This window comes from Bidens hawaiensis, unplaced genomic scaffold (genome assembly GCF_021521415.1).
Source record: "Bidens hawaiensis isolate Kalapana, Puna unplaced genomic scaffold, B.hawaiensis_p1.1 tig00018958_1, whole genome shotgun sequence".
Classification (NCBI taxonomy): Eukaryota; Viridiplantae; Streptophyta; class Magnoliopsida; order Asterales; family Asteraceae; genus Bidens; species Bidens hawaiensis.
In genome coordinates, this window is record NW_027492879.1 from 685 (window position 1) to 72,773 (window position 72,089).

The following is a 72,089-nucleotide window of genomic DNA, read 5'->3' on the forward strand; positions in this document are numbered from 1 at the left end:
TATTAAATGAACGAACATAAAGGTAATTCTGTGGAATGTTCAATTCGTTAAGCTTCATCAACCATCAGTTATTGCTATTTTAATATAAATAATAAAATGATATCAAAAGGTAGACATACCAGTGGAGATGATTCACGGTTTGTTGTTCTCCTCACACTTGGCCTAGCTCTTGCACCTACTTGAAGACCAAAAACTCAAATTTATAACATGGTTCCATCAAACTCAAACATGTATAGATAATCAACAGAGTTAAGTTATGTTTTAGTCCCTTTGGTTTGGTCCAAATTGCCACTTTGTCCAAATTCTTTATTGTGGTTTGTAGTGTATTGTCACTTCAGTCCAACCCATTAACACCGTTATAAAAATATGTTAACTCAAAGGGTGTATAAATTCTGTGAAGAAAAAACTAGCACATGTAATATTTAAATTCTCTAATTTATAAATTTTGCATGACGTGTATTTTTAAAAAAAAATATTTTTTAGTCTTTTATAAATCAATGTGTAAAAGAATTAAAAAATAAAACATTACAAATGTTGAATAAAAAAAATTAACGAGCCACTTCGAGCTTTTTATGAACCGAGCTTGAGCTCAACTTCAGCTCGTTAAAATAAACGAGCCGAGCCGGTTTGTAAACTTGGCTCTTGGACTCATAGATCGTTCGTTTTCTGAAAAATTTGAGCTCGATCTCGTTAACAGATTTTACTAACGGGGCAAGCGAGTTGTACTGAAATACCAAAAAATTGCAAACCACAAAACACAAAAGAGATTGGATTAAAGTGACAACTTGGACCAAACCACAAAGACTAGAACAGAACTTAACTCTAATGAACATGAATTCTAGCTAATTGCTAAATTACTGATAAATTTTGCCACATAATTAGGGGTGAAAACGAGCCGAGCTGCTCAAGCTTGGATCAATAAAAAGCTCGAAACAAGCCGAGCTTTTTCGGCCAAGCATGGGCCTCAAATAAAGCTCGTTTAGTTATCAAGCTCGAGCCCTGTATGGGAAGCTCATTTAGGCTCATCAAGCCTTAACGAGCCTTGCGTATTTTTATATTTTACCTTTATTGGACTATTATATTGTTATCACATTGCACAACCAAGCTCTAGCCAATCTTTGGCTCGTTTAAGGTGATTCTTAAAATATATAAAACAAATTAAAAACATATATAGTTGAATTATTAACAAACAATAAATGAGCCGAGCCTGAGCTTGTAAAAACAATTAACAAACCGAGCTCGAGCTTTAGAAAACATATACCTTGAGGTTCAGTAACCGTCTGCAGCTTCCATCCATGGCCGTAACTCACAAGAACAGAACTAGGTCCAAAACTAACCGGCTCTTCACCTTCTTTAACCGCTTCAATATACAACGCAATCGGCGATCCGCCATCAACCTTTCTGTTGATCAAATTAACCGCGAATCCGGCCTCTGTTCCCGCCGAAAACCGTCGGATTTTGGATGATGTTGTGCAGTTCACCTCCAGGTACTGTAACAGCATCACATCATGATGATTACTGGTTATTAATGCTACAAATACAATTCAAATCGAATCGTTTGAGGAAATAGATGCTTACAGACGGTAGAACTGACTGTGAATCTTTGAGTTCTAGGGTTTCGGTATTGTCCGCCATTGGAGAGTTGAAATGGTGATTGGATTTGGGGGATTGGCAGATGTTCGTTGACTTAAAGAGTTGACTTTTTTTTAACATGTTGAGTAGTAGTTTGGAGAAGAGACTGTTTTGGTACCTTTGTTGTTCGTAAATGAGATAAAATAAGTTAAAAAGTTATAAAATGAGATAAAATAAATAAGGAATTCCAAACACCCTCTTAGACTTTAGTTATGTTATTTTTACTTATTTCTCGTTCTTTGTATGCTATGGTTGTTTAAAATGCATGTGGTTCAAACATGCTTGTATGATTATTATAAGATTGGTTGTTATGAAAAAGTTTTAAACATTAAGTTAAAACTTCACCCCTTTAACACCGTATTGTGGTTTAAAGCCCCACCATTAAGCGTTTGGGCCCCCATTATTTTCTCATTTGCCACCCGTTAATGTGTTGAAGCTCTCTCCCTTACTGCGCGTCCTTTAACGCCCCAACGCAGTGTGTAGGGCGTTAAAGTCGGGCGATGTCACTATATCGGCACCCCCCCCCAAAGCCCACAACAACCAGTCTAAAAGCCTATCCGAGTTGAATAGTGTAAAGTTTAAGGCAGGTTCAAGTGGAGTTGAATCTGGTCGCTTGACTTGCTAAAGTTTTGTAGGTCGTTCAAGAAACTTAGCTTTTATTGACAAAGAAACTCCTTTGGCATTTTTTATTTTAATATATGTTCTCATATGTGCAACAAATTGTTACATTTTTGTTGTTATATGTAGTTCAAGATTTCAAAAATTTACAAACTGGATAGTCAAATAATGAGATCATCTAAGTTTCATCCGACCTGAGCTTGAGCTCAAAAGTCATCTCATTATGAGTTTTGGAGTTATGCTGAATCAGCTCGTTTTGTTTAGGTCCCGGGCTCACTATATGTACAGAGTATATCTATAAATAATATTGATAATTGTCACAATTATCACGTTCTTTATGAAAGTGACCATTTTGGGAAGACAATGTTTATTGCATCAAATAGTTTTCATATTCCATATATGGTTTTTTTCCTTCTACAACCGTCGAGGGAATGGCAGCGGGATATCCCACCGATATAGCATGGGTAGAGTGGCATTCCCACGTCCCCTTTTGTCTATGTTCATCACCTGCATGCCCTTGTTTTTGCAGATGGGGATGAGGTTTCCACTGATACCGTCCGCCACCTCAACCATACTCCATCCCACCTTAGAATCAGTTTTTAGGTTGGTCTAGTTCAAAAGTGAGGCTAAACCCTTTGCTATTAACTTACGACGACATTATTATGGGTTTTATAGTTATTTTTAACTAAAACTAAGAACTGGCTCATGGTCAGACTTAGGATTACAACGATTGTAAACCAAAACTGTTTCATTTCAGTATTTCTTATATGCTGTCACATCATGTTCAAAGTAGATGCTCACCCGAATACTAAAACTACTTTATACATGAGTGAAACACTTGTAGCCAAATGTTTTAAGTGTTGAAAATAAAGTAAGCACGTTAATAAATTTCGAATATTAGTAACCACATCATGACATCAACATAATTCGGAAATAACTTTTTGAGTGTTATGAAATGCGACGTAGACAAACCTACCATCAGTCTAATAACTTAACTGAAGATTTAGCTTATCATTAAAGCAATATAGTTTTTCTAATAACAGCCAACACACAAATCACTTAAAAAAAATAGAAATGTTCAACATGGTGTTTGCGGGCCGGGTCAACCCAGCCATGCCTACCTTGACTGCTTTAATAAAATGATTTGTTTCACTTGAATATATTTTGACACCTACCGAGATTGCTCATCTTCTTCTTAACATAAAGAGATTAAAACGTAATGTTAAAGAAACAACATAACAATCGTAAATAACCATGATCCCTCATAAAGATTATACTCTACTTGATAGTTATATTCTAATTTCAAAGCAAGATAACAATAAAGATCAAAGACCGATAACTGTGTGCAAAATGCTTACATATCCCGTTTATTAAGCCGGCCTCACAACAGCTTTAACGAGATTCCCAATCCTTAATCTTCTTTCCCTTAGGTTTAGCAATAGGTGCATTCATGCCCGCCATTTTAGTGTTGTATTTTGCCCGAAGCGTATCATTTTGTGTCCACCTGCAAACAGATTAAAAGCACATGTTAATAGAAGGTGTTTTTTTTTTGTAAAAATGGCATCTAAGGTTCATGTGTCATATGAGCTATAAATTTTGAACTCCGGCAGTGTTTAAGCTATTTAACATCCTAAAACTCATTTTATATTTATTGGGTGAGAAAACCCACCACCAAACAGCAACCGAACCTAGTCAACCGGTTTGAGATCCAAATCGTTCGGTTTTCTCTGGTTTGTGGTTTAACTGTCCGGTCCGGTTTAAAACTTGGAACTCGCCATTTAACCTTTCATTACTTATATATGTTGTTCTTTTTATGTTTGGAATAGGTAGTTATGTGCATGTTTGTAATCATGGACCACCAAAACCGCCAAAGTGGTTAAAATCGTTTGTGCAGTCACCTAACAAGCATATACTCACTAAAAACTACAAATTTCAAAAAACCAACACCATTAAAAAAAACAACTTGCGGATCAAAGTAAAAATTAAAAGGTATCTAAATTCAACAGGTTTGCTTCCTTATGCATGACTGGATTATAATTTATAAATGCATAAAGATATATAAAGCGTATAAGAATAATGTACGTACGGGTTATTCCAGTCAGTCGTATCTTCATTAACAAGATGAGTCCACTTAGTCCTTCCACTGCGACCAAAATGCTTAACCTGCATAACCTTTGGCAAAATTGACTTGTCCATTTTATCCTCCCCAGTTGGTGAAGAGTAATCACGCTTAAAAATACCATCCGCTCCAACAGTTCCAGCCCTATCATCAGGATCATCTTGAAAGAAGGCACCTTTATGATAATACTTCTGCATAAACCTCCATTTTTGCTTCGGTGCAGAAGCAGGTTTAGGGTTCTTTCTCTCCCATTCTCTTCTTTCTTCTTCAGTCATATTCCTAACCCTTTCAATCTCTTCTCTTTCCTTCACCATCGCATCACGGTCGTCTCGGTCTCGTTTGATTCTCGCAATCTCACGAGCCTTCCAAGCTTCATACTCTTCTGCTTCATTCAACTCATCATCGGTTTCCACATCAGCAATATCTGCCTCAGCTTCTAGATTCTTCTGGATCTCAATATCTTTCCTTATCTCCTCAACAACTATCTGTTTAGTCTCCACTTTCCTCTCTTCCAAGCGTTTTTTCATCATCTCCTCAATCGCACGTTCTTCCGCTTCAATCTTTTCACGCTCCGCAATCGTGTCTCGTTCCGCTTTCGGTACAAACACAGGCTTCACCATAGCCATTCCCATATGCTCTTCCTCCGAATCAGTTTCGTATTCAGACGATTCTTCTTCCTCCTCCTCTTCTTCCTCTTCTTCTTCTTTAATCACACCCATTGCAGCTTCCTCTTGCTCCCGTTGCAGCAACTTTTCCTTAATCCTCCGTCTCCTTTCGTCAACCGCATCCTCATCATCCTCCTCAAACTCTAACCTCTCTTGCCTCCTCTGCTCTTCTTCCTCAGTAGATATAATCTCGGCTTGTCTAATCCTTCTATGATCCGCCCTAATTTCCTCCTTATTATCCAACCGATTCTCCGCCAGACGACGTAACCTCGGATCATCTCTTTTCATAATGTCCAAATCCTCTCTCGTAGGAAAGGCTTTCTCCAAGGCGGCGGATCTCGCCATACGCATATCGCCTTCTTCATCGCCATCATCCGCCCACTCAGGAGCTTTACCGGGCCAATATCGTTTCACTTTCGTCTGCCCGATTTTACCTCGAAGCTTATCCCTAACTGCTATTACAGTATCGCTAACCCCCGCCGTAACCGACATCGTGAGATCGTAAATTGACAAACAAAAACCCTAGGACGAGTAAATATCTGCAGCAAACAATTGAAATTGAAACAAAGATTAAACCAACTGATTTCAAATCATGTAATATTAATATCCACAAAATCCTCTCAATCTAGGGCTAGCAAATGAAATTAACGAGGGCTGTAAACAATCTGAACATTCGGTGAACTGTTCGGAGGGAAGTTCGTTCGTTTAATAAATGAACAAACATGAACAAAGAATTTCGTTCGATTAACTAAATAAACAAACACGAACAGAGGCCGTGTTCGTAAACGTTCGATAATGTGTTCGTTTACGTCCGTTAATGTTGGTTTTTAATACCTTTTAATGGCTTATCTAATCTTATCATACAGATTTAAGCAAAATTATTAAGTATAAAACAAAAATATACACGAGTATTATGTGATTAACTTATATGCAAAATTAACATATGAATATAAATGTTAAAAAACCACAAACTTGGTAGCGGGCTGGACCGAACCGCTGACACTGAACCATTGTCGGTTAGTCAAATAAAACTCTGTTAGTGTTCATTTGTGTCCGTTTGTTCGGTTAGCTGCTCGTGAACCAAGCTTAACGGATGGTTCGGTTCGGTTCGTTTCGTTTACAGCCCTAAATTTTAATTATTAACTTATCAAAGCAACAAACAATTGAAATTGAATCGTATATATTAAACTTTACAACAATTGATTTTAATTTCCAAATCGCGTAAATATTAATATTATTATCCGCAAAACCTAGTTTAATTAAATTAGGGCTAACTAATGAAATTAACAGGAAGAACTTACAGATGCAGGTGCCGTGAATCGATGGTCTCCGTTGAGATCGAATTTAGTGTCAGGAGCAACCAATTCAATTTGGAGCCCTAGATGATCCTATTGCATTCATATACACACGCATTATTATTTTTATTATTATTAGTTATAGTTATATATATTTTATGGGCCCTCTAGATATAGCGAGTTAACTTTTAAACCCCTCGTATATCATATAATTCACTTATACGTGAGTAAATTATACCGATCATATGGAGCTCATGGGATGTGTTGCGGGCGTTAACTTACATGTGTCAATTGACATGTCGGTTGCGCCAGCCGTTAAGGGTGTGCACACTGCCACACCTTGATGCAGAGAGGGGCATAGTTCAGTTAGGCCATGTGTAGTGGAGGGGCTACAATCATAGCAGTAATGAGTGGAAATTTGTTTTTTGTGTCTAATGATGTAGAGGCTATAAATTGGGCTCATAGTGTCTTTTTTTATTATTTTCTTTTTATAATTAAACTAATTAAATAAAAACCAATTTATTTAAATAATTAAATAAAAATGCATTAAAATTAAAAAGAAATACAAAAAAAATACATAACTAAAAGATTTTTCACCAGTAATCTTCGGGTTTATTAGTTATCGCGAGCCAAGCTTCAAAGACTTTCTTCCAAAACACCCTGGTGGCTTGAAAGTTAGCTACAAATTAAAATTATTTGTCACAATTAGTGTACATTTTAATAAACACTAAATACATTTTTAATAAACACTTAATGTTAAAAAACTTACCGACGTCGGGATCCTCCGAAATGACGATCCAAGCCCTTGCGAGGGCCACCTCCTCCTCCTCGCTCCAATGCTTGTATGGATCACGTTGCGCCATCGGCTCCCCTGGTTGTTGTTTTTTGTGTTTACGGGGTGGCTTTTGGCTTGAACCGGAGGCCCGTGACGTTTGCGTCTCCGGCACCGTCACCGGCTCCGACTCCGGTGGTGTAGACCCGAACGCCGGCATTGTGTTTTGGGGGCTGAGATAGTTGGCGTACATGTTTAGGTTCGGGTCGAAAAATTGATAAGGATAGCTCGGTTGGTTCAGGTTCATCGGGTTCCATTGTAAGTTCGGTTAGTTCGGTTGGCTCGATTGCGAACCATACGTTTGACCGAAACCAGGGAATTGGTAGTTCGGTTGGTTCGGTTGGCTCGATTACGAACCATACGCTTGACCGAAACCAGAGAATTGGTAGTTCGGTTGGTTCGGGTTGTTTCTAAGATTAATTTTGTAAATTTTTTGTAAGAATTTGGGTATGATTTGTGTATAAAATGGAGAAGAAGAGTGTATGTTTATATATATATATATATAGTTTAAATTAAATAAAAAAAAATTTAATATGACCGTTGTAACGGTAATATTTATATAATATTATTATTAATTCAACTCTCGCCGGCGACAAGTTAACCCCGCCCCCGCCCCAAATCGCCCAAAAATCACCTGGGGGCGGTGTTTGCACCCTTCCTCGCCCCAAATCGCCCCCAACCTTCGCCCGCTACGTTTGGCCTTCGGGCGTTGAGAGACAAGATATGATCGTGTGGGATATGGTGTTTCCAACATGTTGAACGTAGTTCACGATTGTTAACAAGACGACCCCACTTGAACGGGATTGTGAGGGCGCTAACGAACATCTAGTATGTAATTGAATTTGTGAAGAATATGTTTGTGATGCAAAAGAGTTTAGGGTGATGTTTCCACATGAGTTAACAACTATTTGTACGAATAGTTGGTGATCTGAAACAAATGTATGAATTGTTCCAACTTAAAAAAAGACACTAGAGGAAATCCTGCTTTCATGACGCCACAAAAGTGTGAACCTGCTAATCGTCAACTTGTGTATTACACTGTCCCCGACTCGTTGGATGAATACTTCGAAATGTTGTAAGAAAATATCACGAGATAGTCTTTAATATTTTTTAGCTAATGTATTATTATTGTTATTATTGTTGTTGTTTAAAGGTGTCATTTGCCTCTACGTGAGGATAAATAAGGAGACTAACATTCAACAATTAAATAAGGTGCATGAAGAGGTATGTCACTTTCCCATTATGTTTGGTAGCATTGATAGCACACGTTGGTCATGGTTAAACTATCCAATTGCTTGGTGGTGCCAACTTTATCCGGATGACTATCAAGGACCATCAACTATGCTCGCATAGAAGTTGTGGCATCGTATGATCGTTGAATTTTGCATGCGTTCTTTGGTATGGCGGGATCCAACAATGACATCAACGTTGTTGAGCAATCACCCATTTTCAATGATATTTTAGACGTAGTTGTACCCGGACAAGCCATTTTTTTAATGATGAATAGTCTAGCTATATCTTGCAAATGTTATTAATCGAAGTAGGTGACAATTGTTAAAGCATTTGCATGCCCACATGAGGATAAAAGAGAGATTGTTCAATATGACGCCCGATCAACGAGAAAAGATATTTAACAAGCATTTGGAGTTTTGAAGAAAATTATGTTGTCATATACAATTCGGCATGAATGTGGGTGAAAGAAAATATAAGGTTTGTAAGTAGGGTTGCTCGATATTGTATAACATGATATTGGAAAATCAATGTAAAGAAATTTTTCAGAGCTATGAAGACCTTTCATTATGATAAACAACGAACAAACTTGAAAATTGTTGGACATTATGATATAGAGAAACGCAAATAGGGCTGTCACTTTTACCCGAAACCCGAAACCTAACCCGAAAAAACCCGTACCCGAACCCGAACTAACCCGGCTCGAAGAACCCGAACCCGAACCCGAAAAAAGACTAACCCGAACCCGAACCAAAGTAATTCGGGTTGGTTCTTGGGTTTGATTTATAAAATTTGGGTCAACCCGAAAAACCCAAATAAACTTTTAGTTTTAAAATTAAATATATATTTATGTAAATAGGTTAACTCTTGGCCACTAAAGTTATTAGAATCTGGCTCTAATCGACTGTTGTCATTCTAACTATTATGGATCGATTGCTTATTATTAATTTATGTTTTTCGTTTATTACTAATAGCAACGTAATTGAACAACCAAATCACGCGCGATTGAATACGATTATGGTTCGAGTTAGTTTTACTCTTCTTTTGAATTGTTTTATCAAGTTAGGTTAGTTTATTATTTGTGTTTATAAGCAAAGAAGAAAGTGTTTAAATTTTTTAGCATTGTACTTTCTAATTTTTTTTTTGTTTTGTGTGTTTTTTTTTTCTAGGGTACTCGAAACCCGATTAACCCAACCCGAAAAAACCCGAACCCGAAAAACCTGTGAGAGATTTAGGTTGGGTTTTGGGTCAAGATTTAAAACTTTGAAACCCGAGGAACCCGACCCGAAAAACCCAAAACCCAAAAAACAAACCCGAAGAACACCCTTAAACGCAAACAACCTCCATGCGGATATGATGGAGCATTGTTTGAGGCTTTGTCGACATGGCTTTGATTTAGATCTGTTATGTTTATTTAATTGATGTAATCCCCTTGCCTCCAATTCTCCGACGTTGTCTTTTTTCTAATTCCACCTCTCGATCGTATAACTAAGCTTGGCTTTGAACAATATCTGCCACCTTGCATAACTTTTGGGATTTTAGCTTGAAGATGTTTGAAATTAATATCTTAAGTACGTTTGTTTCCTCCCATCTAAATAACAGATATTCTATGTTCTCTACTACTCCTTTCATGAGGCCGGCCACATCTATTTTTTATTCCTTAATATTAGTTGCTTCTTTGAAGATATTTTTCCAGACGCCCAAGAGTGGTTGCTTCAATGGTATGCCTTCTAGGGTTCCTTGTTGAAATGCAAGTTGTCAGTTATAATAGTCGTAGACCTTTCGGTTTGAATTTGTACCTTCACCACTTCGAGAGTAAGGCCAAATTTGTTGTTAATGTTACTTATCCTAGGGTTGCCTTGATCCTTAGTTTCCATAATTCTTTCTCAGGATGCAACAAATCTTGGATTATTTATATATATTGCCCCAAAGGAAACTTCTTTAGTGCCTTCAAGTGTAACACCGCGTCTTTTACCCTATAAATTTAAGCCTAAATATACTAACTTAGAAAGTATGAGGACCAAAAATGAACATTCTTAAAACTTCACCCATCGCGATACGCGACGAGGCAAAGATAAGCCCATCGCGTAGCGCGATGGCCTTGCACACAAACCCATAAACAGGTAGCATAGCGATACGCTACGGCTCAATCATAACGGTCATCGCGTATCGCGATGACCCTGATGAGTCACTGGACACGTGTCCAACCACGTGTCAACACGTGGCACAATATGACAGGCCACGTGTCACGAGCCGGTAAGGCGGCGTCAAATTGCGGCGCCGCGATACGCGACGGGCTACAAGGGACCCATCGCGTATCGCGATGGGGTCCAAAAACGGCTATAAAAGAGGAGGACGGGTATGAGCTCCATTCATCCCAAACTCACCTCCATTTACACACACTTAACCTCGAAAGGCGTGCCCCATTTCCGTACCAAGCCGACGTGTCATTTTCTCGTAATTCGTGCAAGGAACAAAGTTATAATCAAGCTAGCAATCGTATAATCGAGTAGATCAAGATCCTGCCTTTTTCTTATTATCAATCTAAGTATCCAATCTAAGGTAGGAGTTATGTTTAAGTTATTTAAATTATAGCTTAGACGATCAATCAAGGCTATGGCCTTTAACCTTGAAAGGTTTTATAAACATTTTATAAACATGCATAAACGAGTTATCATAAACGTTACTTCATAACTAAGTAATGTTAATCAAAGATATATTTTGACGGGCATGTAGTAACTGTAAGGGTGATATCATTAGTAGTAAGTTTCTTGCCTAAGGAAAAGTAATTCGTATAAATCTCAATCAACCGAGGGACCCGTTTACTTACCTGGAGAAACTTACCAACGTGTTATAACATATTAAGCCAAAGCATGCTACATCAAACGTCACATAAACTAAGTGTTTTCTATCACAATCAAAGATAAACGATTTCAAGGTTAAGCTTAGCAATCATAGCTTAATCAAAACATCATTCAAGTATTTATACAAACCTATTATGTATAGGTTAATATCATTCACAATCAATCAATCAGTCAAGGTTTTCCAACACCGACGGTACATGTGAATACGTTAACCTTTTCAATCAGTCAAAACATATTTATACTCGATAAGATGAACGAGTGTTTGTCTTAACGAGTCAGTCAATGTTTACATGAGATTATGTGATCTCTAAAATGTTATAATACAAAGTAGAGAATAAAATCAACTCAGACCGAATACGCATGTGTCTGGATCCAAACATAACTGTTAAAGCCCAATCAATCAATCAAATGCAAGGAAGTTGCGGGCTGCAACGGTCATGACCAGTTCTCTGTTCAGGGCCGTTTGGCTCAGAGAATACCGTTATGTGTGTAGGGCAGTGATACATATACCGGAAGTAGTAATGTTTCCGCTGAGCTTGTCAAGAAAACTATATTTGTATTGTAATATCATTTAAATGTTTTATCGAGTCATACGTGTTCACCAGCATATAGCTGACGTATTTTTCCAACCCATTGCAGGTAATTAAGCATAAGTAGCATTAACAAGGATTGGAGTCTTAACGAAGATAGAAGCGCATACAAGATGGCTCCGTTTTTTATAACTAAAACTCCTTGTAATATGAAATATATATTTTGTAAATTAATACTTGGGTATTTAATTCCCGAGTAAATTTTCAATGTAAATTAATATTATATTCAAATCTAAAATCTTCCGCTAAAATTAACCCATAAACTATGATACATTTACAAAACATGTACCAACTTGTGGTCACACGCCTAGGCCTTAAATCGGGGTTGTGACATCAAGTGTCCAGATTTGTTTAAACTATAAACAAATTTTATAACAACAAAAACGAAGAAACCACCGGCCGGAAGTTGGAAGGGACCAACAACAACATAACAGAAAAGCAAGCACCTGAAAGTATCAACTTATTACAGCAGATAAAGGATATTTTATCCAATCGAACCAAGAAATCTCCTTATTAGAAGACCTAGACTTAATCCAACCAAAAAGGTTTAGCATAATCTCCTCTATAATTGCATCCGTGGACAAACATTAGTGGCTATAGTTTCATTGATGATAGAGGATCTACGGTGAATCTAAGATTCCTTGACCCACAGTGAATCTAAGATTCCTTGGTTATAGTTTCGTTGATGACAAAGGATCTGGCTACAATTGGGCCATTTCTTCATAAAGTTAGAAAAGGTTACTTGGTAGATTACCAATTCCAAGACGTCGCGCCTAAGAGTATCTAACAAAATAGACCTTGAAGAAAAAAATTACGTGACACTATGTAAATGCAGATGTGTAGTTGGGTGTTTCACATTTCACATCAAGAACATATATTATGGGTAGATTGAGTGAACTTTTCTTTAAAAATCTTTAACAACAGAATGGTGATGTGGCATTGTCTAATTGCCTCGAAAAAACAAATGTTATCACCAAAGATAAGCCAACACCCGTGCAGCTGCTCACGATTGAACGTGCAACGCCCTTTCACCAAAAAAGTGTTGTAATGTCGGCGTTAAATTTGTCCCATGTGAAGGCTTTTCACGTCTAATTCGTGGCTCTGTAGCGCATAGCCTACCCTAAATGAACTTCCTAAATTTTATATATCAATTTCTCAAAATAATTTACACTCAATGATATAAATTGAAGTATGTGTATTTATGCACAACTGTCAATAACAACCAAACACATACAACCCACCAGTCCCACGAGTATAAATATGTACTTACAAGGTACTACGCTACAACATCACATACCCAATAAATAATAAATATCCCAAAGGTTTAACATGTAGTTGATATTGGAAAAAAGGAAACGAAAATAAATAATAATGACTCAAGAGTTTAACGCACCAAAAAGGTTAACAAATGTATCGAGCTCTAAGCTGCTATAAGCATAAGTTCACAGCATGTAAGTTAAAGTTGAGAGCTGTAATTAACGTGTAGTTGAAGTAACTAGTTGTATATATGTATAAAAGTTAGCTGTGGCAATCGAAAACTAAATTAACATTTAGTTTAAGTAACTAGCTGTATAATTGTATCACTTTTTTTTTGTAAGTTAAAAAAAAATATATATATTACTATATATAACAAATAAGAAGTTTGGTGCTGCAAGTGCCCTATTGGGCCACTTGGCGGCCCCGAAATAGTCCGTAAATTTTGTTTTTGGTTTTTTAGTTCAGTCATTGTAACGACGTAAAGGAAACCGACAGAACGTCAATTTTTTTGTCTTTTTTTGTTTTAGTTATAGGATAGACAACCTTCGGGTTATACCAACGCTCGAATTTTACCGACTGACGTCACTTCATTGGCCCACCTTAGTTTTTATAATTTTTTGTTTTATATCTCGTTTTAATTCTGGTACAATAACGCACGTCACCGAAACCAACCGCATTCGCGTCGACTTACCGGCTCAACGCTTAGGACCGGCAACACTTGGGTTTTACCACCGTCCAAATTTTACCAACCTGCTCAGAGCAACGCGCTGGTCAAAAACTATTTTTTCTCTAATTGTGAGTGAGTTGACAAAACACCATGTTTAATATTAGTACAACCGAAACACAACTTGTTTATCATTAAGTGCATTATCTCAAATATTACATGCTTTATCAATAAGAGGGTAAACATACTCATCGAGATTGCCTCCTTGAAGAAACACTAACCGGTCCCACGGATAGATTACGGGTAACCTGGGGGTTAGATAGATGTTTCCCACGAGGTGTTAGACCCGGCAAATATGGTTCTTCTGATAACCTGCAAAACAGACACCGTGAGCTTGTCACTGAGAAGGGGGGGTTCTTCCTTGTGACCACCCTCCGGCGTGAGAATCAGACTAGATTGCTCTTTAAATATAAATGTATATTAAGAGATTGCTAGAGCAGATATCAGGTATAATATGATGATAATATGATAAGATGAGATGATCATACCATTTGGGGTATTTATAGCCGAAGGTAGGTTTCCAAGGAGGTGTGGCCGGCTGAATAGTATTCCTATTATACCAACTGTGGCCTACGCACGTGCCCTGCTGGTAGTTGGTGGGTAGGCAGCGGCTGACAGTGACCAGGCCTGCTGTGTACTATTCCTTTTCCACCAACTGCCGGCTATGCACGTGGTATGGCAGGAGTTGGTGAGTAGGCAGCGGCTAATAGTGACATACAGTACAAGAGCATGCTGCTCGCCATACTATTGTCAATAAGCTGTCGTATCTTTAGTCAGATCTCTTGCCCATACCTCGTCAGGTACAGTACAGAAGATCTTCCCGTATCGTACGGACTGGCTTTTGGGCGGGAGTATTCCCCCTCCCGCCTTTGTGCGGGACTGTTCCCGGCTTTGCTCATTCCTTCAGGTGACACTGAGTGATTGAGAGCTAAGTGCCTTGTGCGTGTAGCCTTGCTGCGCGGGTGGCCTTCCCTGATGGCTTGTATCCGCAGCTGCGGGAACAGGCAGAGTCCTTCACCATTGGGAGGCATTTCCTGCGGGAACAGCTTGCGTACTGCGCGTAAGGACGTCACGTCTCTGAGCATGGTGGGTCCTGCGGATCCAGTTGGTTTCTACGCAGACGTCCCTCTTCAAGGTGAGTCTTGCGGGTCCAACTGGGCTCTGCTGGGACCTACCTCTTCACTCCTTAAATAGACCGATCGAGTTTTCGAGTCCAGGCCTAAACTTTACTCATCGAGTTCGAGTAGCTAGACGAGCCTATTATTCATATATAATATTTTAGTTATAAATATATATAAACACAAATATAAATGTTTGTATATAAGCTAACACATGCCATTAAAAAATAAAACTTAGCAAATAACTAATGAGCCAAGCTTAAATGAAAACCACCCATGAGTCGAGATGAGCTTGTGCTATAAACCAAAATTCCAAACAACCACTCAACCTCTTTACGTCTTTAACGATACATATTTTATTGAGAAGACTAACATGTACCAACTCCAACTGTACATCATAGGCAAATCTCACATCAGCCGTGGACATGAGAGATATTTGGTTCATAAGTAATGACCCCGCCTCTTAAATTATCAACGCTTTTTGGGCTTAATGGTAGTGGACGAGAGGACAACTTAACAGTTAAGCGTGTTCGGGTGAAAATATTACTAGGATGAGTTACTACCTGGGAAGTATTTTCTTAGGCAACCAAAAGCAAATATGTGAGTCACTGGATGGGTCATCCATCGAGGGCAAACCGAACAGTATTGATGATACGAGCAGGGGCGAATCTTCATTGGGGCCAGGGGTGGCCCCGACCCCCCCCTGTTTTTTTGCGCAGTAGTGTAAATTTACCCGTTTTTGGCCGAAGAATTTTATACATAGTGTAAGTTTAGTCTTTTTTGGCCGAAAATTTGAGTCCGCCCCCCCTCGTTTGTGAAATTTTGTATACATTTTGAGCTCGCTCCCCCGGTGCCTCAGTCAAAGCTTTGCCACTGGATACGAGAGACTGGATGTTACAACACCATTGCTTATTAACACCTAAGCTTGTTTACACACACCACTATTCAGGGGAGAAGGTTAGTGAGGGCCAGGGGTCCCCCCCCCTTTTTTGCGTACACGTGTAAATTTACTAGTTTTCGTTTGAAATTTTTTTATACTCTGTAAATTTAGCCGTTTTCGGTCAAAAATGTGAGCTCGGCCCCCTCCGTTTTATGAATTATTTATACATTTTGAGTCCCCCGTGTTTTAGTTCAAGTTTCACCACTGTTACTACTTATTAACTCAACTCAACTCATTAACACCTATACTTATTAACAACTCAGCTTCTTTAAATCCTTATTTATTAAGCATAATTGCATATCATACTTAAAATCTGATTATTTTCATGTCACTAACATGCTTATATCCCATGGGCATTTATGCAAATCATTATCTTTGCCTACAACTCTTTTAGTAAACGGATTAATATTAATAATATTATTATTCCTCCTGATTCTTTTGTTTTATTTTTTTCTGAAATAATAATAAAAATAATAAAAGGAAAAGAAAAGCTGAAGCTGTATGTGTTGTTTGTTGAGCCGTCAAGATTTTACTCCGTCAATCTCCAATCGTTAAATCCTCCGATTCCTCTTTTGCCCTAAAACTCCTTCCTTCATCAAACCCACAAACACAACACCCTTCTCTTCTCTTCTCTTCGCTTTCTTTCTTTCTTTCTTTAATTTTTACTCACAAACCCTTCATTGTTTTTACCGGATCTGAAACCCTAAAACTTACCCACAATACCCAACTCATTCTTCTCTCATCTGGGTTTCCTCTTCTTCTTACTGGTCAGTTCTTCAACATATACACACATGCATGCAATTGTTGTTCTTACTCTCTTTTTCCATCCAAGATTTGTTTTTTATTCATGGGTTTTGCGTTTCTTCAATCTTTTTCTCATTTTCTGATCTGGGTTTTGGTTTTTGGGTACCCTAGGGCTTTATTAAGCTGCATTGGTCTTAATGGTGAAATTATGAACCATTTTCTTGTGGTGAAAGGTTATAAATTGATGGTTTTTGTGCAGTGTTGTTGATGTAATGTGTTGAAGCTTGAGGGAACAATGGCCTCTAAAGGTCCAAGGTCGAAGCTTGATCATGAGTCGCGGGCCAAGCGACAAAAGGTAACATGAATTACTGGTTGTTACTGGTTAGGTGACCTACTTTTGCTTATGTAGATATGTTATGTGATTGTTTAGGACCCGAATACCGTCTTGAGTTATAGTTTCATGCCCTTGTTTTATTTATCATTTTTGTAAGTAATTAAGGTAGTTTTGAAATAATACACACTATTAAGAGCATACCTAATGCATTTTTTTAGCTCACGTGGAGAAAACACGGTTAACATGAGGAAGAGCATTTGTGAGAAAAGGGAAAGGGGGGGGGGGGTTGGAGCGCCTCTGCTTTAAGATTTAAGAGTGATTATTACAATTATAATACATTTAAGTATTATCTCAAACATCACATTTTAGTGTAACTAGTTATTTAGTTTTGATTGCTTGGTACCATTATCTCCTACTTCACATTCAAGCACCTTCATCTTTATGCTTAGTGGATATATATTCACTTTAGTAAGACAATATCAAGTGATGAGAAACCTGTGTTTATGTACAGATATGTATATGTGACCACCCACTCTATATATATGCTAAAAGAATATGTTTTATTCAATTTTGTTCGTTTCGAACGGTTTTGTAGGCACTTGAAGCCCCCAAAGAACCACAACGCCCGAGAACACATTGGGATCATCTCATTGAAGAGATGGTGTGGTTATCAAAGGTATGATCTTGTTTCATTTTATACTTAATCTTGCATCTTTATTCTTGCAAAGTTTTAACTTTGTAAGTATTTCATACAAAATATGTTATTCTTTCAGGATTTTGAGTCAGAGAGAAAATTTAAGTTGGCTCTGGCAAAGAAGATTGCCATACGGGCCAGCAAAGGTATGGTGGATCAGGCCACACGAGGAGAAAGAAAAGTCAAGGTTGGGCAAAACTTAAAAATATTTATATTTATTTTTGAAATTTTATGTAGGTATTTATTTATACGATTCAGTTATTTTTAATTTCAATGGGTAGGAAGAAGAGCTTCGGATGAAAAAAGTTGCACTAAATATCTCTAAGGACGTGAAGAAATTTTGGACGAAAATTGAGAAGCTGGCAAGTACCCTTTAATAATTTAATACATATTTTTTATGTATAACATATTTTGTGTTTTATAAATTATTATGTCATATTATGTCATTTCAGGTGCTATACAAGCATCGGTTAGAACTTGATCAAAAGAAGAAGAAGGCACTTGATAAGCAACTTGAATTTCTTCTAGGGCAAACAGAAAGGTAAACATTTACATTAGAACGCGGTGATTTAAAAAAAGATTATATTATAATACATAAAATCTCATTAATCATTTCTTTTTTACTGGCAGGTATTCTACAATGTTGGCAGAAAATCTTGTTGACTCGTCTTCCAAAGAGCATATGCCTGAATCTTCAGTGCAGGCACTACCGGCTATTGAATGCAAAGATCAAACTGATGTCAACGGGTGTACTGAACCAAATATCGGTATAAAATTGTTATTTTTGGCTGAAAGTATTTCTTTTTGAGGGCCCTTTTGTTTATATGACTTGTACTTGTTGTTCTGGCAGAGTCCCAGTCAAATATTTTAGAAACTGACGGAGACTACAAGTCTGAAAACGAACCCGTAAGTACTTGCTCCCTTTTCTTTTTAAGTGTTAGAAACAAAAATCTAGGCTTACATAAACGAACGCAGACGAACATAAACCAAAACCAATTTAAAGTAAATTTGAATATAAAGTTTAAAATACCATTATCATTACATCCAACGTTGCAAAAGTAAACACATCTATCTAAACAAAAGATTTTAAAATGTGAAAATCATATGATTTTGGATCAGTGTTAGTAGTTAATAAATCTAAATGAATATGTTCAGGGTCAAAGTTACAGTAAAACTCAAAGACTGCGTATAAAAAGTGTTCATTTTTGCCTTTTTAAATCTTGTAACTTAAATGATAACCCCTTTTTTGCCTTCTTGTTCTTCATAGAACTATTATTTGATAAAATATAAATAAAAAAGTTTGCTCTTTCTTAAAAGAAGCATCAGTTTATCAGTCATTTGTTTTTAAACTTTTTGTAATAAAATTGACACAAAAGAAACTGAATATGCAATTTTTGCTAAACCGATTTCTTGAAAATCTGGTATATAAAATAGTTATGAGCTGGAATTGAGCTCAAATATCTGATTTTGTTGCTGCTTTAGGAAGACGATGAGCATACAATTGAGGAAGATGAAGCCTTAATTACTGAAGATGAAAGGCGAGAGGAATTAGCAGCTTTGCAAAATGAAGCCGATTTACCCCTGGAGGAGTTGCTTAAAAAGTATGCTGTTGGTGAAGAAGGTTAGTTAGTCTGACCCTCTTATGTATTTGATGGGTCAAAATGGGCGGGTCGGGTAATGAGTCAAACTTATTAATACGGGCCATGTTGACCCGGAACACTTGTGTTCAACCTTAACTAATGCTAATCATTGAATATCTTCAGCTAGCACAGACGACACTCCAGGAAAGACTGAAGATGTGGCTGAACCAAGCAAGGCCCAGGATGATGTTTCTCAGTGTAAGTTACTTGAATACGGGTGGGTTTTGGTAACAAGTCAAAACGGGTTTGGGTTAAAACTGTTGCTTAATCTCGTTTTCCCATTTTGTGGAATACCTATTATCTAATGCATAGCTATGAAACTACATTGTAAGTTTGTAATAATTATCTAAAATGAAGTAATTTTGGACGTTTCTATTTGAATACATGTTAGGCTACTTTAGACACATTTAGGGGTGTAAAGGGTTGGGTTCGACTAGGCTTGGGCTGGGCTTGTGAGTAGTTCTTCGAGCTTGAGCTCGGCTTGTTTATTATTCATTATTTTACATTTTAAATATTTTTTGTAAAACATAATATGTATTAGCTGAAGCCCGATAACTGAAACTCAAACTTGGGCTCACTTATTAAGCAAGTTTTTTTAAGGCTTGAGCTTGGGTCTTAACTCGTTTGAGCTTGGTTTTAGCTAGCCAATCTCGAGTAGCTCACGAGTGGATTGGTTTGTTACATGACTAGGCATGTTTAAGCCGGTCAAGAACTTATTTGACCAGTGTCATATTTAGCTAACATGTCGCGTTTATCTGGTTGACTGATTATCAATGAAAAATAAATAAAATTGAAGCGTTTTTCATATGAACGGTTTGACTTTTTGCAGGCAATGGAAAAGAAGCTTCTGACCATAGTTTAAAGACAGAGAGTCGTCATTGTGTAAGTTGTAGGTCTTCATTATGGATATAAATGGAAATTGTTTTGACAAATTTGCACTGCTGACAGTTACATATATTTTCTCACGTTTATTACAGGCTGAAAGTAATGGCGGTCCATTATTAGTTTTCCAAAAGCATCATTTGGAAATCAAGGAACATTATGTTAGAAAAAGAAAACGTGGTCAACAGGAGCAAAAAAAATATTTGGAGCCAGACGTTAATGATGAAAATGTAAGATAATTTATTACACTCACTCATACCACTTAAACATATAAAGATGTTCTTATAATTCAATGATGTATATATTTTTTGTTTTAGGAGGATGGCGACTTTGTTGCTACGAATGGAGATGATAAGGTATGTTTGATATGATGTGTAGGAAATTTATTTTTCGTGCATTGATATTTAACCATCATTTATCTTTTATGTATATATTTTTTTTATATCAAGGATGATGAAACGACCATGTTGGAGGAAGAGGAACTAGCAAAGGCAGAATTCGATGATTCAGTGGATGAGGTGAATACTTTTGACGTTGATTTTTTGGGATTTTATCTTATTGCTATAGTCGTCGACTCATAGTGGATCTTTCGTATTGTGATCATTTAGGGTCAAACTAATAGATTCTGATAGTAAGATGAGTAGTTAGCTGTTAGAAAACTGATTATTGAGATAAATGTAAAATTACTTAACTGCTCTTTCATAGCTTTTAATAAAGCTAGATTTGGAAAGTGATTAATTTTAATGGGATTATATGTTAATATTTTTAATTGAGATAGATTTTTATGCATCAAATTATTCTTTGCAGATTGCATTATTGCAAAAAGAAAGTGAAATTCCAATAGAGGAATTGGTTGCAAGGTATAGACAGGTATGTTGATAAGCACGTGACTAATTATTATTTAAAAATTCTCGTCATATCCTAACGTCTTTTTTTTTGGTCATATCTGCTTATTATTAACAGGATCCCGACACTAATCATTCAGAATCAGAATCTGAATCTGAAAACGTGTCCGGTTCTTCAAGCCAAAAAGAAACCAAAACTGATCTTGAAATCCATTCCGAACAAGAAGAAAAACAAGAACAAACGGTTGATGATGAGGGTGGGGATAATGAGGACAGAATTGCTGACGTGGCAGCCGCTGCCAGGTCAGCACAGCCGACAGGAAACACGTTTTTGACAACAAAAGTCCGAACAAAACACCCTTTTTTACTTAAATTCTCTCTTCGTGAATATCAACACATCGGATTGGATTGGCTCGTGACAATGTATGAAAAAAGACTAAACGGGATTCTTGCAGACGAAATGGGCCTTGGGAAAACAATTATGACGATCGCATTACTTGCACACCTGGCGTGTGAAAAGGGGATATGGGGCCCACATCTCATTGTCGTACCAACAAGTGTCATGCTCAATTGGGAAACCGAGTTTCTTAAATGGTGTCCCGCGTTTAAAATCTTGACTTATTTTGGAAGCGCGAAAGAACGGAAACATAAACGACAAGGTTGGATGAAGCAAAACTCTTTTCATATTTGCATCACGACTTATCGACTCGTTATTCAAGATTCCAAGATTTTCAAGAGGAAAAAGTGGAAATATTTGATTTTAGATGAAGCCCATCTTATAAAAAACTGGAAATCACAAAGATGGCAAACACTTTTGAATTTCAACTCAAAAAGGCGGATTCTTTTAACGGGTACACCGCTTCAAAACGACTTAATGGAATTATGGTCGTTAATGCATTTCTTGATGCCACATATTTTTCAATCCCATCAAGAATTTAAAGATTGGTTTAGTAATCCAATATCTGGTATGGTTGAAGGTCAGGAAAAAGTCAACAAAGAAGTAGTTGACCGGTTGCATAACGTTCTTCGCCCGTTTATACTCAGAAGGCTAAAACGAGATGTTGAAAAACAGCTACCTGGTAAACACGAGCATGTCATTTACTGTAGACTGTCACGTAGACAGAGAAATCTTTATGAAGATTTTATTGCCAGCTCAGAAACGCAAGCTACACTTGCAAGTTCCAATTTTTTTGGGATGATTAGTGTTATCATGCAACTTCGAAAAGTTTGCAATCATCCAGATTTATTTGAAGGGCGTCCCATTATTAGTTCTTTCGATATGAGTGGGATTGAAATACAGTTTTGCTCTTCAGTGTGCTCGGTTCTTAACGCGGGCCCGTTTTCAAAAGTTGACCTTTGTGGATTAGGGTTTGTTTTCACTTATCTTGATTTTGACATGACATCTTGGGAGAGTGATGAAGTACAAGCTATTGAAACACCCTCGATTTTAATCAAAAAACGTGTAGAAGAAATCGGAAGTGAAGTCAAATTCGGGAAACAGTCAAAAGAGTTTAATATCTTTGAAGAAATTCAAAAGGCGCTTCACGAAGAGAGACTTAAAGAAATGAGACAACGGGCCGAAGCGATCACGTGGTGGAATTCTTTAAGGTGCAAGAAAAAGCCTGTTTATTCAACGGGCTTGCGTGATATGGTCTCGTTTCAAAAGCCTGTTTTGGATTCATCTAAGTTTCCAGAGCTCATTTTGTCTCCAGTTGAACGGTTTGAACAGATGGTTGACAAGGTCGAGAGTTTCATGTTTGCAATTCCAGCAGCGCGGGCCCCACAACCTGTTGGATGGTGCAGCAAACCCGGTTCTTCAGTGTTTGTTGACCAAACTTACAAATCAGAATGCTCAAAGTTAATTTCACCATTATTAACCCCTATCCGACCCGCTATTGTCAGAAGACAAGTTTATTTTCCCGATAGGCGGTTAATACAGTTTGACTGTGGAAAGCTACAAGAGCTTGCGATTTTGCTTAGAAGACTAAAATTCGAAGGCCACCGAGCATTAATCTTCACTCAAATGACAAAAATGCTCGATGTTCTAGAAGCTTTTATAAACATATATGGATACACGTATATGCGGTTAGACGGGTCGACCCAGCCAGAAGAGAGGCAAACCCTAATGCAACGGTTCAATACGAACCCAAAATATTTTCTTTTCATTCTGTCTACGCGCAGTGGCGGTGTCGGTATTAATCTTGTTGGTGCAGACACAGTTATATTTTATGATAGTGATTGGAACCCTGCAATGGACCAACAGGCTCAAGATCGGTGTCATAGAATCGGTCAAACCCGTGAGGTGCATATTTACCGGTTAATAAGTGAATGCACGATTGAAGAAAATATTTTAAAAAAGGCGAAACAGAAACGGGCTCTTGATGATTTGGTGATTCAGGGTGGGGAGTACAACACTGAGTTTTTCAAGAAACTTGACCCAATGGAGTTGTTTACGGGTCATGAAACGGGTATCATAAGTAATATGCCAAAAGATAAAAACCTGACTAACGGGCCAGTGTCGAATGATGACGTGGAGGCTGCGTTGAAGCACGCGGAAGACGAAGCCGATTACATGGCATTAAAGAAAGTTGAACAGGAAGAGGCGGTTGATAACCAAGAATTTACAGAAGATGGCATTCTAAAAGTTGAAGATGATGAGCTTTTGAACGAGGAAGAAAACCTGCAAACGCCAAAATGGGTCGACCCGAATGAAGAAAAGGGTGTGGAGTTGGTTAAGGTTGTTGATGATGATGAGGTGGACATGATGGATAGTGTTAAAACAGATGGGTGCGGTATCTGGAAACGAGATTTCGTCTTTTGAGAGTCAACTTCGGCCGATTGATCGGTATGCGGTACGGTTTCTTGAGCTGTGGGATCCGATTGTTGATAATAAGGTGATAGAGACGCAAGACCGGTTTGAGGAAACCGAATGGGAATTGGATCATATTGAGAAATTAAAAGAGGATATGGAAGCTGATGGTGATGAAGATGATGAGCCAATCGTCTATGAAAGTGAGTTACTTGTTAATATTAGTGGTGCAAACAAGCCGAGCCAAGCCTGAGTAGGCTCGTGCTCAGTTCGTGTAACTTACTCAAGCTCGAGCTTGGCTTGTTTCGAGCTGTAAAGCTCTAGCTCGATTTCTAAACAGTTTTTTCAAGCTTGGGTTCCGGTCTCTATTATTTAATAGTTAATTTTGATTTGTTTTTAGTTATTCTGGTATCTATTTTAATTATAATCTTTATATGCATAGTAGTAGTTATATAAATGTTATGCATAGTAATAACTATATAAATGTTATGTTAAATAAAAGCTATGTAAATAATAGGCTCGCGAGCCAGCTTGATCTCGTTAAGTGAAGCTTTGGCTCGCTTGTTAAACAAAGCTTATTTTTAGGGTCAACCTTGTTTAAGCTCGGCTCGATTTGGGCTTATAGTGAGCCATTGAGTAGCCCACAAGCGGTTTCTCTCGTTTACATCTCTAGATGCATGTACATTTTTAATTATTTGCTAACATTTTTGTTCAATTTGTGTTACTAGGATGGGATTCTGAATTTGCAACTAAGGTATACAAAGAGCAAGTAAAAGCGTTGGCTGAAATTCAGGTGGGAACTTTAATCCTTTTTTAAAAAAAGTATAAGTGTAAACGCTCTCACTGCTGATAATCACACGCTTTTTGCATTTTTTAGTTGATGGAAGAACGTGAAATGGAAGCTCGAGAGAAGGAGAGGCAGGAACAGGAGCTTGCGGCATTAGAGTCAATGAGGTAAAATAATATTTTTTTTAAATTTACCTGTTGACATTTTAATACTTTTGTTTATACACATTAGAGGTGCCAAAATGAGCGGGCCGGATGGGTCGCAACAGGTTTTGGTCAAAACATGAAGATGATGGTTTGCTTAGAAATGGGTTGGGTTGGCCCAGAACATTTCTTGTCATAAAAGTTCTCACTTTTTCATACAAGTTATTTAGTTTGTCAAATAAGATTAAAGTTAAATTGTTCGAAAGATGACATCTTTTACATGATTAAAATGATTCAGGAGGTTTTAATGTTTTATACATGAAAATTCATGCTTAAAGTAGATTTCAAACAAGACTATTTTTGGCCCATTTGACCTGTCAATTGTTACTAAAATAATTTTCAGCCAAATTACGTTTGACCCGTTCTTTGTTTTTGTACCAGTTTGACTAACAAGGCAATTTTCACCCAAAATCTCTTTAACCCGTTTGACTTGCCATCTATTTTTTTTACTAGATTGATTCTTCAAGGTGATTTTTCAGCCAAATTTCATTTGACCCGTTCTTTGTATTTTACTTGTTTTGACTCTTTTAGGCGATTTTCAGACAATTTATTTTGATCTGTTCGACACGTTCTCTCTTTTTTTTAATCTGCTTTGACTTTTTAGTATTTAAATCGACTCATGTGTTTCTGATCCGGGTAATCATCTTTCAATCGGACCAGGCATGAAATGGTTGTCAAGAAATCAAAGTCAAAGAAAAAGTCAAAGAAAACAAAGTTCAAATCTTTAAAGAAAGAATCTTTCTCGTCTGCAACAAAGACCCCAAAAATCGAGTCACCAAATGAAGTTGTTTATGATGATTATGATGATGACGAGATTGATCTCGAGGAAGAATTACTCTTTGTGAAAAAACGCAAAAAACACGTAGAGGAAATAGAAGCCAAAGTTTCCAAGAAATCCAAAAAAGTGAAAAAGATTCTTGAACCGAGCCCGTTAGAATTTGAATCAAATTCTGTATTCAGCCCACAGGATGAACCACCAAAAGATTTGAAGTTTAGTGGAAGCAGTAGTTATAATAATCGTGAAGCTGACCATAGGCTGGTCAACAAAAGCAAACAGGGTATTAGAATATACATCACTCCAATGCCTGTAAAACGGGTTATGACTATAAGACTCGAGAAGTTGAAAAAGGGAAGTATTTGGCCAAACGATTGTTTTCCTGCGCCCGATCCATGGTTATCGTCTGAAGACGCGGTTCTTTGTGCGGTTGTGAATGAATATGGTGTTAATTGGAGTTTGGCTAGTGACGTCTTGTATGGAATGACAGCTGGCGGGTTTTATCAGGGGATAATTCGACATCCCGTTCATTGTTGTGAGAGGTATCGGGAACTTGTTCAGAAACACGTGTTGTCTAGTTCCGACAATAATAATATTCATAATGAAAAATCAAGCGGCAAAGCTCTTCTTCGAGTATCCGAGGTAAGTTACGGTGTTAGTAGTAGCAATGATTAATGGTTAATTGATTATTATACATTTGGGTTAAAGTATTTGGGTTACACAACTTGTTATATGATATTAAAAATGAAAATCCATACATTTGGTTTGGTTTGGTTTGGTTTGGTTTATTCGTTTTTTATTGCATGTAAAACTGAAACCGAACCGAAACTTTGGTTTATATGAAAACATAAACCAAACCGTGTCCGGTCTTTGGTTTTGATTTTCTAGAAATTTCTGGTTCGGTGCGGTCTGGTTTCAATGTTCATTTTTTTGACCCGAACCCATTTTGACTACTAGTGTGTTTGTATATATATATGTATGTATGCATGTATGTATGATGACGGTATGTTTGTTAATTGCAGGAGCATGCCAAAATGTTGTTGGACATCGTGTCTGAACAGCCCGATCAAGCATACACGCTTCAACAACATTTCAGTTATCTACTTACATCTGTGTGGAAGTCAACCACTCAGTTTGGTCAACGCAGAAGTCTGCTAACAAGTGGAAGATTTCATAACACGGGTTTAAACCGTACTTCTCGAGACCCGATTAGACCACAATCGCAAAAAATGGATTTCACTAACTTAAGTCCGATGAGTAGATTAGTAGCCGATGCCCTCGACAATTCTCAAAACATACCAAAAGATGACCGGGTTACAAGTGTGGGTGAAAGACATGATTCTCGAGGTGTTGCTGAGCTGGCGGTTACTTTAGAGTTTCCTTCTGGCCGGGCTCATGATCAAAGTGTTCCATTGCCACCTGTCGTACCCGTGTTGATAAATGACATGGAATCAGTGTCGGCTGACCACGTGCCAGGTGGCGGGAACAGTCATTTTAGGTCGTCAAAGGATATTGTTGAATGGCGTTTCAGGTACGTGTGCTTGTGAAATTATCTTACTACCCATCTTTAGCAATATATGTTTTTTCAAATTTAATGTTATCGTCTAAATGGGTATAAACAGGGTTGGGTCGAAAACGGGCCGGGTCTTGTTGGTTTGAATTTGACCCAAAACATGTTTTTGTCCAGTTTCTGTTTTTTTATTATTTGTCAATTAATGTGTTGAATTTATGATCACAAAAAATGTATTATTAATTTATTATTTTAAACATTTGTATTTTTGAATATAAATAGTTTTTAGTTTAGCAAAATTTTGACCAAAGTTGACTCCTTGCCATCGTTGGAGATAAAACACAACTAAATAAACGGGTCAAATTTGTCAACTTCAAAGATAACATTTTTACACAATCTTGTACAGGGATGCATCAAGAATTGCAGCCGAGGGCAGTTTAGCTTTACCACCGTCTTTATTCCCGATAACCGAAGTGAAATCCAGACGGCCGACAAAATCCCAGCTGCCGGGAAAGCACAAGCAGTCTAATACCGAAACACCATTGAAGCATTCTAAATCGAAATCAAGAAAACACGTCCTGGGTTTAAATGACCCGAGTTTGCAATCGCCATTAACAATCCCGAGTGATTTAACTTCAAGATTTGAAATAGAAGCTTCTGTTTCAGATGTCGGGATTGATGATTTTCTAATGCCTGAAACGGGCCTCGAGGGGTTTGATATCGTGCCTCATAATTACGACCTGGGCTTCATATCGGGCCTTGAAGATTGCTCGTTAATGGAGTTTGGTGACATCGGGTAGGATTGCATCCTGGTGTTGATGGATTTGGTTGGTAAGCCAATCGGGCCCGTGCGTGCATTTTGATGGTGACGTTAACGGGCTGGGAATTTTTATTGATTCAAGAAACAAGAAAACTAAGAAACCGCTAACTTAATATGTATCTGGAGAATGGTGGTGATGTGGGGCCCAGATACGCGATTCTTGAGGTTTTGCACATAGAATGAATGTAACATTGTATAGCATGAGGTCCTTGAAACCGTGTTATGTTTTGTGGTTGGTTAGCGGGAAATCGTGCTTTTAGATTTTCGGTCGAAAATGATAATTTATTATTTTGGACGCAGTCCTGTTATAGTGTAGGACTTTAGAAACAGAAAATTAGACTTATGATGAAAGAAAAGCAATTCACTCTCAAATATTGCTAGATAGGACTAGCTGGTTTTGACGGTTTGAGCCAAATGATTTTGTATTAAAAGTTTTTCAAAAATCAGAGTAAAAAAAGTTACAATAAATAAAGGTTAAGCGATCACAGTCATTCTAAAATATAATCCAAGTTAAATTGTTGGTACAAAATTAGTTCTGTGATTTTTAAGTTTTGTGTTACAAAAATAATTTGATATGATATAGTATAGGTAATGAAATTAAGAGAATGGGATGTTTATTCCGTTTATTAATGTTGGATGTTTTTTTGGTACAATTGTTGCCTATTTAATTATTCATGTGACTTAAATACAATATATATGAACAAAAAAACGTTATAGAATTAAACAGGCTTAATATAAATAACGGGAACATAACCTATGTTTTTATTATTAAAAATCTCATTCTTTACAATTTCATTTCATTCCCACCTTGTGATAGTCTCGACATCGTGTTCAACCTCATCATCAATCTCTTCATCAGGGATTTGCCTACGCAGCAATGCATAAGCGTGTTGGAGTCTTCGGATACACTCCCACGTGGCACCCCCATTTCATGCAACTTCTTCAAAACACTATTGCTACACACTGTCATTACCTGTTCTAGAGACAATAACCTTTTCTTTCTCCTGTTTGCTCATTGCGAGCACAAGTTGGCTCTTTGCATAACAAAACCAACACAACAGCTTCACCTCATAATTCCGGCCTCCCACTAAATGCAACGAGGATCCCGTTACAGAGAGAGTATTGGAGAAACATAATATGTTCTTTTTTTGGAAAGGATCCTCCAGGATCGATTGAAAGGTAATCTATTTATATTCGTTAATCTTCATTTCAAATTCATCTGACGTTTATTGCAAATTTATCAGGCCATGCACTTGATTTGACGTGATCGTTCAAATTAACTTTAAATAACGATTTTGTGGGTAGTTAAAAATTTGGGGTTTAAAATAAGTTTAATGGTAATGGGTTGGTTAATTGCTTTAAATGAATTAATATGGTGAACATAACTTACACTGCATTTATAACAACATTCATCATCAATCCTTGGCATCTAAATAAAAGATTTGATTTGTTTTTTTTTTATTTTCTAATTTGAAAGGCTGAATATTACTAAAAACAAAAGAACCACTTACAAGTAGTCAAAAACAAACATAAGGAAAATACAAACAATATTAAATGACATTAAATTAGGAAATCCACAAAGTTGAATTTGAACTTGTTTAATCCACAAGAAGGAAGCCAATTTGATGTCATTTACCATTTTTGACAATACAAAGAAAAATCATTCCTTTATAACTTGATCACCCAACATGTTACCACCGGATATCGATTGAACCACTTGACATAACTCCTTGTTCTTTATAATCTTAGTAGACAACTTGACTCAATCATGTATAATCCACAAAATCTCTTTAATAACCCCATGTTAATGCCAATGATTCAGTTGAAGAAGACAATATCTGGCCTGCTTGTATGCTAGCTGGTGGTTCTACTACTATCACACGCACAACTGTTACAACAGTCACATGGTATGAAACAACGAGATGCATATCTGTGGGAGCTGATAAGTAGCTAGTAAACTTAATTAATTTCTAGCTAGCTAGCTAAATACATACACAACACAACGTTACGTGCAGTACAAAAACTCATCAACACATGATGAGATTCATAATGCCCTCACAAACATAGCTTATCTGGACAGCAAGATTCATATGCTTGGCTTGATTCTTTTCGAACCAAGAAATCATCGATCAATCCTCCGTGCCGTTAGAGCGTCTTCTGAAAACCTGCCCTTTGTTCATGGCCAGCAATGTCTAAAATTCACGGTTAACAGCACAACAACTAGCTAGGCGTGCACATATTTATCTATATAGTGCTGTAGTTATTAAATTCAAGATATGTATAGTATAAAATCTTTCCCACTTAAGATCAAGTTATTTGAAAAGCATTGTTGTGCCACCACTGAACACCGGATGAAGCAATCTTTAGCCAACATATGCAATTATGTGGCTCACAGGGTGGCAATTGAGGAAGCAATTCTCCTCGCGTGTGCCTTGTAAGCCACTGAGTCACATGGTAACCCCACACGACGTTCTAATCATACTGTTTGATTTTATTCTCTTGTGCGTACGCTGCAACTTATTTGATAGTCACAGTACGTTGCCGAATTAGCTAGCTAGTATAGGGTAATTATAATCTATATATTGAGTGAGTGTTACTTTAGACTAGTTGACTCTTATTAGTATTGATCATCTTTCAAAACTACAAGCATTGACATGAGAAATCCGAAAATAGACTTGAAACCTGCACCAATTCACGACACTTCTCAGTATTGTGGCCGCATTGCTGTTAATACTACTTCAAGAAACAAACTTGACCCCTATGCAAAAACATATAAGTTATGCTCGTTATGTCAAATACGATACCTGATACATATGAGAACATGATTCAAGTTTGTTTCCACATGCAAGTAAGATAGATGTGTTTAGGGTGAAAATGACTGGCATGTTGGGTAACTAATCAAAACAGGCCCGGCTCATCCCGACCATTATATATTCGTCAAAATGAGCCACATGTAAACATGTTATATATAACTATATATTTAGTGCATTAATCTTTTGTTTCAAAAAACCAGTATGTATGTTAGATATAATCTGCAAGTTACATTCAACCATGTTCATGTTGGCTAAATTGCTTCGTTTGACCGACCTATTCATAACACAGACTTAATTAAGTATATGTTTTAGAAAGAAAGTTTTATATAAATGTAATTTTATTTGGAGAAAATTTTTGTATATTTTGATCTTTGATCCGTGTTCAAGTGTAAATCTAACTGGAAGTAAGGTGCTCGGGTTCGGGGCCTTACACGAAGATACCTTAAAACCAAAATGTTATGTCCATCAAAGTTAACCGGATGCTCATAAGTAAACAAAGATGAACTAAGAATGTGAAGTATTATTATTATTATTATTATTATTATTATTATTATAGGTTTAAGTGTTTAACCCATTATGCATTTAACTTGAGAAATTGAAACACAAAGGGAAAAGACCAGAAAACATCTAAGCAAAGGAAAACGTGAGTTCATGCTAATTTTCATTCAGGCTATATGCATTCATAAAAATGGTACCCGGCCGATTATGTATATTCTTGTTGTTGACCGTACAACTAATCTTTGTAGTGAGGGCATGTACGTAAAACAAACGCATATAGTTAAACCTAGGAATATAAAGATACATTGTGTAGAATGTGATATATGAAGTGAAAAGAGCTAATACATGTTCAAGATATGTTTTATGTAAAAGTTTTGATACGTTGTATGTTGCTAAACTCACATGTTAAAGTGAAAACCATTTTATGTTCCTTGTAAGACTTGCTACTTTGAATTTTCCTTAATCTAACGAGTAAAAGGAGTTAATATACCGTCAACCCTCCCCTAATTCCTATACCTGCACGGTGACTCTTACCGGATAAACGCTTACCTTTGTTTACTATTTATTACAACAATTATCATTTGTTAATCAAAGAACACAATCATTATTAAGCAAAAAAACAAATTTAATCCAAAAATTACTAAAATTAATACAATAATACTCACCTTTCTGAAACTCAATAACGCATCGTGTTGAACATTGATATGATTATATGGCGTTCAAGAAGACGCCATTGAAGATTTGCAAGACGTATTCTGATAAACCTCATCTTTGTTGGTGAATCTGTCTAATAATATAAAACATTTCAATGAAGGTTCATAAAATAACATAAAACATTTCAAAAATGAAGAACATTTTAGTACCAAATCGTTGAGTTGGATAGTTGTTAGAATAAATACTCCACTCGGGTTTTGTTTTGTGTTTGGTAAAGGAAAGCAAAGATGGAGATTCACTTATAGAGACCAATGTTGATGTGTTGTCACTTTCATTTGCTTAAAAAGGAAACTAATGGCACAGACGAAAATATATTGTACCCGAGTTTGTTCTTTCATTATGGGTTCACAAGGTTGAAGGGTATTTATCTAATTGTTTTTATATATATTGTAATTAATCTCTACCTACCAATGACACAAAAATTGAATTTTGTCATGCAAACGGTTCAAACATAACTTTATATGTTTTGGTATAACTCCGCAGGTTCGTTATTGAAATGCCGTTCACCGAAACACATCCACAGTATAAAGATCCATGAATTGGCGGGGGCACGTCGTCGATTCTTGGATTTTCCACATCAACGATTGTGGTTTCAAAGCAGTTAGTATTATATATGTTGTTAGATTAGTGATAAGTCTTTAAACACGCAAACAAAAACCAGGCTCAATACTATAATACCAGACGGTACGACGTTGTTTGGTTATAAGATTTGACAATACTGAATTATGAAAACTTTATCAAAAATGAAAAGTTTGGTATGACTGAATTTTCATAATATATAATATATATGAATTTTTAAAGTTCAATTTAAATTTGAAAGTTTGACACAATTATATCTGTTAGATGTAAATTAAACACATGTAGAAAGGAAATGTTGAGAATGAATATGACAGTGAAAACTGGAACAATCATATGTGGATATCCCATGAAAAAGTCATTTGTCACCCAAGTTGCTTATTTATTTGATAGGGAATTTATAAGGTGATTAGACAAATTACAAACAAATGCACCCAAAACTAAATTGAAAATCAATAAATTAATAATAACTATGTCAAGTTATTCTATAAAGGAGAATAAAAATAAAAAGGATGAGAAGGATTTGTAGCCATATAAAAAATCTCTTAAAAAATAAAAAATAAATATATCATAACTCAAAATTTAATAAAAAACGAAAAAAGTAAAAACACTAAAATGTTTTCACCGTCTTTCTCGCTCTCATAAATAAAAAAAATAACGGTAAGTGAAAAAAGTCAAATTGTCTTTTTGTTTATTATTGTGTTTTGTGTTTATTTTCGTTATTGATTGTACATTTTTTGATTAATATTGTGTCTTTTTTTTCTTTATATTGTGTTATAATACTTAACATTGTGATATATTTTGTTCGACATTTGTGTTATATTTTGTGATCTGTTGTGTCATTTTTTAGTTATAATTGTGTCTTTTGTTCATATTCGTTATTCTGACTTTAATCTTGGCATTGTGTCTTTTCGTCATTTTTTTTAATTTATTTTAGTTTTTTTACAGGAATAATGACGAAAACACTTTAGTTTTTTAATTTTTTTTATTATATTTTAAGTTATGCTTTTTTTCTTATTCTTTTTGAATTTATTTGTAATGAGTTTTTGTGTGGTTACAAATTCTTCTCACACTTCTCATTTTTGTCTCTATCTCTATTTTAACTTTACCATGCAATAGCAGAGAATCAATCAGAATAAAAATGTACATATTTATAAGTTTCCTATCAACTCGACTTTTATTTGGTATCCCTCAAACAATTTTAAATTTAACGCATTGTCCTTCTTATGTTTTTGTATTTGTTAGCTGTATATACTCATTTAACTCGTCATTATGGGGACGGTTGATTTACTATAATAACCAAGTGGAATCGACCAAACATCGATGACTAAACTGGTTTCAAAATTTTCAAACCAAAAGTTAATTGGTTTTTAGCATATTTCCATATTTTTAAACAATCACTTCTAAAGATAGTATGACTTTAGTTCTTTTAACGAGGTTGAAGTGTATACTAAGTCGTCTTTGTGCTTGACAAGTTGAGTTGGTTTTCAATGTCTTGCTTTGCTTTCCAAATGAGCTCTCTAAATAGAGTTAGATGTAGCTTTAAAAAAAAGCACGTCTGACAACTTTTGCGTTGAGTCCTTTTTGTACGTCTAATATTTAAATCGATCAAATTTAAAAAACTCAGGGTTTTGTCATTGTTGGCATGTTGATATGACCTTTACCATAGTTGATTCACTTAAGGCTGAGGGGTGTGGAGCGTGAGAAAGGGCGCAAGAGGACAGCCGCTCGCGCCCCGGGGCGCGAGCACCACACCACCGAGGCGCGAGAGGGGCGCGAGAGGGGCGCGAGCGCGGAAAAAGAGGCAGGCGCGGATGGGCTAGCGGCTGAGAATGGCGTGAAGGTTTCTTGGGTTGCGTGAATAGAGCCGTTTGGGCTCGTTTTTTATTAAAAAAAAAAATTTTTTTTCATACAATTTTTCTCTATATAATAACCTATATCCAACACAAACCCACAACAATATAACATACAATCTTTTCTCTCTATTAAACCTATATCAAACCCAAACCAACACCAATATCACATACCAATATCACATACCATACCCAAAACCCAAAATCACCCCATCTTCCAAACCTTTTTTTAAAAACATGGCTGGAAATTGGTACCCAAACCTAGATTCAGATTACAGTTACGACGATTTATGGTCGGCACCGGACCAAGCGATGTTTTATTCGGGGTCGCAACAACCATCCGGCTTTCAACCATCCAACATACAACCGTCTCCTAACTTTGTAGTTCCGGAGACACAAGAACCAGAAGGTGAAGCTGCGGGACAAAGAAGACGCGTCCACCGGAAAAAACAAGTTGCAACGGACGGGTCGGGTTCGGCTTCGACTGGAAGGACGAAACGGAAAACCACTCCGTGGTCATCGGATGAGAAGGAAGCCCTGTGTCGGGCTTGGATAGTCATTTCTGAGGATCGGCGTTGCGGTAATTGTTTTAACGTTTTTAAAAATGATTTTTAATAAAAAAGTTAAATAAAAAAGTTAAATGACTTATAAATTTATTTATGCATTTTGCAGCGGACTACCAAAAGAGCAAGGTCTTTTGGACAAAGGTTAGGGAGACGTTCTATTCGCTCGTTGGGAGTACAGAGCGGAACGCCGATATGATTTCGGGTCGGTGGACCGAAATCAGAAAATTTATCGGCTTGTTTACTAATCTGTTCAACAGGAACGCCGGTCGTATGAGACCAAGTGGCAGTGACGATTTGGCGGTTTATAATTTCACTGTCGAAGAGTGGAAGCAGGAGTGCCTGCGGAGGTATGGGACGGTGAAGACGTGGGACGGTGTAAAGGTGTGGGAGAGGTTGAGAAGGTGTTCCAAGTGGGTTGAGCTGGTGGCGCCGGACCTTGATGCGGAAGTAGGGCCGAAACGGACTAAAACTAGTTCGTCTGGAGCGTATAGCACTTCCCCCGGGTCGGATTGCCGGGTTGGATTCGACCTAAACGTTGCGGGGGAGGAAACGTCTTCACCGCCGAGGAGGCGGCCATTGGGAAGGGACGCCAGGGGCAAAAAACCGGCTGAGGGGGAAGCCGTAAACATCAACGATCTTGTTGAATCCCTCAATAAATTCAACAAAACCATGGAGGTGGTCTCTAATGACAAAAAGGAAAAAAAAAGAATGAGAGATTTGGAATTCCTTACAAGAGACTTCAGTAACCTAAATCCGGTCGACCAAATGCTGATGGAAAAACAAAAGGAACGTATCCGGAAGAGGTTGATCGAAGAAGACCAAGCCGAAGAATAAGAATAATGTTTTTTTTTAGTACTTTAATTTTTTTTTTAGATATTAATGTGTTTTTTTAATTAATGTGTGTTTTTTTAAATAATTTATGAGTTTTTTTAATAATACGTTTTTTTAATACATTTATAAAAAAATAAAAAAAAAACCGCTCGCGCCCCCTCTCGCGCCCCTCCACACCATGTCCCGGGGCGCGAGCACCACAACCAACACCCATCTTATCAAGTTTCTCTCTCTGCCACACGTCACAATATTATTGGCTGGCGCCCCCACTCGCGCCCCCTTTCGCGCCCCCCACACCCCTCAGCCTTAATAAAGCACGACATAATCGATAAAGTTTACATCTTTAATAAGAATTTTCTAAATAAAATAATGGTCATTAGTGTACATCAATTACTTTTCTTTACCAACAACCTGTAACTGTGATCTTCGAGGTCACATATCTTGAAATGGTTGTAGAATTGATTCACCTTCAACGCTTTGCAAAAATATTTATATCAAAATACTTTTTTATCAATGCGTTTCTATATATTTGTACAAATAATAGTAAAAACTTATTGCAAACAATTTATAAAATAGTAAGTCCGAAATTAAATCATTGGTCATGTAAACTAATCACAAAAAATACAATCAAATTACAAAATTCGTGCAAAAAATAAAATAATAAACATTTATTAGAAATAAAAGTTAAAAAACGAATCAACAATGGTACACTTATGGGACTTGAATAGCAAACGACAAAAGGCAGCAGTGAAGAAGCTCATATAGGGTTGTAGAATATGTTAGTACTTCATTTTTTTTTTAAAGTTCAACGAATTCTTTAAGTGGAACACCGGCTAAATTTATCACATCAGAATACACTCGTTTTTTGATTCGGAGAAAACTCTCACCTAAGGCTAACACCCGTGAACACTCACCCGAAAACACGAAAGTGCGGTGAGGTAAACCCCGTTCAATTTAAAGATCTAACTAGTGAATGTACCTACTCGCCTAATATCCCATCGTCACCTGGTGCCACCGAAACTAAATGATGGGTAAAGAATTGAACCAGGGTCACATGGAAGTCCAGTGGCGGATCAAGAATTTTATTCAAGTGGTGCACTACTATATAATGCTTCAATTTAATAGAGTCGGGTATAAAAAATTCTCGGTCGATTCGATGATTCAAGCATAGTTCATTGCATTATGAAAATATGATAAAATAATTAAAAAACACCGTCATTAGAAATAAAAAACACACATAATATAAAAACTAACAAATTTATTTTTAACGGTGTACCTCTTGAAGATGATGATCCAAGGTTCAATGGTCCTCTTTGAAAATATCTCTTGATATTCATGATACCTACAAATCAACAATTACAAACTAAATTAACAAACTAACAAATTAAAACTAATAAACTAACAAATTATAACTAAAATTTAACAAATAACTTAACTAAATTATAACTTAACAATTAACAACATCAAGAACAATTAACATTTAACAAATGAATCTAAATTACCTTTAAAAGAGGAAAGATTCTAGGACGAGTAGCAAGGCGGGAGGAAGGAACAATGGACCAACGGTGATGTGTGGTTAGCCGGAAAAGAAAAGCAGCAGCGGTGGTCGGCGAACATCAATGGGCTGGTAGTGGTGTGCCGTGACTCCGTGAGTGCGTGAGTACGAAGAAGGGAGAGAAGCAACTGCTGTGTAGTGTGTATTTTATAAAACCCTAAAGTGATATATAAGGCTGAATTATAAAAAAAAATTAAAAATTTGTTTGCTGCAAAGAATCGAACTCGCGACTTTCCGTTTACAAAACCAGCAAATTACCAGCTATTCCAGTGTTTGAATTGTCAACAAGGTGGTTCCTTTCTAATTTATAAGATGGTTACTCTATTATTTTCTATATATTGATACACTATTATTTCGAAACTTGGGTGGTTCCCGGCAACCACCCATTTGCTATATAGATCCGCCCATGCATGGAACACCAAGTTTCTTCCTTCAAGCTCATTGGCATGTTAGTACTTCATTAATCAGATATTCATGTTGTCACTGACACTCTAATATTTACTAGGGTTGAGCAATAATCGAATCAAAAACGATGAAATCGAATCAAGATTAACCGATAATCGACTTAATCGAAAATCGGTTATTAGTTATTTGATTTATCATCAGTTAACCAAAATTATCTTAACTGAACCATTCATATCTTATAGTTCACAGATTTTATACCTGATACCTCCAATTAATTATCTTCATGTTTTATACTATTTCATGTACATATACCTCTATTTTATGTATATTTTTGTTTCATATATATATACCTTAATTTCATGTATTTATGAATCTATTTCATGTAGTTGTAAGTAAAAGTTCTAGTCAAAATTTGATTTTGGTTATTAACAAAAAAAAAAAAATAACGGAACCGAACCGAAAAATGAAAAATTAACTAATTGAACCAACTAATTGGAAACCGATTTATTGATACTAATAACCGAATTGTGCACGGCCCTAATATTACAGTTGATGGACCACTGGCCAAACCGTTGTATGCCAGAAAATTTTCACATATACAATTTCTACGTTTTCTTTCTTACTTTGATTACTCTTTCAAAGGTACCTAAGAGGGTAAAGCTACCCTCCATGTTGAAAATTAATCATAACTATTATGTTTATATATAAAGAATAAGGGACATATTTGCCACTTGTGTATTTATGTGAAGGTGTTTAGTTTGGGCTAACATTAGACATTTTGGTGATCCAATGATCCATTGCAATTTGCAACACTGACGTTGATTCAGCACAGGGCACGCATATGACTTTAATGCCAAAATAAGAGATTAATTGTCATTTAGCTGCTAAAGTAATATACACATAGGCTAGAAATAAAAAAAGGAAATACTGAATTTGGAGTTGAGAAACAAAAAATAAATAAATAAATACAAATGTACGAAAAATAAAAAAAAGAAAAGACTTTGAAATTGCTCTCAAAGATAATACACAAATCCTTTATTTACGGGTCGGTTTATTAGTATAGTAAGTGGTTTAGATATTTATTTATGGGTTTGATAATACCCGGTGGCATAACTATAATTTTTTTTTCATGAAGCATGTTAACAATCAATATATATTTAATTAATTCGATCCGTTTAGGCCATGTACACAATGAAATGATGAGAATGAGTTGTGGGTTGTGTTTAAAAATAACTGGATTGATTGTCTAAATTTATAATCTAATCTAGCCGTTTGCCAATGGTTCAATTTTATGAAATGGAAATGGAGTGACGCTAAACACATAATGCCAATGGGTTAAAAACACCTATACTGCCTCGGGGGCGGTGTGTGCAACGCTATAGGGGCGCCATCCGTGTCCAAAACGCCCAAGTACATGGGGTCTTATACTTCAAATAAATCTTCTTAAGTTTGAGGTGCAACTTTCTCATTAATTTTCTCATATAATTTTCTATCTTTCCACGTACACCCTAACCCCGTTATGCTTGATCATTTAAAAATCTTGCCTTTTCACTTTTAGTTCAAATAAGAAAGGATCTTCTTAACAACGATATTAACCGGATCCAAGTCCACTTATAAAACGAAAATATAGGGGGTGTTTGGGGAAGCTTTTTAAATTTCTTTTTTGTTTATTTGCTTTTTGAAAAGCAAAATCGACTTTTGAAAAGCTCTATTTTGAAGCTTTTGGAGTTGATTTACCAAACACCTTTTACTTTTCAATAAACAAATAGCTACTAAATAAACAAGTTTAAAAGCTCACCCAAACACCCCCATAAGAGGGGGGGATGGGTGGTGCAAAACTCATCACACACCCCACCCAATTAAAAAGGGCCACCTCACCAACCCCAAATCCATCACATTCTGATGGAATTTGGTAGGGGTGGTGGTGTGGTGTGGTGTGATGGACAGCTCATCCGGCCACCTTCACCGGACCTTTTTCTGGCCAATATTCCGGCCACCTTCATCCCAAACACCAACCAACCACCAAACACCAACCTTTTTCCGGCCACCTTCATCCTTTTTCCGGCCAAACACCAACCAACAAACCACCAGATCCGTACCCGACGACACTACCAACCACCAGATCCGTTCATCACGCACCAGATCTGTTCATCACCAGAGCTCCGGCAAGAAAAAAATCACCGGAATGGACCTTTTTCCGGCCAAACACCAATTTTCCGCCCATTTTTTCCGGCCAAACACTCTCCCCTTCAATGGCTCCTCCCCTCCAACGTTCCATTTCCTCGATTTCCACCCCATCACTTGCGTGATAAACCACCGGCGGCGGTGTGGGGTGAAGCCATCACGCGTGATGGGCCTTCTTTATGCGGTGCCCCGGGTGGCCTAATATAAATTGTTTTGACAAAGTATTGAAAAGAGCAAAGTGTAAATACCTTAAATTATAATCCCATAAAATCTATAACAATATTATATGAAATAGCCATTTTACTTTGTGTAAGTAAATATATCAATGAACCAAGGGCCGGCTCCGAGAAAGTAAAAAAAATTCGGCCGGAAGGCGAAAATTTTTTTGGACCTTAAGTAAAAGGAGTATTTTGTTGGGTTTAAACAATTTAATTTTTATATGGGTTTATTTGGTTATAATTGTGCTGTGTAAAAAACTTTTATACAAAAATATGATTTAGCGTGCCTCAAATGATAATAGAAACCACAAACTTTGGGTTGGGAGTAATACCCCTTTGTAACTAGACCAAACTAATTGTTATGTAATTGAATTTAAACACTAAATATTATACATATTGTTTTAATAAAAACACATATAATTTACAAAAAATAAAAATAAAAAAATCGGGCTTATGGGGTGTCGGCCTGTGGCCGTCGACCACCCGGCTACAACTTATGGCCAACCCTGAATGAACCTCATAAATATTTATTTACGTTTGTAAATTTAATAAAAAAAATGATGGCAAAGAATAACAAATACTCCATCCGTCCCATTAAAAATGTTCATATTTTCTTTTTTATTTGTCCCGTTACAAATGTCCACTTTCAAAATTTATTGACTAATTTCCAAGTTTACACTTAAACACACACAACTAGAATTAATAAACAATATTAATGGAACTAAGTTTCAAGGGCATTATTGTAATTTGATAAACAAAAGGAGTAATCATTCAATCTACCTTAAACTTTGTGTTTTTTAAATCACGACACTTATAATAGGATGAAGGGAGTAAAACTACATAAAATTTGTTTCAAAATTTGATGTTTTGACTTGGTTTATTTATTTACTTATTTTTCATAACTCGAGCAGGAAGTTGAAGAGAATCCAAAACATAACACAAAACTTACAATATAAGGCAAACAAATAGCATTCAATCAAATGGTGTAAGTTGAAACAAATAAGTTCTAGTCTCAGTTAAAACATGATAAGAAACATGATAAATGAAACTTAATTCAACCAAAACAAACAATATTCTTATGCTACTGGTCTACTTTGTATGTTTTAACCTACCAATGAAAGTGACAACACCAGAAGGGTCCCGGATTTCGTGCTAGTACTCTCAACACATCAATATCGGTTTCTGGTCTATAAAAATCCCTCTTTGATTTATCGTTACCCTTCAACAAAAACAAAACAAACACCGAGTACAATGTGTATTCAACAAACCATCTCACTGATCAATAATTTGGTACTAAAGTGTTCTTCGATTTTGAAATGTTTTACGTTATTTACCAATCTTCATTGAAACCATAAATCTGATCTCTAGTTTGTTTAGACGGATTCACAAACAAGGATGAGGTTTCTCATAATACGTCTTGCAAACCTTCAATGGCATCTTGTTGAACGCCATATACTACAATCAATGATCAACACGACATGCTATTGAGTTTCAGATTGGTGAGTATTATATTAATTTTATTAATTTTGTGATTAAATTTGTTTGATAATGCTTGTATTTTTAGATTCCAAATGCTAATTGATGTAATCAAAAGTAAATAGAGGTAAGTGGTTTTCAGGCTTGATAGGCTGACTGAGTGGCTGCTAGCATACCAAACACTTGTATTTGGTTTCAACTCAAGCCTAGACTGGTTGAAACGACAGTGGGTCAAACCAAACAACTGAAAGTTGGAACCCACTGTGTACGTCAATAATACGTTTGTTAAATAAATAAAATTGTGAAAAATGGTTTGGGATGACTATATGATTCTTTTTGGTGAAAAATGAACATTTTAAATATTTTCTCTTATATGTCATTATGAAGAAGAATAGCGAATCACTTTCTTATCTAGTTATTACAATTGCATTTTTGAAATGTAGTTTGTTACAAAGCATAAGCAATTAAAATAATCATTTACAAACACATGTTATCTTTGCATTGTTCATGTCCATGTGTGTTGTATTGATTCATTAGAATTACATGAATACATTATTATATATACAAAGGGTGTGTTTAGGATTGCTTATTTTAACCTTCTTTTAACTTGTAAACTTTTGATGAAAAGTTATTTGGAAAATGACTCTTTATTTTAACTTTTGAAATAGTGTTAATAAGTTGTTTTAGAGAAGTTAATGGCATGTGACTTTTTGGAATTTATTTTAACATATTGTTGGTAATTACCGATTACACTCCTCCTTTTAACCAAACACTTTTTAAAAAATAACTTATTGACTTATAAAATAAAGTCATTTTTATCATTTTACATGAATAAGCTAAGCCAAACACTTAAAAAACAACAACTTGTTAACTTATTGGCTTTTCCAACCATATAAGATAAACCAAACACTTAAAAACTCCTTTTAGAAAAGTCATAAGTTAATAAGTCATTTTGATAAAAAGTCTGGACTTGAGTAAACAAATCCTACACACCCAAAAATTGACATCGATGACTAAATGACTTCAAATAAAGTGTGTAACTTATTTTTGGTATATTCATGGTGTGTTACACCATCTATTGGTAAAAGTCTATAATGTAAAACGCCTATCCATAGGACCTATACCAAAATTAGGCTAAACCAAATGATGGTACCATTTTGTTCAGTCGGTATCGGTTGGGTACTCGGTACAAAACGCCCATCCATATATGAAAATGGTAGTTGTGACTATTTCATTACTTTTGATTTCTCTATAGGATTAGACATGAAAATCATGGACACTTAATATGGTCTCTCTTTATCATCATGGTGGTCATTTTTCTTGCATTGTAGTCAAGTGATCATGAGCAATGTTTGAAACTCGGATCGGAACGACATGTCGGACTGATTGAACCGGACCCTGCTGAGTATACTCGGTCTGGTTTGCAGTATGTAGCCCGTTTTCTAACAACCCGACCAGTTTTTGCGGGTGGTGTTCAGGCTGGACCTGATGACCCACCAGTTCAACCATACATATTTGATATTCTTATCAGCCTCGTCCTTATTCTAGGGATGTTCTCTACCTTTGATTCCATTTACATTGTTACAAATAGTAATTGAGGTTCTTATTATGAAATCAACATAATCTACAGTGAATTTAAGATGAAGACGACATGAGTTAAAAAACCCTTATACAAGTTCACATAACAAAGAAAAGAGATGAACCAGAAATACACTACTGATGAGACGAGACGAAAGGGGCGGCCATCTCTCTTATTTTAGAACTAAAGCTTAATAATGAAAGATGGGCAAGAGTAGTGGTCAACTTGACTTTTAGAAACACTATTTGTTTAAGCCCAACCAGAGTGCAACCATTTATTATGGATAAAAAGCAAGAAACATAAATTAGAAACTTTAATTATTAACTAAAAAAGATTACCAAATTATAAAATTTGACACTATTCGGTTTCCCATCTCTTAATTTGGTTATTAATTTAGAATATTTTATATATAAATATATACATTATGAAGTCATTTGGGTCAATGTCTAGTCCAACCTCCCGGCCCGATCTGACCTATGACTCGGTAAGACATTCGAGTCAATATCTAGCCCGGGTCTGAAAACATTGATCATAATGGTACGATCTGGGCGGTTTTAATTGCACGCCGGTTCATGAGATATCACAGCTATGCAATGCAAATGAGTTACAAACTACTTAAGGTGTAATGTCATTTTCTTTCCTAATAACCACTAATTATATAATATGTTGTTACAGACAGGATGGTATATGCCATGCTTATTGGGTCCTAAGAAACGACAATGTAAATAAAGAAAATAACATTTCGCCATGACATATGATATTGCTTATAATCCAAGATTCCAAACCATGGATGATTTGAAATAGCCAGGACATCTACCATGGAATCCCTAAGATAAATGTTATGGGTTTAGGTATATATTTATGATTTAAAATTGTAGTATTGTTATTTTAAAGTACACATCGCACTGAAAATTAAGTTCCGGCCATTTTCTATTCGAGAATAACCATGTGCACAAACCGGTTTTCAGGAACCGGAACCAGGTGGGATATGGTCAACAAAAGTTAAACCAGGCCAGGAAGAAATCGGTTTATGATATAGTCGAGTATTTTACCGGATTTTTCTTACAGGTAGTGTCGGGTCATGTTTTAACCGGAAATAGCAATTTTATCTCTTATAAAGGTTTTTATTACTTAACGTGACTTCATTAAGTGGTGTCGTATCATATACAACAAAAGTTATAAAACCCTTAAAATAAAAAAAAATTAAAATACAATTCACAGAATTTGTTTGGAAAAAATGCACTTTAGATTTAATAATTTCAGATGTATTGGTAATAAAAATATTTTGGGTTATTAGATTTAAAACTATAAATTGATATTGAGATTTTTAATACCATTATTATTTCAGTTGAATTTATTTATTTATTTATTATTATTATTATTATTATTTCTATAAGTGTTAAGTTACAAAATTAATAGTGTTTACAATTAATACAAAGTCTTTGTTACAATATTTTGTATCCCTTCTGAACTAATTAATTAATTGAAGTTGATATAGAAAGTCATGTTTCTTCTTATCTTATTATTGTAGGACTACTCGGGTAAAAATTTGACCCTTCATAATATCATAGTTGTTTTGACCGGTAATAAAAAGACATTAAGAGGTGGAAGTGGAATAATTCTAGCACCGAACTCCAACGATAGGATTTTCATATTTTACTCGGGGCATGGACTATCAGGTTTGCTCCGTATGTGTGAAATAATTTCTTTTAAGATTATAAAAAATTATTCAAAATTTCACTGTTTCACATTATATATTGATTTACCTCATATAATCCTTTTTTTTAAATAAGATTTGGGTGGAGAGGTTTTAACTCGGGAAGTGTTACATAATGCTATTCAACAAATTCATATCAAGAAGAACTATAAATCCATGGTAAATAGTAATTTATATTTTCCAATCATATGTGATTAAATTTAACAAGTGAGTTTGTTAATTGTTGTAGGTCATGTATGTTTCCGCATGCTATGACGGAAGCATGTTTACAAATTTGGATAAAGAATATAAAGATATGAATGTCTATATAGTGACCTCCTCAAATGAAAAAAAAGAATAGCTTTCAAACACTCAAAGAGGACTACATTAGTTTTGGAACCCGGTTTGTTACCTAGTGGATGAAACATACGTATTTCTTCTTCACCTACTTGATCATGAGGGTGTTCGGTTTGAATTTTTTTTGGGTGAAACCGAATCGGATTTTGTATGTCTTAAACCGAATCGAAAACCGAATAAGCATTTGGTTTGGTTTTCAACTGAATAAAAATGTTTTTTCTTGAATTAAACAGCATTTGACCAAATAACCATACAAGTACAACTATAATTGTTTGGATTATTGGATGATTTGGGCATTTGGGATTTTAACTAGATAAAACTAAAGACTTAGATGATCTATGGGATAGTTGGGTTTGGCTTTACAAAAACTAAAGATTTGCTTATTCAAGTAAACTTAATTCAAAATACGGGGGACCGAATCGAAAACCGATTTGCTTATTGGGTGTACTTATAATTGTTTGGATCATTGGATGATTTGGGCATTTGGGATTTTGAACTAGATAAAACTAAAGACTTAGGTGGTGTTTGTTTTTTAAGTGGTAAAATGTCTGCAGTCTGCGAACCACATCTGCAGGGATCTGTGGCAGAAGAGGTGGACCAAACCTCTGCAACATGCAAGAAAAAGACTGTTTGTTTTTTAACGTCTGCAGACTGTTAAAAATTATTTCTGAATGATATAAACAAATAATTCATAAACAAACCGAACCAAACAAACTAATGGTAATCAAACCTATTAAAATTCTTAACAAATCAAATAAAACCACAATTGACATTAATCAACAACCAAAACCTAAATTAATATTAATCAACAACAAAACCTAAACATAAACAAATCAAACCTACTAAAAATCCTTAAAAAAACCAAATATATAAACAAATTTGTGGTCCATTTTCTGGTGAGAACATCACACACATGAACAGAGTTTGTGACACCATCTAACCATAAAATTGAAACATTTAACCTAATCAATCAATTTGGGGACAATTATACAAACTCAAGTAAACAATCAATCAATGAAGGATGGATGGATGGTTACGGATTCCAGGGACCGGAGACGAAGGTCCACCGCCAACAACAGTGTCGCCGCCAAATAATATGAGGCAGTGGCGCCGCCGAATAATATGAGGCAAGGAACAGCGTGGGAGGCGGGGTTGTGTAGACAGGGCGTAGCAGCGGTGGATGGATGGAAGTGCAGGAGGAAGGTGGCGGAGGAGCGGCGGCGAGGTGGAGCAAGGTGGTGGCGGCTGAATCAAAGGTGGGAAGGGGCTGACGGGATTTGAGGGTTGAAGATGAAGATGTATAGGTTTTAGGTTTGAGAGAGCTAAGGGAAATAAAAGTTGAGAAGAGGTTAGAAGTAGCATGAACAACACTTCTGGGAGAAGAGGACGGGCAGAGGTTTTTTAATGAAATGTCTTCGGAAAAACAAACACACTGCAGACCACAACGTCTGCGCTTGGTCTGCGCGGCGCAGACAGAAGTGGTCTGGAAGAGCTTTTGAGGAAAAACAAACACCACCTTAGATGATCTATGGGATAGTTGGGTTATGCTTTACAAAAAATAAAGATTTTCTTATTCAAGTAAACTTAATTCAGAATACGGGGGACCGAATCGAAAACCGATTTGCTTATTGGGTTTTGTTTACAAACCCAATCGGTTATTCGGACACCCTACTTGATCCATTATTAAATATGAAAACTATGAAGACATAAACAAACTTGCATTGACTTTTATTTCTTACAGTGAGAGACATAATTGGAAACTCAAAACTTTACAACAACAATATGAAAATGTGAGACTAACTCTTGTATTCATATAGCTTTTGTGTTTATGAAATCATTGTTAATACCGACCGGTACATATTGTTGTATACTTGAAGGGTATGCTAGATAATGGCTCCCGGCAATCACACGTGATGCATTATAGGGAGAAAGGAATTGCAAATAATACACTTCATTTGTATCAAGGGCTTAAAGAAGTAAACCAAAAAAAAACTTAGAAAAAAATTGAATCAAGTTTGGCTTATACACGTGTGCTTCTATAAATCATACATTGTAATGCACAAATTTATCTTAAATGATATTTTGATTTGAAACGAAGATAAATATATGCTTTAATAGTAAATTCGAAATTTTGTAAAACATAGTTATAACACGAGAGGAAAAAAATAGAAAAGGCAAAAATTAGTGATAAAGTATAGGGCAAGAAGACAAAGGCAAAGTACACAACGATAGACAGGGTGACCAAACAGAAGACAAGGAGCAGTGCCAAGAAAACCGACGCCTTAGCTAGTATATAGGTAGTCGTTATTTTGTATTTTGTAAGATATTTTGCATATATCTTACAAAAGATGTATACATTTGCTTAAGTGAATATTATTGTTAATATAATTTGTTTCTAATTTTGTTTTGTCATGCTTGCTTATAGCTGTTTTATATTACTGCACAAAAGATAAAAATAATTATATATTGCCTAATTACACACTATTTGGCCACATAGAACACATTAAATAGGTGTGGCCAAAAATAAGACAATAGTCTCACCTCAAATTACAAAAATTAGAGTCTGTAAATGACCATTAGCCACAACAAAAACATTGTTGTGTGACGAAAGGGTAGCAAAGTTGATGGAGATAACAAATTATGTGTGGCTAAAAGTGTGACATAGCCGCACCGAAAACTCGTGATTTTATATATCACCATTACCCACACCATGCTTGCTTCGTTTTTTTTTGTGTGTGACGGAATCATATAAAACGTCATATAAAAAAATCACCAAGTGTGACCAAATGGCATAAAATAACCACACTAGCCATTGGCCACACTTTCATCACTTGGTTTTTGTTTGCGTGGCGAAACGAGATCAAACGTCATTGGAAAAATCACTATGTGTGACCAAAAGTATGACAATAGCCACACTTTAAATTAGGAAAAACATTATGTGTGACAAACGGTAAGACAATGGCCACACCACAAACTACAAAAAAATGTTTGAGTGGCAATTTCACATTTTTAGCCACATTGACAATAACCTCCCGTGTCTATATGATATGATTGGCCACACAAGACATCACTATGTGTGACCAAAAGTTTGACAATAGCCACTCTTTAAATTAGGAAAAGTATTATGTGTAACAAACGGTAAGACAATGGCCACACCACAAACTACAAAAGAGTGTTTGACTGGCAAGTTCACATTTTTAGCCACATTAACAATAACCTCCGGTGTCTATATGATATGATTAGCCACACAATACCTCACTATGTGTGATGAAAAGTTTGACAATAGCCACACTTTAAATTACGAAAAGCATTATGGGTGACAAACAGTAAGACAATAGCCACACTATAATTTACAAAAGAGTGTTTGAGTGGCAAGTAAAGATTGTTATCCACTTTTAATGTAATATCTAGTGTCTATATGATATAACTAGCCACACTATTATTAAATTTAAGTGGCCATTGCTTTGCTATATCCACACGGTATAGGTCACAATGCACGCTTAACACAACCCTATTGGCCACATTATTATAAAATTCATGTGGCTGAAACATGAATTCATATGGTTCTATACGTGCAATGGCCAGCAACTAATGCTTATACCCTTTAGCCACACTTATAACCATATAAGACCACTAAAAACTGTGTGTGGCCATATCATACCCACGGTGTCGTGACCTTTGGTCACATATGCCTGAACCAAATGTGTGTGACTAAAGGCCTATACGGCCACACTTTTTCGTGTGACCAAATGTCAATTTTCACGTAGTGGCTTTGCATAAACTAAAACTTTGCTTATTCAAGTAAACTTAATTTAGAATCGCAAGACCGAATCGAAAACCGATTTGCTTATTGGGTTTCGATTAGAAACCCAATCGGTTATTCAGAACACCCTACTTGATCCACTATTAAATATGAAAGCTATGATGACAGAAACAAACTGACACTGACTTTTATTTCTTACAGTGAGAGACAAAATCGGGAACTCAAAACTTTACAAAATCGGGAACTCAAAACTTTACGACAACAATATGAAAATGTGAGATTAAATCTTGTAGTCAAATAGCATTTGTGTTTATCAAATCATTGTTAATACTAACTGGTACATATTGTTGTATATGTGAAGGATGTGCCAAATAATGGCTCCCGGCAATCACACGTGATGCAGTATGGGAAGAAAGGAATTGCAAATGACACTTTATTTGTATAAAGGGCTTTAAGAAGTAAACAAAAAAGAAATTGTAACATTCCGAATTTTCAAATAATAATATTCTACATATTATTTCTTATAGTGGAAAAGTTACTTGAGTGAATAGATAAATAGTAAAATGGTAAAAAGGGAAAGATAAGGAGGTTAATTAACGATAATTAATCATGGACTAAAAAGGAATGATGGGCCTTAGGTCCATGGGCTTAAAGGAGTATAAATACCCCTTAAACCCTAAATCTTTCCATTTCCATCCATCTTATCCATTTTACACCATAAAAACACACACAAACCTCCCATAATCGGCCGCAAGAGAGGAAACGAGATCCAAGGCCAAGGCCAAGCCGATTATTGCTAGATAGTGATTTCTCAAGCTACATACAAGATCATCATTGAGCATCGAGCTAAACCGTAACCTAGAAACAACATTAGGTATGTTCCCTATGATTAGAGGTTACATTTTTATGAACCATTTGCCATAAAACTTGACCCTAGAGTAGATTGGACCTAGATGTCTCATAAAAATACGAACTTGATGATTAAAATGAACCTAATGGCCTTATGATGGTATACGGCTCAAAGATGAACCCTAGATCTAGCCTAGAACGTTTTAAACCCATAAAGGTCTAAGCTTTATGCCTAAAACGAGATAGATCTTGAAGCCGTGATAGTAATGGGTGTATACGGGTATGAACGATGATGATAAAGGATTAAAATTTCATGATTTAAACCGTGAACCAAGTAATCTGGGTAGGATGGAAACAAAAGATAGAAAATGGGCTGAATTGGGAGTTCTCGGCCAAGTTTGGAAATCCATGGTCAACCTTTATGGTTTTCGGTCAAACGGACAGCCAACAGGGGTTCTCGGCCAGGATGTTCTCGGCGATCTTGTGTTCTCGGTGAACACGTGTTCTCGGTCAAGTTCTCGGCCGAAAACACGGGTTCTCGGTTAAGTATGGATCTCGGCCAAATATGAAAGTTCTCGGTCAACTTAAAGGTTCTCTGTCCTGGGTTCTCGACCACCCAGTTTGGGCCGGAACCCAGCTGGACCCAGATTCTGTAATGGACCGTTGGGCCTGACTTAGCTCAGTCCACAACTTAAGCCCAGGTTCTGTTGAAACAAACAAGCCCAATATCTTAAGATAAATAACAAGCCCAACTTAGAAAATAATTTAAAATGTAAATGGAAAATGCCAGGTCAGCTTAACCCCAGCCAGGGGCTCTGCCCCTTGGACCCCGCTAGGGGTTGCCGCCCCTAGAACCCCGCTGCCAGGGGCGCTGCCCCCGGACCCCCGTTCGTTGTGGGTTATGTAAAGATAGAAACACGATATGAGTAGCAATAGTCAATTGATACATGTAAATTTATTATACAGTTAGCCGTGCACAGCTCAAGAAGGGAATAACTATTAACGGTGAACGTAACCGCATTCAGGTGAGTTTCTAGCCCCCATCCATGTGTTATGTTTTCGGGGCTGTGTGCATACTCGATGTGATTGTAAATACATTTATCCTAAGTGATAAGTGTATGCCTTATGTGACTATGTGAAAGGTAAGAATGATGGCTTGTCGATGACGTGAGGTCGAATACTCACTTAAAAATAAACCGATTACAACTATTAGATAGCGATAAGCGGGTATCGAACACAGGGAGATTTGTGGAAGATGCGTTACTGAGTAGTTATAAAATTAATCTAAATTAATCTAAGTGCAAAATGTAAATTCAATGATTTGATTGTTTGGTTTTGATTAATAAAAATAGTTAAAGCAATAAACGAGTTTTAACAATATAAGAAACAATGCTCTCTCCCGATTTCAGGTTTTCAATATTGATAAAGTTAACATTTACTTTTGGGATGAACTACATAAACATAGTTCGTGAAAATGCGATTGAATGTTATAAAAGAGGACTAAGTACTTGGATTATAAAAACGCATTGTTGTCACTCAATAATCAGTTTTATATAGTTAACCCTAATTCTCTTTTAATAAATCTCGATTGCCTATGGCACCAAGAACTGATAATCAAGAACACGGATTTACGCTATACTAACAATTACTAATCAAACTCATAATCACCTAGTAATCTAATCATAGGATCAAAAGACTATCCCACAAATAACATAAACGAATAACAAGTAATCAATTGAAAACCTTACAATTCGGGAGAGAACACAAAGAGTACTAGCCACACATAGTCTGATTTATCATCACATCAGTTAGGTTAGTCGTACAAATCACAAACCCAAATGAATGATTACAATCACCAAAGTCTTGTTCTTGCACTCAAAAATCCGTCCCTTGGTTGTTTAGAATGAAAAGATAATGAAAAGACTACCCAAAAACGTCTAAAAATAGTGCAGAAAAAAAACAGTTACGACTTGAACCGTGGCCCACGGTCTACACCGTGGGTCACGGTGGACTTCTTGAAACGCTGGACCGTGGCCCACGGTGGAACCGTGGGTCACGCTGATCCTAACGGTGTTCTCAGAGGCCACGGTACGGTGGCCTCTGTTCCATTTTGCACATCTTGACCGTGGCTCACGGTCTGGACCGTGGGCCACGGTGGACTTCCACCGCGACTTCTCGTTTTCACTTCTTTTAACCACTCGCGCGTCTTCGGCTCATGCGGTTGCCTCGGTATACTCCATAATAGCCCCAGAACCTCCTTTAAGCCTACAATTCACCAATAATACCGTAGTTATCTAATTCCACAAAATAAACAAAATCAAATCATGATTATTACGGCTTTAAATCAATTAAGGGTTGTCCCATGGACCACATGGCATTGAATAAGAGGCTGGCATCGGAAGACGTTTGTGTTTAATATTATGTTATTTTGAAAGACAAGGTGTTCATTCTAAGACAAGTTATGGATTAATGTACTGTTTATGAAAGTTTTTATATTCCGCGAATGTTTTTATCAACTATGATGACTAGAACTATGTGAATGAGTAAATCCAACGTCCAAACGTGAGGCACCGGTAACGGGGCCTTACAGAAACTTAGAAAAACATTTAATCAAGTTTGGCGTATACACGTGTGCTTCTATGAATTATATATACTATATATAATGAGAGATAGCTGAGCAAATTAAAACACTTCTTTTTTAAGTAAAATACAAGCTATCAAACACATGGTACAACCTTCAATAGGGGCAAAAGAGACATTGATACATTAAATCTCACACCTGTTTCAATTTCTTCAAATATAGTTACAACATTGCCTCTCATTTATTCTAAACTTTTGTTAATTTAAATAATAGTTACAAATTTGCCTCCTCATCTTTAACCTTTACTTGACAACTTTATTTACTTTTATATTTTCTTTCTTATTTTTAGGTATATTATATCATAAAAAATAAAGAAACTTACCGTTGCGGCGAGCTCATTTTTTCAACGTTTTGATATAAATTTTTGTAAGGCCCCGTTACCGGTGCCTCACATTGGACGTTGGATTTACTCATAAACACAGTTCTTTATATCAGAGTTAATTAAAACCTCACGCGGAATATAAAACTTTCATAAACCATTACATATCAAATCATAAACATGTCTTAAAACATTCTTCTTGTCTTTCAAAATCAAAACATAACTTATAAAACATAGCAGGTTTTCAGATGCCAGGCTTCTATCCTTCTTCCATGTGTCCCGCTCACGCCAGCTGTCGCATCATACTCGTCTGCATGCATACTAAAAGTCAGCTACGCTGAGTGAGTTCTAGTTAATCATACATCATGCAATACATTTACTAACCGTCAATTACGCATCCGAAGATACATAATAATTTCTTTACTCATTTACTTTCATTACATAATTTCATACATACGTTCATACTTTATATTACTTTCATACTATAATAATTACTGTTCATTCTATCTCAGATATTATTAGGGTCTGATCCCTCTTTCCTTTATCTATCTCAGATATTATTAGGGTCTGATCCCTTTCTTGTCTATCTCAGATATTATTAGGGTCTGATCCTTCTTTCCTTTGTCTATCTTAGATATTTTAGGCTCTGATCCCTTTCTTGTCTATCTCATATATTATTAGGGTCTGATCCCTTTTTATTTCTCTACCTCAGATTTTATTAGGGTTTGATCCCTTTCTTATCTATCTCAGATATTATTAGGGTCTGATCCCTTTTTACTTCTCTATCTCAGATATTATTAGGGTCTGATCCCTTTCTTCTCTATCTCAGATATTATTAGGGTCTGATCCCTTACTTTTTCATCTTCGTACATACTGGCTTTTCATACCCATAACATACATATACTTTCTTTAATTATTATTACATACTCATGTGTTGTACATATATATATATATATATATATCATACGCAATCATTTTTCATATTCATACCTCCCTTGTCAATACATGCAATATCCGAAGATCGTTCACGTACCGACAAGCTTTCATTCACATAAATAACATAATATCTATCAAATAAATCATGCATGGCATACACTTACCATTTAAGGTAAGTGTATTAACTATCACATCGAGTATGCACACAGCCCCGAAAACATAACAAGGAAATGGGGCTAGAAACTCACCTGAATGCGGTTACGTTCACCGTTAATCGTAATCCCTTTCTTGAGTTGTGCATGGCTAACTGTATAATATTTACATGTATCAATTAACTATTACCACTCATATCGTATTTCTATCTTTATATAACCCACAACGAACGGAGGTCCGGGGGCAGCGCCCCTGGCAGCGGGGTTCTAGGGGAGGCAGCCCCTAGCGGGGTCCAACGGGCAGAGCCCCTGGCTGGGGACTTAGAGGTGCACAAAAAAACCGGTTCCCGAACCGGTTTGGCGGTTAAAACCGGAAACCGGTTTTTAAAAAAACCGGTTTTTTAAAAACCGGTTTGACCGGTTTACAAACCGCCGGTTTGTATATCGGTTTTAAGTTTTAGAGCCAAAACCGGTTTTGAAACCGGTTATAAAAAAAACCGGTTTTCTTTAATAAACGGTTATAAAAAAACCGGTTAACCGGTTTTTTTATAAACCGGTTTTTTTATAACCGGTTAACCGGTTTTTTTATAACCGGTTAACCGGTTAAACCGGTTTTGACCGTTGTATAACGGGCATATAGCCGTTTTTTTGGTTTTTTGACCGTTTTTTATGGTTATTAAAAAAAAAAAAAACCGGTTAACCGGTTAAAAACCGGTTTTTAAAAACCCGGTTAATAAAAAAACCGGTTTATTAACCGGTTCTAACCGGTTTCTAAACCGGTCCTAACCGGTTAGACCGGTTAGGGTTTTGAGATGAAAAAACCGGTTATTAACCGGTCCGGTTATTAACCGGTTCGGTTTTTTTCCGGTCCAAAAAAAACCGGTCCGGTTAATAACCGAACCGGTTTTTTTAAAAAAACCGATTTGTGCACCTCTAGCTGGGGTTAAGCTGCCAGGTCAGCTTGGAAAAAATTTATTTTCATTAGCTGTATTAACACATTTTCCATTAACATTTTAAGTTATCTTCTAAGTTGGGCTTGCTTAGTTTTGATGAGTTATGGACTTAAAGTTTGTAGATTTAGTTAGGCCATGCCCAACTGTTCAAGAGCACCTAGGCCCAACTGATTCAGGCCCACAAGAACCGGGTCAGCCGAGAACTCTTGCAGAGAACATATGTTGACCGAGAACCCATGTTTGACCGAAATCTTTTGACCGAAAACCCATCCTGACCGAGAACTATGGTCTGACCGAGAACTCAGTTTTGACCAAGACCTCGTGTTGACCGAAATCCAACCCTGGCCGAAAACACAGGTTGGCCGAGAACCCCATAAGGTGGCCGAGAACCCCTTGTCTTGGCCGAGATCCTTCAGGTTAGGGGTGTTCAGCTCATCTTTCTATCTTAATCATTTTTACCCATCTCTGTTAACTGTTTTATGGTTTATAACCAGAACTTTAACTACCCTTTCTATTCATACTAACCGTTTTACACCCGTCTCTATTCCATCATCTAGATCTAATTCGTTTTAGGCATAAAGTTTGGACATTTATAGATTAAAAACGTTCTAGGCTAGATCTAGGGCTCATATATGAGCCGTACATAACCATAGGTCTATGGAGTTCATTTTAATCATCAAGTTTGCATTTTTATGAAGCATCTAGACCTAGTCTACTCTAGGGTCAAGTTTCATAGCAAACCGTTCACAAAAATGTAACCTTTAACGTAAAGAATATACCTTTATGATGTTCCTAGGTTACGGCTTCGCTTGTTTGTCAATCTTTATTCTTGTATTATGCTTGTATATTAAGGATCTATCCGGATTTGGCTTGGTTTGATCTTGGATTTCACCTTCTATCTTGCGGCCGAAAAAGGAAAGGGTTTGTTTGTGTTATGGAGGTGTAGGGAGAATAAGATGGATAAGATGGATAAAAATGGAAAGATTTAGGGTTTAAGGGGTATTTATATTCCCTTAAGCCCATGGACCTAAGACCCATCTTTCCCTTTTAGTCCATGATTAATTATCTTTAATTAACCTCCTTATCTTTCCCTTTTTACCATTTTACTATTCATCTATTTACTCAAGTAACTTTTTCATTAAAAGAAATAATATGTAAAATATTATTATTTGAAAATTCGGGATGTTACAATTTTATTCAATACCGAACTGTCATTTATAATGTTCAAGTCAAACAAAGCATGAATGTACAATCTAAATATGCAATCATAATACAAAAGGTGGTTAAAAGCATCCAATGTCCACCTATTTTTTCCCACAAAGATACAAACGACACCTCCAAATATTACAACAACCCAACTTAGGGAATTCAATAAAGTTCAATAATCACATTACCTTTTCACTTTTATAATTTAAATACAAAAAGTAGTAACACATTTTTTTTAACTTTAACACATAATAATTCAATTTTTTACCTTAAATTAACTAGCTTGATGAATCATTACATAATTCTATAATATTCTCTAAAATAAAATAAATCCCATATTTGTGACATTATTAAGTTTAACCTTTACTCGACTCATATACTTATTTGTGTTGTGTAACATCCTAAAATTTATAATGTTGAATAAAGAAAGTTACGATTAGTGAGTTCCGCGTTATTAATTAATTAATATCGAGTAAAGAACGGATCATGGATTTAGATTAATTGAGATGGGTTAAATGAGAATGGGCTTTAGGTCCATGGGCTTTAAGGGATATAAATATCCCCTATACCAACCTAAAACCCTAAACCCTCATTTCATTTCCATCATAATCTCTACACACTCCAAAACACACACACACCACACACCGCCATATACGGCCGACGGCCGAGGGAGAGAAACGAGCAAGATCCGAGAGAGAGTAAACGATTAGTTGTGATTAAACAAGTTAAACGAGATCCAAACGAGCACAAAAGGTATGTTCTTGACCTTTAAAGTTTATGTTTTATTGAATGTCCTTAAGCTTAAAGATCCAAGCTTTATAGTATATACGGGATATATATACGAACGAAATGGTTAGGGAACGTTAGTGGGTGATGTCGAACCATAACAAGGGTATTAAAATCGTCAAAATGCTTGATAAAAACCAAACCCGTAGCTGAACTGGGCAACTTCGCCTGCGAACTGGGCAACTTCGCCTGCAAACTGATAACTTCGCCTGCAAACTGGTAACTTCGCCTTCAAAGCTTAACTTCGCCTTCAAAGCTTAACTTTGCCTACAGCCAAGTTCGCCTAGCTGGTAACTTCGCCTAAAGCTAAGTTCGCCTAAGGTTTAACTTCGCCTAAAGCTAAGTTCGCCTAAGGTTTAACTTCGCCTAAAGCTAAGTTCGCCTAAGGTTTAACTTCGCCTAAAGTCAAGTTCGATTAGAAAATAAATTAAAAACCTAAAGTCAAGCTCGACCCCAGCCAGAGGCTCTGCCCCTTGGACCCTGCTAGGGGCTGCCGCCCCTAGACCCCGCTGCCAGGGGCGCTGCCCCCGGACCCCCGTTCGTTGTGGGTTGTATAAAGATAGAAATACAGCATGAGTAGTAGTAGTTAATTGATACATGTAAATATTATACAGTTAGCCGTGCACAGCTCAAGAAGGGAATAACGATTAACGGAGAGCGTAACAGGATTCAGGTGAGTTTCTAGCCCCATTTATGTGTTATGTTTTCGGGGCTGTGTGCATACTCGATGTGATGTTAATACATTTATCCTAAGTGATAAGTGTATGCCATATGTGATATATGTGATGGATATGAATGATTGCTTATCGGTACGCGAACGATCTTCGGATATTGCGCGTACTGTCAGGTCAAAAATAAAGGTACGAATATTATATATCGAAGATGTATGAACATTACAAATGAATACTTGTCGGGGCGTGAACGATCTTCGGATATTGCACGTATCGACAAGAGGTATGGTTGTTAAATGAATGATGTAAAGAACGCCTAGAGTGTTCTTATGCTATAATGTAATTATTGTATATGTGAAGTATGTGTATACAGGTACACGAATGGTATGTGAGTTCTACGTTCGACATAGTAAGTTAGGATGGCAAATCCCTCTAGCTTTTGTCGGACAAAGACTCGGCTGGTGATGGCGTAGTTAAGGACTGCGGGCCTTATACGTAATGTAGATGATAGATGTAAACGTATATAGGGACGGTGGGCCTTATACGTGTTACAGATAATAGACGACAACGTAGTTAAGGACTGCGGGCCTTATACGTAAAGTAGATGATAGATGTAAACGTAGATAGGGACGGTGGGCCTTATACGTGTTATAGATAATAGACGACAACGTAGTTAAGGACTGCGGACCTTATACGTATTATAGATAGGCATCAGCATAGGAAAGGACTGTGGACCTTATACGTGTTGTATTTGTATTGTGGTAGCATAGGGAGGACTGCGGACCTCGTACGTGCTATGGTTTAGGTTGCAACATAGGGAAGGACTGTGGACCTTGTACGTGTTGTGGATGTAGGATGGTATAGGGAAGGACTGCGGACCTTGCACGTACCATAAATGGTGAACATAGGTAAGGACTGCGGACCTTTTACGTGTTCACGACCTTGAGTACAGGTATAGACGGCGGACTATGAACGTACTCTCGGTAGACTGAGGTTAGTGATTGTAGATATGTATGTATGTATGGTAGTAAGTATGTATGTAGAACAGAAGGGTAACTAGTTAGGTATGGATATGTATCTTCGGATATGTATGTATGTGTATGTATTGTATGGCGTCCGATTAACTAGAACTCACTCAGCGTAGCTGACTTTTAGTATGCACGCAGGTGAGTAGAATGAGACAACTAGCTTGAGCGGGCACATGGTGGGCGAATAGGAGACTGGCATTTGAAGACTCAAGATGTTTTAATGAAATTGACGTTTATTTTGAAAGACAAGAATGTTTAATTAAGGCAAGTTTTGGATTGTTGTAACGTTTCATGAAAGTTTTTATATTCCGCGAAAGTTTTAATGAACTCTGATTTGTAAGAACTGTGTTTATGAGTAAATCCGACGCTAAAGTAAGGCTACCGGGTTCGGGGCCTTACATGTTGTGTCGAGCCCGCTTAAAATCGTGTTGTGTTTCGTGTCGTGCTGAACCATAAACGCCCATAACTGTTACGTGATTACCAAGATTTATGTTCAAATACCCGTTGCATCGCGCGAACACTCTTCTAGTACATTGTAATGCACAACTCTATCTTAAATGATATTATGATTAGAAACAGAGATAAATATATGCTTCAGTGGTGAATTTGAAATTTTGTATAACATGAAGTTTTAAGTCGGAAAAAAAAATAAAGGCAAACAATAGTGATAAGTATAGAGCATAAAGTAATTTTTTTTTAACTTTGTAGCCTCATCTACGAAATCAATCTCTTAAACTAGAATATGTTTATGTATTAGGAATTTAGAACCGAAGTGACATTATCTACTATTATAATAAACAAAAAAAATGTTTGTGCCACATGACACCTAATTGGCTTATATCTATGTCAAGTGGCACCTTTATCTTGTAACCTTTAATTAATACTTTTTCTAATTAAAACAAATCAATTAAAACTTTCCTTAACAAGATTAAAACATTCCTTAACAAGCCCTTATAAGATATAAATCATCGTTCAACATTGTTTTCACACAAAATCAAGATCTTTAAATCGGTATGTTTCACACCCGTGTATGTTTATATTGTTTTCATACCCCAAATATGTATTTGTATCCCCAAAATCCCTATTCCGTTATGTATTTTTGATTGTATGCAAATTTCGTACCCCAAGTTCTATTCGAACCGGTTATCAAATCTTTATTTTGCCCCAAAATCCCTATTACGATGGTATGCAAACACTAATAATACCCCAAATATGTATTTTCTGATTGAATATGATAACAACCGATTATTTATTCGGTTAACACCTCAATATGTCGATTAACCGTATGCTTCGATTACGTTGTCCAGTTTTTTTCCTCTTTGCATCCATTTATTGTATGTACACTTTTGAATGTGATGGATTTTTCAAAAACTTATTGGAATAGGGCGTATACGTCTGTTCATTTTTTATTAAGAAACATAAATTAGTTTGTTTTTACTTCAATTACTAGATAGATCGGTTCAATGTACTTGATCGTTAACTACTTGAATGATGAAATATAATTTAATCTTACTATCATATGCAGATACACGTTTTTTTATCGATCGATAGGGCCAAGTTTCTTTAGAGTTGTTCTCCATCCACCTAGAAATTATCTTGTAAACATCCTTTTTTTTAATTATTATTGATTTTTGACAATTTCTTAATATGTATGGAAAATTTTGATTAATTATACTTATTTATATTTACTTTAGGTGTTTCGGAGTAGATATGCACATTTATCTAATCAATATAACAAGTTTTCAAAATAATTGTTCTATTTGATAATTTATTAATTAACAACTTCCAATTGATCTGTATTCAAAGTATGTTGATAGAAGTTTTCCAATTGTGAAGCCTGAGAATAACTGAGAGAAAAAAGTTCATGGTTTCATTGGATCTAAGTTTTTTTGACAATAAAGTTCTTGACAAAAAGAAGGTTTTGATTTCTATTGAGTAACTCATGTTCATATAATAAACCATAGTCGTTGGATGTGCTTATGCTTTCTTTTCTTGAATTACTAAGTTAAGATTATATTTGTAAAGTACACGATTGTAGAAGTATCTTAAAGTTTTGTTAATGAATCAAAATAATAAGTTATTTGTTGCAGTGTGAACCAAGTTCTTATTCACATGGGGTTATTTTTGCATAAGCGCGATTGTTGGTAGGGCTTTCAAGTCAGTTCTTCAAGGCACCCTACTTTCTTTTGAGGAGTAAATGAGTAAGTTTATTTTTCACGCATAATATTTTATCTATGTATATGCAAAGATATAAGTTGTAATTTGTTATGATTGGTTTGATGTATCTTTGAAGGGAAAAGCTGAACTCTACTATCTTTGTTGTATTGTAGCATTGACTCGTCTAAGTATTACTTTTTATTAATGCAACTATGGCTTATGCAACTAGGTTGACTATCTCTAACCATCTTGATATATTTTTTGCATCGTATGTTTCATAGTTCACGGGTTATTGGCCAAAATAGGTATTTCATAGTTAACGGGTCAATATAAATCGAGTATGTTTGATTGAACGAATGATGTATATATAAAGTCAAAACAATTGAGTATGTTTGATTGAACAACTAATGTATTTATAAAAATAATTAGTTCATTTATTATATATGTGAATTGTGGTAAGAAAGTAGAATGAACGTGAGGTGTTATAGTGAATTGGTAAATTGTCATTATACATGAGGTGTTGTAGTGAATTGATAAATTGTCATATGTGAGGTGTTGTAGTGAATTGGTAATTGTCATTAGGTTTATTTTAGAAAAATAAAATGCCACTCAAAGTATAAATATAACATTTTTTAACTTACGTTGTTATTGTATATTTGAGTAGGAACATACACAAAGTTTCTTAAATATATTTTATGTTTTTATTAGTTATCAACCTTCATCAGATGAGAAACCAAAGTTTATTATGTATCAGGATTATTTTGAAGAAAAGTAAAACGAGAATTGGGCAATTAAAAGAGGAACAATTGTAAGTTGGAACAACGGGTTAAGAAATCAAAAAAAATGATACCTTAATCTTTAAGAACCCTAAACAATATATGAATTTTAGCATTTTAATTTTCCAACCCGTGTAACACACAAGTTTTTAACCTAGTTATAAGATATAATAACCAAACATAGAAATCACAACATTAAAATGCAAATAAGTGGAATAGTAACAAGATATATCATAGTTAAAGAGTTAAATGGTGAGAGTGGTGGCTTGAGGAAGCCAGCTGTGACCAATGTGGCCGTGACTAACGAGGACTCAGAGTGGTGGCCTGGATTCAACCAGCCGTGACCAATGAGGACGTTGGCCCTTAAGGAGGGTGTATTGTTACGGACTGAAACCAGTTTAAGGGATGACATTTGTTCCACATCAGTTGTATGGGCAATTAATGTGGGGTTTATAAATCAAATGAGTTCCCTCACTCATCATACTAGTCTTTTAGGTTAAGTTTTTCTGTTTGGCTTGAGTCTTTATCCACAACAGCTGCTTACTTTTTAGCATTTTGATTCTTGAGTTAAAACTTTCTTGCTTTACAAATATTAACTAACCCACACACACCTGCTAATGAAGCACCTTCATCTTCAAAATCCAAACTGAAAATTTGGATGTCTGCCTAACACATGAGATCCCGCCATTCCTCGGTCAAAGCATCCCCAAAAACAGCAGCACCGATAGTGACTGCCTCATCATGTTTGCCACTTGTCTTTGATTCCTTGCCATCAAAGTAATCCCTAAAGAGTCGTTGAACCTTTGGGTAATTAATGTTGTTACTCCCAACAACAAGAATGATGTCATCAATATGTTGTTTCTGTTAGATTTTATGGTCGCTTCGGATCAAGTCAACGCGGGCCGACCCGATTGTGACCCGGTATGAGTTACACCGAGAATAACGAATCTTAAGCTCACTTAATCGTTAACTGGACCGACACAATAAATTAGAATGATTGGATGGTGGATTAGGCTTCGGCTTTGGTAATTAGACTTAAAGCCCAATGAGTTTAAATTGGTTTGAACCCTAGTTAGCTTTCTTTATATAGTGTCATCTTATAATATTATTTTTAACCAAGTATCATCATCTAAACCCTAAATACCACCATTTCCGGCGCCGTTTTCCGGCGACCGGACTTCCGCCGTTCATCCAGCGCCGCCACTCCTATCCGGCCTCCACACCCTCACCGGAGCATCGCTACCAACGCCATAACGCCACCGCAGCTGAGCCGCTGCTGCTGGTGGTTTTTCCGGCGACCTGGTGTTTTTGGCAACTGTTGTTGCTGCTCGGTAACGTTGCAGCCACTCTCTTTGGTTGCTACTGTTCACCGACCACCATCACACCTACTTTGAGCCGCCGCATAACCACCGGAACTCCGCCGCCGCTGCCACGAGCTGCTGCCGTTGCCGGAGTCGTCGTTTGGTCTTGTTGTGTCCAGATCTAGTGTTGTTCATTATCATCTCGGTGTCTCACCCGGTTTTGATAACCGATGTATAAAACTAAACTAATCTATGGTTGTTTGATTTATTAATCGTACTCGTATTAGTTGTAACCGGATCCGAGTTCGGGTTTCGGTTTATATGGTTCGTTTTTACTCGCTTATTATCCGCTGAGCATTTTGTTTCGTTTGTAACATTAAGATGATTAATATTTATTTAAACGGATCTAATAAACTAAAACGGGTTTTTATTGATTAACCATTTTGTTCCGAACCACCGTTGAAAACCCAACAGTTTCTTCAAGCCAGCATCCTCCATAGACTTCTTCAGGAGTCCCACGATCCTCCTTTGGTTAAAGTCCTCACCTGAAAACAGAACCGATCATTATCAACAAACTTGGAGATGATAGAAATAGAAACACCAACATATATTTGAACGCGGCCATTCATATAAACAACCAACACAAGAAGTGCTGCTTCCAAAATCAAACCCAACAGTTACTGACTTGTCCTCTTCTATCGCGATTGAAATTGAGAATATGCAACCTGTTTATATATGTTAATGTTAGTTAGTACATAAACTCAATTTATCTTTCCATCGAAGAAACAAAAGGAAAAAAATTTAGAAAACATTAGCAAGGCAAACAAATCAATATCCAAACATTTTACCGACTAAGACGATTGCTAGAACAATGCCGGAAAGAACTTATTTCAGAAATTGTGTATTGTAAGAAGTGTTTCGTTTTTCTATTTGTTTTCTGAGATGTTTTCACATCTAGTGTTTCCGTGGTTTGAAATCACAGGGTTTGTCAATCACAATCTCATGATTTTCAACAAACCGTGGTTTGAAACCACATAAACACTATGTAAACAGGTCAAATAAACCATATACCAATAAAAGTATTTTTCACAAAACACCATTTTTTTTAACAAAATTTTGCCAGAAACAAGTCACATTAGTTCATACACAAACAATAAATAAAAATAATGATGAAAAGAAATAATAAATAAAACAACATAAAATTTGTGTCAGAATTTGATGTTTTGACTAGGTTTATTTATTTATTTATTTTTTATAACTCAAGCAGGAAGTTGAAGAAAATCCAAAACAGAATACAAAACCTATAACATAAGACAAATAAATAAAATTCAACCAAATAATTGAAAACAAAAATATTAGCTGTTGAAAAGAAAAAGACACAAATAGCCCCTAATCAACCTTTAAGCCAAAAAAACAAGATAAATGAAACTTAATCCAGTTAGAACAAACATTATTCTTATTTATTCTTATGCTCTGACTTGTCTACTTTGTATGTTTTAACCTACCAATGAAAGTGACAACATCGGGAAGGGTCCAGAATTTCATGCTAGTACTCTCTACACATCAATATCGGTTTCTAATCTATAAATTTCCATCTTTGCTTTGTTGTTACTCTTCAACAAAAACAAAACAAACACCGAGTACAGTGTATTCAACAAACCATCTCACTCAACAATTTGGTACTACGATGTTCTTCGATTTTGAAATGTTTTACGTTATTTATCAATCTTCATTGAAACCATAAATCTGATCTCTAGTTTGTTTAGGCTTATTCACAAACAAGGATGAGGTTTCTCATAATACGTCTTGCAAACCTTCAATGGCGTCTTGTTGAACGCCATATACTACAATCAACGATCAACACGACATGCTATTGAGTTTCAGATTGGTGAGTATTATATTAATTTCATTAATTTTGTTATTAAATTTGTTTGATAATGCTTGTATTTTTAGATTCTAAATGCTAATTGATGTAATCAAAAGTAACTAGAGGTAAGGGGTTTTCAGGCTTGATCGAATGACTGAGTGACTGCTAACATACCAAACACTTATATTTGGTTTCAGCTCAAGCCTAGACTGGTTGAAACGACAGTGGACCAAACCAAACAATTGAAAGTTGGAACCACTGTTTACGTTAATAATACATTTGGTAAATAAATAAAATTGTGAAAAATGGTTTGGGATGACTATATGGTTCTTTTAGATGAAAAATGAACATTTTGATTATTTTCTCTTATATATCATTATGAAGAAGAATAGCGAATCACTTTCTTTATCTAGTTATTCTGATTGAACCGAACCCTGTTGAGTATACTGGTCAGGTTTGCAATAATTAGCTCGTTTTCTAAAACCTGACCAGTTTTTACGGTGGCGGTCGGGCCGGACCCCGATGGCCCGCCGGTTCAACCATACAAATATGATATTCTTATCAGCCTCATCCTTATTCTAGGGATGTTCTCTACCATCGATTCCATCGCTGCTCTACATTGTTACAAATAGTAATCGAGGTTCTTATTATGACATCAACACAATCTACAATAAATTTAAGATGAAGATGACATGGGTTTAAAACCTTTATACAAGTTCACATAATAGGGAAAAGAGATGAGAAATACACTACTGATGAGACGAGACGAGACGAAATGGGCGGCCATATCTCTTATTTTAGACCTAAAGCTTAATAATAAAAGATAGGCAAGAGTAGTGGTCAACTTGACTTTTAAAAAACAAGAAACGGAAATTAGAAGCTTTAATTATTAACTAAGAAAGATTATCAAATTATAAAATTTGACATACGGTTTCCCATCTCTTAATTTGGTTATTTATTTATAGTACTTTATATATAAATATATACATTATGACGTCATTCGGGTCAATGTCTGGTCCAACCTCCCGGTCCGATCTGACCTATGACTCGGTAAGGCGTCCAGGTCAATATCTGGTCCGGGCTGAAAACATTGATCATAAGGGTACAATTTGGGCGGTTTTAGTTGCAGGCCGGTTCACGAGATATCACAACTATGCGATGCAAATGAGTTACAAACTACTTTAGGTGTAATGCTATTTTTTTAACAAGCACTTATTATATAATATGTTGTTACAGACATGATGGTATATGCCATGCTTACCAAGTCCTAAGAAACAACAATGTAAAGGAAGAAAATAACATCTCGCCGTGGTAGATGATATTGCTTATAATCCAAGTCCAAACCATGGGTTATTTTAAATAGCTTGACAGGTCAAGGCGTCTACCATGGAATCCCTAAGGTAAATGTTATGGGTTTAGGTATATATTTATGATTAGTATTGTTATTTTAAAATACATATTGCATTGAAAATTTAGTTCTGGCCATATCTATTCGAGAATGACCAGGTGCACAAACTGGGTTTTCAGGAACCAAAACCAGGTGGAGTATGATCAACAAAAGTCAAACTCCGGCCACGAAGAATCTGGTTCCTGATACAGTCGAGTATTTTACCGGATTTTTCGGGTTACGGGTAGTGTCAAGTCATGTTTTGATTGGAAATAGCAATTTTGTCTCTTATAAAAGGTTTTTATTACTTGACGTGACTTCATTAAGTGGTGTTGTATCATATACAACAAAAGTTATAAAACTCTTAAAATAAAAAAAATGAAATACAATTCACAGAATTTATTTGGAAAAAATGCACTTTAGATTTAATAATTTAAGATGTATTGGTAGTAAAAATATTTTGGGTTATTACATTAAAAACTAAAAAATGAAAAACTATAAACTGTTTCTGTTGCAATTTTTAATAGCATTACGATTTTTATTTATTTATTATTATTATTATTATTATTATTATTATTATTATTATATTATGATTTATATTATTTCTATAAGTGTTAAGCTACAAAATTAATAGTGTTCACAATTGATACAAAGTCTTATGCTTTATATGGCCGAACTAATCTTATTCGGGTGGCAAAGATATGGAGATCTATCTTTAGACGTTATTTACTTGAAATTATTTGGTTGTTTAGTTCTGAGTTAAATAAGGATTAGTAGTGTGTAAATAAATAAGGGTATGAATCTTTGTTACAATATTTTGTATCCCCATTTTGAACTAATGAATTAATTGAAGTTGATATAGAAAGTATGTTTCTTCTTATCTTATATGTTTTATTATTGCAGGACTAAACTGGTCAAAAAATTTGACCGCTCAGAATATAATAGCTATTTTGTCTGGCAACAAAAGGGCTTTAAGAGGCGGAAGCGGAAAAGTTCTAGCACCGAAATCAAATGATAGGATTTTCATATTTTATTCGGGGCATGGACTTTCTGGCTTGCTACGTAAGTGTAGAAGAATTTGTTATTACAAAAGTTTATTTAGAATCGAGTACTGCTAAACGTATCCCCCTCTTATCTATTTTTGCTAAAATAATAATTAAAAAAATGTTCGAGGAGGATAATATGTCAAATAAAATTAGGGGTGTGCAAGAAACCGAAAAAACTGAAAATCCAAACCGAAAAAACCAAACCAAAACAAAAACCGGCAGTTTGGTTTTATGTTTTTGTAAAAACCGAACTAACGGTTCGATTTTGGTTTTGCATATAAAAAAACCAAACCAAACCGAATTACTGAATTTTTGTTTCTTTATATTTTATATTAAGTAATTTATACGAACTTAATAAACATGTAACTAAAACATTTTTGTTAAAATGTTTAATAGTCTATTAATTTACAATTAACAAAATTATGTATACCTAAACTAATTGTATTTTGAAAACTTTTTTTTGACTTAAAATTTTCAAGATCAAATGTCAAATACTGAAACCAAAATAAAAACTGAAACCGAACGGTTTCAAATACTCCAAAAACCAAAGTTTTGGTTTTCGGTTCGGTTTTAACAAAAAACCGCACCGAACCGCACCACGGACACCCCAAAATAAAATTGTTAAATAAATGGAAAGTATATGAGAGAGAGATGATGACAAGTAAATGAGGGAGTTACGTTTAGCCTAACCCATTAGGATTTTATTGTTTCACATCATATATTGATTTACTTTGTATAATCTATTCTTTTTTCCTTTTTTTTTAAGATCTGGGAGAAGAAGTGTTAACTAGTGAAATGTTACATGATGCTATTCATCAAATGCATATAAAGAAGAGCTATACATCTATGGTAATTAGTAATTTATATATTCAAATCATATATCTATGATAGATAAAATCTAACAAATGATTTTGTTAATTACTTTAGGTGATGTATGTAGCAGCATGCTATGCTGGGAGTATGACCCTTCATAATATTATAGTTGTTTTAACCGGCAACAAAAATGCATTAAGAGGCGGAAGTGGAAAAACTCTAGCACCGAACTCCAACGATAGGATTTTTCATATTTTACTCGGGGCATGAACTATCATTGTTCACATTATATATTGATTTACCTTATTTTTTTTTATTGGGTGGAGAGGTTTTAACACGGGAAGTGTTACATGACGCCATTCAAGGTAAGTAGTAATTTATATTTACATGACGCCATGCGATTAAATTTAACAAGTAAGTTTGTTAAATGTTGTAGGTCATGTATGTTTCCACGTGCTATGCCGGAAGTATATTTACAAAGTTGGATAAAGAATACAAAGATATGAATGTCTATATGACCTCCTCAAATGAAAAAGAGAATAACTTTAAAACACCTAAAGAGATCGACATTAGTTTTGGAACCCGTTTGGTACCCAGTGGATGAAACATATGTATTTCTTCTTCACCTGCTTAATCATGCGGGTGTTCGGTTTGGATTTTTATTTAGGTGAAACCGAATCGAATTTTGCATGTCAAACAAAACTGAAAACTGAATAAGTATTTGGTTCGGTTTTCAACGGTATAAAAATGTTTTTCTTGAATTAAACAGCATTTGACCAAATAAATCATACAAGTACAACTATAATTGTTTGGATCACTGGACGCTTTGAGCATTTGGGATTTTGAACAGATAAAACTAAAGACTTAGATGAGCTATGGGATAGTGGGTTATGCTTTACAAAAACTAAAGATTTGCTTATTCAAGTAAACTTATTTCAGAATACAGGGGATCGAATCGAAAACCGATTTGCTTATTGGGTTTTGTTTACAAACCCAATCGGTTATTCGGACACCCTACTTGATCCATTATTAAATATGAAAGCTATCAAGACATAAACAAACTTGCATTGACTTTTATTTCTTACAGTGAGAGACATAATTGAAAACTCAAAACTTTACAACAACAATATGAAAATGTGAGACTAACTCTTGTATTCATATAGCTTTTGTGTTTATGAAATTGTTGTTAATACCGACTGGTACATATTTGTAAGGCCGTCGTTACCGGTGCCCTACTTTGGACGTTGGATTTACTCATAAACACAGTTCTAAATATCAGAGTTAATAAAAACATTCACGGAATATTAAAAACATTCAAACCATTTCATTACATAACCATATTTCTTGTCTTAACGATCATTCCAAATCATTTAACATAAAAATTGTCTTTAAAATAACATAACACTTCCTTGAGATGCCAGCTTCTTCAAGTCCATGTCATGTGTCTCCCCTTATGCAAGCTGCCTCAATCTACTCACCTGCGTGCATACTAAAAGTCAGCTACGCTGAGTGAGTTCTAGTTAATCACAAAACTTACTTTACATACACATATACGTTCCCGAAGGTACGCATTACATACATAACCCGTGCTTCATTCATCCACACACATTTATAGCTAACCTTACGTTATAAAGGGCATTTCACCCTATATACCTCGGATATTATTATCCTCGGATATTATTAGGTTCCGGTCTCCCTTCATCCTCGGATATTATTAGGGTTCGGTACCCTTCATCCTCGGATATTATAAGGGTCCGGTCACCCTTTCTTCCATACCTTCATACCATACCTTTCTATATACATATTTATAAGTTTCATACATACATACATCATTCATTCTTCATATCCAACAATTTTATCATCAAACCTTTACCAGGCTGTACATGCAATATCCGAAGATCGTTCATGTACCGACAAGCAGTCAATCATACCTTTCACAAAAAACATATATGGTATACACTTATCACTTAGGATAAGTGTATTAACTAATCACATCGAGTATGCACACAACCCCGAAAACATAACAAGGAATGAGGCTATAAACTCACCTGAACGCGATTACGTTCACCGTGTATGGTTATTCCTTTCTTGAGGTGTGCACGACTAACTGTATAACAATTATACGTATCAATTAACTATCACTACCCATATCGCGTTTCTAGTCTAATTATAACTCTCAACGAACGGGGTCCAGGGGCAGCGCCCCTGGCAGCGGGGTCTACGGGCGGTGGCCCTTAGCAGGGTCCAAGGGGTAGAGCCCCTGGTTGGGGTCGAGCTGCTAGGTCAGCTTGAAAAAATTTTATTTCCATTAATTGCCTTAACACATTTTCCATTAGAATTTTGAATCATTAATTAATTTACTAACTTAAAAGTTCAAGGGCTTCTTTGTAATTATATCATTCTTTACTAAGTCCAGGGACTGTTGTTGTAATTTCATTAAACTTCTAATTCGTTACTGGTTCATAACGAATTAGCTTATCTTAGCGAACTGGTTCCTATAACGAATTGAACCCTTTAACGAACTGGACTCCTTAATGAATCAGTCTATAGGGACCAGTCCATATAACGAATTAGTCCATCTAATTCGTTATCTCTTCTAACGAACTGGCTATAACGAATCAAGGGTGATTCGTCATCCTTTCCCTTTAACGAATTGAACACGAACTGTATCTAGTTTGTGATGCTCCCATAGACGAATCAGCTAGCGAATCACCTTTAATTCGTTAAATCCCGTTAGCGAACTAGGGCTAGGTCAGGGAATGTCAGAACATTTCTTGACATCCTTGTATTACCCTTTTCCGGCGCCGTCGCCGAAAAATGAGTTTTAACTCGTTTTTCACCGTTTTTCGCCCCGTTCGATCCAGATCTGAGCTAGGATGACCCTTAAGCTCATCTTAGGTTCGGTTTATACCCGATTCCACCGGATCTCGAGACTTAAACGGTTTAACGGTGTCGGCTCGTCGTTTCGTGATTATATCTAACGAGTTTAAGCTCAAACAACATCATACTATCATTACCTTGGATCGGGATCAGTTTTCCTTAGTGATTTCGGCTAGAGAGAGAAACTAGAGAGAGAGAGATAGAGAGAGAGAGAGAGAGAGCTTAAGTGTGTGTTTTGGTGGTGTATGGAATATGTGTGAAATGAATAATTAATGGGTATTTATGACATATAATTATGGATCATTGGCTTAAGCCCATGGTCCTTTCCTCTTTCTTTCATAACCCAAGTCCATAACCCATATCCATTTAACACAACACTAGCCCGACTCATAATAACTCGTATTTTCATTTATTAACCGAAACTAGAAAATTGGATGTTACAATATTGTTGTATACTTGAAGGGTATGCTAGATAATGGCTCTCGGCAATCACACGTGATGTATTATAGGGAGAAAGGAATTGCAAATGATACACTTCATTTGTATCAAGGGCTGTAAGAAGTAAACACAAAAAAACTTAGAAAAACATTGAATCAAGTTTGGCTTATACACTTGTGCTTCTATAAATTATACATTGTAATGCACAACTTTATCTTAAATGATATTTTGATTAGAAACGAAGATAAATATATGCTTCAACAGTAAATTCGAAATTTTGTATAACATAGTTTTGTCACAAGAGGAAAAAAGAAAAGAAAAGGCAAAAAATAGTGATAAGTATAGGGCATAAAGCCATAAAGTAATATGTTTTTAACTTTGTAGCCTCATCTACAAAATCAATCTCTTAAACTATAATATGTTTTTTTGTATGTATTAGGAATTTAGAACAAAAACGACATTATTATAAGATATAATAACCAAACATAGAAATCAGTGGAATAGCAACAAGATATATCATAGTTAAGAGCTAAGTGGTGGGAGTGGTGGCTTGGAGGAAGCCAGCCGTGACCAACGAGGACTCGGAGTGGTGGCCGGGATTGAGCCAGCCGTGACCAACCCACGTTGGCCCTTAAGGAGGGTGTATTGTTACGGACTGAAACTATTGCAAGGTATGAGACTTGTCCCACATAGGTTGTGTGGGCAATTAATGTGGGATTATAAGTCAAATAGGTTCTCTCACTCATCATACTAATCTTTTGGGTTGAGTTCTTCTATTTGGCTTGAGTCTTTATCCACAACAGTTGCTTACTTTTTAACATTTTGATTCTTGAGTTAAAACTTTCTTGCTTTACTGGATGCCTGTCTAACAC

General features: G+C 36.0%; 2 protein-coding genes and 1 pseudogene across 3 annotated transcripts in view; 1 reads left to right on the forward strand and 2 right to left on the reverse strand.

The window, feature by feature from the left end:
* The window catches only part of LOC143557398 (uncharacterized), a gene marked incomplete at its 3' end in the record, with an annotated part of 2,326 nt that extends 678 nt beyond the window's left edge, over nucleotides 1-1,648 (reverse strand). The window contains exons 1-3 of the mRNA XM_077046480.1: nucleotides 1,579-1,648; nucleotides 1,262-1,490; nucleotides 120-175 (exon numbers count right to left, since the gene is read on the reverse strand). Coding sequence (XP_076902595.1) covers nucleotides 120-175; nucleotides 1,262-1,490; nucleotides 1,579-1,635 — 342 coding nt within the window. The remainder of the gene's footprint in view (nucleotides 1-119; nucleotides 176-1,261; nucleotides 1,491-1,578) is intronic.
* A 1,762-nt stretch (nucleotides 1,649-3,410) lies between these two features.
* Nucleotides 3,411-5,727, reverse strand: LOC143557405 (uncharacterized). The gene is made up of 2 exons (XM_077046484.1): nucleotides 4,337-5,727; nucleotides 3,411-3,754 (listed from the first exon to the last, which is right to left on the reverse strand). The coding sequence occupies exons 1-2, from the start codon at nucleotides 5,524-5,526 to the stop codon at nucleotides 3,643-3,645; spliced, it is 1,302 nt and encodes a 433-aa protein (XP_076902599.1). The 5' UTR covers nucleotides 5,527-5,727; the 3' UTR covers nucleotides 3,411-3,642.
* Nucleotides 5,728-16,568: 10,841 nt separating this feature from the next.
* On the forward strand, nucleotides 16,569-28,229 carry LOC143557406 (protein PHOTOPERIOD-INDEPENDENT EARLY FLOWERING 1-like; annotated as a pseudogene). Its single transcript, XR_013139569.1, has 21 exons — nucleotides 16,569-16,651; nucleotides 16,888-16,983; nucleotides 17,558-17,638; nucleotides 17,736-17,843; nucleotides 17,938-18,018; nucleotides 18,109-18,197; nucleotides 18,287-18,423; nucleotides 18,507-18,562; nucleotides 19,139-19,277; nucleotides 19,420-19,494; nucleotides 20,126-20,178; nucleotides 20,274-20,408; nucleotides 20,496-20,534; nucleotides 20,628-20,696; nucleotides 20,986-21,048; nucleotides 21,142-24,035; nucleotides 24,561-24,625; nucleotides 24,710-24,786; nucleotides 25,483-26,239; nucleotides 26,620-27,128; nucleotides 27,514-28,229. The product of XR_013139569.1 is annotated as a protein PHOTOPERIOD-INDEPENDENT EARLY FLOWERING 1-like (transcript).
* Nucleotides 28,230-72,089: the final 43,860 nt, after the last annotated feature.

What these genes read in the sequence shown, in the direction of transcription:
- LOC143557405 (XM_077046484.1), bottom strand. Translation starts at nt 5,526, where the DNA reads ATGTCGGTTACGGCGGGGGTTAGCGATACTGTAATAGCAGTTAGGGAT. An exon ending in ACGACTGACTGGAATAACCC is followed by an intron (nt 3,755 to 4,336) that starts GTACGTACATTA and finishes ATCTGTTTGCAG; the next exon opens with GTGGACACAAAATGATACGC.